Genomic DNA, 72,089 nt, shown 5'->3' on the forward strand with positions numbered 1-72,089 from the left:
GGGAGGTGAAGTGTGTAGCAGAACCAGTGTTTAACAGGACCAGGTTGGTACTGGTGACGACCCTCTCGATCATTTGGCCTCTGCTATCCTGACGCGATGAGCCCCACAGTTCATCATGGGCATTAAAATCACCAACGACAACAAACGGTGTTGGTAGTTGAGAGAGAAGACCTTCGAGATCCGCACGATGGAGTCTTGGAGCGGTGGGTACATATAGGCTGCAGACCGTTATGAAAATGCCAAGGTAGCAGCGAACTGCCACTGCTTGAAGAGGAGTATTGAGGGTAATGGCCTCATGGAAGATAGTGTCCCGGGCAATAATACACACACCACCACATGCGTGGTCCGCATGCACATTGTCAGTGCGATAGAACGTGTACCCTCGATAGATGGGGAATCAGTGGGACGGAAGTGGGTCTCTTGCAAGCAAGTAAGCAAGGGTGTGCGAGACGATAAAAGCAGTTGCAGTTCTGTTAAGTTACAGAAGTACCCCCTGCAATTCCACTGGAGAAGAGACATTGTGTAAAAGTGGGGGGTGGGTGGAAAACTATTTGCCTTTTACTTTTCCCTTATGTCTGTGCAGCACAGGTTTGTAAACACTCGGATCGTTGTCGGTGTCCTCCTGAGTAGTATCAGTCACCATGGATACTTCAAGGTCAGTATCCAAGGTGATGTGTTGGCGGGTTGGCGAGTGTCGAGCTGCCTCCCATTCGCCTGCACTAGTGCGGGGAAGAGTTGAGGAAGGCGAAGTGTGAGCCTTCCCTACAGCTTTTAATACAACTTTGTCAGTAGAAGGCTTAGACAGTTTGGTAGTGGGACCACACTGTGTGCTGACTGTTGCTGTTCTAGCTTTTGGAGGGCACTGAAGGGGGGGTGGAGTTGTAGGCACATCGGTCTGGGTTGCCACGTCAACAGTCTGCGTACATGCATCTTTCGTTGGAGGGCGGGAGGCCACTACCTTGCTGTAAGGCACGGACGGTTGAGGTACACCGTGAAGTGTCTGATACTGTTTCCTAGCTTCGCCAAAAGCGATCTTCTCTTCAACACGTAACTTCTGGATGCCCTGTTCTTCGTGAAAGACAGGGCACTCCTTTGACCATACTAGGTGTCCGTGATGGCAGTTGGCACACCGCAGTGGTTTCGTGCATTGAGGCGAGTCAGGAGGATGCTGAGGATCGGAGTATTTCGGGCATACAGCGGGTTTCTTGCAGTGAGCAGAAGAGTGACCATATTGCTGGCAGTTGTAACAGCAAAGTGGAGACGGAATAAACAGTTTCACCCGGATATTCAAATAGCCAACCATTAAGGATGCAGGGAGATCTCGGATACCAAATGTTAAAATCAGTGTTGCTGTCGGAGTCTGAATGCCATTGACATTCTTATGCACTCTGCACACATGGACAACGCACTGAGATTGCAGTTCCTGAAGAAGCTCACTCTCTGGGACCTCAACCAGGTCGGGACACCAAATGACGCCCTTGCACGTATTCAGGGACATGTGGGGCTTAACCTCAACAGGGAACCGTGTGGTCGCCCCGCAGAACAGTTTCATAGCCATTAGCCCACGTGACTGGGCGGCATTCGATGTCTCCAACAGGAGGTCCTGACGCTCATTGATCTTCTTGCAATCCCTGACAGGACCACCTGCTGCACCGTCAATCACTCTCTGGAGCTCAAACGGAGACACCTTTTGGAAGGTGTGCCCCTCAAGACCTCTGACCACAAGAAAACAAGGCGTGGGTAAGGTGACAGTGGTGGTGGACCTGCCCGTATCGTTATCTGATGAGTCGCTCGAGTCATCTTTCCGCTGTCTTTTGGTTTGGCTGTTTAGGGTGCCACCCTGAGTGCTTTTAGAAGCCATGGTGGGTGTCCCCCCTAATAGGCCTGTCGGCGTCAGCCTGCCGCTCGGGGGGGTGATCACTGGCCCAGTAGCACATTAGCATGTGCACCGGGCCAAACCAGGGACAAGTCGTACATCCGGGGCAAGGCCCGTTTTATTTCCCTACCTGGGAAAACCTCCCAGGCTCCCACTATAGAGGTCACCCTAGGTGCCATTTCAGGGGACTTGTGGTTGATCACACCGGCCTCCCCTGCACAGCGGTAACACGTCGCCCCAGCAGGTATGGCTGTGGGGGCAGGTCGGCCCCACAGACCCCCCCGCCAGGGCGGCACCAGTGGTGCTACGTGGGTGTACATGTGCATGGATACGGGCTCCACACCTAAACTTGCCTGCTGGGACAGTGAGAAGGGTTCACTAAACCGTCACTAGCAAAGGCACCATGTGTGGTCACACAAGTTGGAGGCAGCACTCAATTGCGAGTAGAGGCCCTCATTAGGAAGGAATACATCGCCCTGGCCTGAGACGATGCCGAGGAAAGAAAAGATACGACGGGACCTGGTGAGGTGAAAAGAGAAAGATGACGAGATAGAGAAGAAGAAAAAGAAAACATGAGGTGAAGGTCCGAATACATTGCAGGTCCCGAACGCATCCCGATTAGTCGCCTCGTACGACAAGCACGGGTCGGCTGTGGTGATATTCGAACCCGTACACCACACGGGGTTAGTGAATTGATGTGTTGCACGCTGGTTTAGACATTTGCAAGAAATATATTTAACCTGTAGATGAAGTATTTTTGCCGCAAGAGCTAAGTGTAAAATAGGAAAGTCTCAGATTTGAAAATAGGTTACATACGGCCTTTGAAATGAAAACTAGTTAATTTTATACAGAGTAGTATGAGGTCTTTTTGTCACTCGAAAAGCAGCTGCTCTCGTAAACAGTTACCTAGGATTGACAAGCTGGTTGTATTTCGGGTGTAAAAATTTGCAGTGTAAATAAATTTCACATGTCTGAAATCTGCATTTTTTCAGTAAATGTTCTTAAGTGAATCACACTTTTGACTGTTTTGAATGGTTAATTACGAGTTTTTGGGCTTGCCTGTAAATAAAGTTTTTTCCTTCCGAAATTGGGGTTTTCCGGCTTAAAATTAAATGTACTTTTTCGAAAAAAAATCATGGGATTGTTCACGTGTATTAGTAGTTTTTACGATTTACTCTTCATCTCTTGAAACTTAAACCCGTGACGTGTCCGTATGTATGTTATATATGGCAATGGAAATGATAAATACAGGTTAGGTTAAGTTAGTTTGCGATCTTATATTATCATTAATAAACTTAGGCCATTTCTTAATTACACTTAAAAATAAGACATACGCGGCGCAGAAAACACTGCAACGTAGGTAACAAATATGCCGATATTACATTAGGTCTAACTATATTGCAAATGTAAACGTAAAATTAAGTGGAATGCATTCTAAAAAGCAGTCTTACTAACAGAAAAAATTAACATAACCCAACAGAAAGATTAAAAAGGGTTTTATTAAGATAAAACATATGCTCCAAATTTTAATATCTCGGATGGCAACGTGTTTACATTACCTGGTAATGGCCGCCGCGCGGTGAAGAGTAAATTTGTAAAAATTAACGGAAATATATTATTGAACACATTATTTTCGAAAGATGCATTTAATTTTACGTTGAAATACAGTTAAATTTCCAAATAAAATAAGTTTTTCTGCACGTAAAAACCGCCGGAATGCTTGCTATGTTCCAAGTCATAAAGCCTAAATTGTAAAAAAAGTTATTAAGATACATTAAAGCTCCCATGATTTTCTGAAAGTATGTTCATTTTACATCGGAAAACACCAATTTCGGAAGGAAAAATCTTTATTTACAGGTAAGCCCAAAAACTCATAATTAACAGTTGAAACTATGCCTAACCAAAGTCGTATGAATGAAACAAGTGATAGTGCTCAGTCACATGTAATAATGTAAACTACTTTCAGGTTGCTGTGCATAACATTACCTAAAATAGGTTTAAGACTTAGCTATGTTACCTAAAGTAATCGTACGTGAAGATAGTTAAATAAAAGAGGGGTTTGTTTGCGTCAGTTATATAAAAAGCAATGAAATGGTGTTAAGTTAAACTGGGTTTAATTTTTTTTATTTTTGAATAAGTGAAAATATTAACATTAAGTCTACATCAGTGGTTATTTTCTTTACAGAAATGTCACTTTCGAAATCAAAAAAATGTTTCTTTAATTCTGAATGGATGCTGAATGAAAAATATTCTTCATGGTTGCAACCTATGCCAAAAGATCCATGAAGAGCATTTTGCACAGTGTGCAAAACCAGTTTTGCACTCAGCAATATGGGAAGGCGGGCAGTTACAAGCCACATGGAGGGAAGGAAACATCAGGTTGCCATAAACTCAGTCTTGCAGTCATCCAAGGTACATTTTTTTTTTAAACAAAATTCCGGAGCCACTTCATTAGAACAGCCATCAATGCAAACATCACTACCGTGTTCTTCAGAACAAAATATTTCCAATGACATTTCTAAGGAGGCTACATTATCAACTTTACAAGAATGTAAAACTGTATCAGTGGACTCAGGCAAAGGGTTAGGTTTTATTTTCAAAGAGTGTGTGGTGAAAGCAGAAGTTCTGTGGTGCATGCACAGTGTAATGCAACATTTCTCTTTACGGGAAAGTGAGGAAAGTGTGACATTGTTTCCTCTTTTATTTCCAGACTCCAAAGTTGCTTCCAAGATGCAGTTGCACAAAACAAAAATTGCTTATGTAATTTTGCATGGTATAGCTCCATTTTTCAAAGACAAACTTCTGGATGAGTGCAAGAGATGTACACATTTTTGTGTGGGTTTCGACGAATTGTTGAATAAAGTGTCACAAAAGAATCAGATGGACATTGTAATACGTTTTTGGAACTCAAACACTAACTCAGTGTCGACACGTTACTTTGGGTCAGTGTTTTTGGGTCATTCCACTTCTCTTGACCTACTTAATAATTTCTTACAGGCATTGAAAGGTCTTGTAAAGTTTTAAAATTGTGTCGAAGGGTATTCAGGATAAGCTACTGAAGGCAAAGCTTTGCTTTTTTCAGTTACTTGCAGCAGACTTGGAACCTTTCTTGACAAAATTCCAGTCAGATTCTCCTCTCGCACCACTCTTGTATGAAGCTATATTAGCCACAATGAAATGTGTTTTATCAAGGTTCGTGAAATCAGATGTGATTGAACGTGCCAAAAGCATAGCATCAGTGGAATTCGAGAAAAAAGAAAACTTGTTTTTTGCTAAAAACATTGATCTAGCATGGTTGCTACAGAAATAGAATCTTAGAATTCCCTGACTTTTCCCTGTTTTCCAGAAATTTAAGAGAAAAATTCCCTGACTTTCTTATAAAGTACATACCATAAATATTAACGTGCATATGATTAAATGTAATATAAAAATTTCAACATGAGGTAATATAAAGTTTTTTTATTGTGTTATTTTGACTGCAGAATTGCGAATGTGTTTTTTTCCTTCGACATGGCTGGTGAGAGCTCTTCGGCCCATATTGCTGAGTTGAATACTTTTGAAGCACAAAGTGCAGTACACAGAATTTATGTTTTTAGCAGAGGGTTTGATATGCTGAAACTGACTCCTTGAGCCAATTCTCCTTAAAAGTAGTTTTCTTCGACATCTCTAAGCTAAAAAAAAAGTACATACCTATTAATATTTTCAGGTTAGGTTAAAAAATTATTGTTTATGAATTCTTAAAAAATATTACTACAAAAATACAAAAACTATTACAAATTCACACCTAGCAATATAACGGGCCTACTTAGAAAATTACAATAGCAGCATTACAACATGCAATACTCTTACATTCTTACAATGTTAACTAACGATTCTGGGGAAAAACATGTTCAGTTATGCATATTTTTTAAACACAATGTAAGTGTCACGCAACAGAACTCACGGATTATAACGGTTGAAAAAAAAATTTAAAAAATTGTTAGAAAAAATGCAAAGACATAATCGCACACAAAAGCCACATGTTTTCGTATCAGCTTGGTAGTTTTCAAAATGAGAATTGGTATTGCTTCTATATCAAAATGCACTTTATTTTCTTATGATCGCATCAAAAACTAACTTCACCTGAAACACCGCCTTTAAATTCACGTAATAAGCTTTGTACTCATCTTATTCCACGTGAACATAGCCTTCAAAAGATAAACGACGCCATGCCCGTTTTGTAGTTCACTGCATGGAACGGAACAAAACACAAAGTCTCAAGGACAATTTAAAAAGGATCAAAACACGAACAAATGAAGGCCGGGTTCGCTAGTGAACAAACGAGTGCCTGGATTGGCCAGTAGTTATGGTGGGTGGTTGTAACAGCCTATTGCAACGGACAATCGTAGACCAAGTAAAAAAAAAAGTTGCAGTTGCCGTGTGCCTTAAGCAGCAGCCTTTTAGCGGAGTCGTTCGGTAGCGGTACGAGCGCATCAAAACAAAGCTTTGTTTGAATTATAAGCAACTTTAAAATATCCAGAATTCGTAGAATTTTCCCTGACATTTCCCGGAATTCCCTGACCATTTTAATTTCCCTGACATTTCCCGGTTTTCCCGGTTTTCTAGTCCTGTAGCAACCATGTCTAGGATATTCTACTACTGCAGCACTTCGTAATACACATGGAGTTAACGAAAAAGAGGTGTTCGAATTTCGTTTGGACTGCCGGAACGCCATGGTTGATTTTTGTAAACTTTTAGTAGAATGGTCTCCAATTAAATTCACGCTCACAAAATAAATTTCCTGTTTTGACCCAAGTAGCGAGAATACCAGCCATTAGAGATAAGCATTTGAATCTTGCCTTAAAAACTTTTGTTTCCAATAATTGGATTTCAGGTACTGAAGCTGACAAGGTTCAAAGAGAATTCAGGGAAGTATGTGCAAGCAACACATTTCTAGATGTTGCTAAAACTTTTTCACCTCATAATGAAAGACTAGACAGTTTCTGGTTGTGTAGTCTTGACGTCGTCCGTCCGAAGGCCACCCTAAAGCCCGACCTGTAACCGCCAGTATTCAACCCCGCTAACCAAGGTAGAACCCGCCCCACCAAATAAACAGACCGTCATTACAACCAACCACGTTATAAAAACAAACACAGATTATTAAACAGTATTGCCTATTAATTTAAAGTTGGTTAACGAAAGTGCGACGTAGGAGTGCCCGGGCACTCACGTGTGTAATACGGCGATACGTGTGTGTGTTCCCCTGGGGCCTTCTGCCTGAATTAATCAATTAGACCATGTGACATAATTATGCACCCCTTGTGTTACGTTATTACCCCCACCAGAGCAATCCAGCAAGAGACAAACAGTCGCTGGTGTGACATAAAATTTAAATATAATAATTCTTAAACATAATAACTTCAATTTGTAGAAGGGACGAATGACCTTGGTTCAGCTTTAATAATTAATGTAAGAATTTAACGCCCTTAAATTCTATTATTAACATGTCACATCAGAAACTAAGGTAATGAGGTCAACCTTGGCGCGAGGGTCACCGAGCCTCGGCCGGGCGCCATGACATGACGCCAGTATGGCGCGACTCGTGGACCGGGGCGGACGCACGTCCCACGGAGAGACATCATCCTTTGTCCACACCGAGTTCACTTCTGGTAAATATAGTCACTTCTTAAAACCTCTTTTTTACTAATCTCTCCGTGCGTACCCGGTCCAATTTTTCGGTCCAGGACCTAATCCGGCCGCATAAATCTAAAAAAAAAACCCTGCACCACACTTGGTCCGCAGGGTAGGTTCAGCATCCGGCACGGGCCGTCTCCCGAGGAACAGAACTTTAGTTAAAATCAGTCGCTCCGGCACTGACACCACCCGTAAGGGAACTTTGAACGAATTTAGCTGTGGTCCGCGCTCCACTACCGTGGACGCGAGCACCGCCTCGATACGTAGACTTACGGGATTGGCCGCCTCCAATCACCCCCACCCCTCGTGTGAATAACCAGGCTCAGAAACGCCTAGTGCCACGCTAATAAGTTATAGTTAGTGACTTTGTACGGCACCTTGAAACTGATCGTTTTCGTTTGTAAACTTGTGCCACGCACCTCCACGTAACATTCATAAACTTGTGCAACGCACCCTCGTATAACATTTCTTTTGTAAACTTGTGCCACGTTTTATTTAAGTAACTTTCAGACTTAGTTGTGTGTAATTGTGTAGTTTTTTGTATCTTGTGACGTCACCTGTTGTACGACGTGGCGTGTAACCAACAGCGTTACACCCAGGCCACAGTCGCCTGAATAAATGACGCACGTCATTTATTGCCTCATTTCAGCGTATGATTATTTAACCCTACGATCCCCAACCACCGCCGAGTAGGGAATTCCTTAAACCCACGCAACATCGCCGACGGTCCTAGTGGGCCACGCAGGGCAATCGATCCCACGACTCACCTACCGACTAGCACCAGAGCTAGTCTGGCGCCCATCCGGACACATTATATTCACAGCAGCCACTCCCGCTAGGAACCGCACCGGGACTCGAGCCCGAGACCCCGGACGACGGCAGTCTTCTGCCTACAAGATCAGGCATGTCTGAAGCACTTACATCATTTTTAAAAATGATCATTTTGTTTCACGGAAATGCTGCATTGGAACGGGGTTTTTCGGTAAACAAGGAAATCCTCGTAGAAAATCTTCATGAAGAATCGCTTATAGCACAGAGACTTGTCTACGATGCAGTGTTGGTTCACAAAGGTTTAAAGAATGTTTCAGTCTGCAAACAGTTAATTCAGTATGCAAGAAATGCACATGGGGTATATGTTGAAGCTCTGAAAAAACATCGTAAAAGTCAAGAAGCAGAAGAGGCTACCCAGAGTGAAAAGAAGAAGAGAAAATGGAAGTTAAAGGAACTTTCCGAGAAGAAGAGGAAGTTGTTGGAGAAAGCACAGCAAGCTGTTGCTGCTGTTGAGGAGGAAATGCTGTCTCTTTAAAAAAAATTAAAAAAAGTGAACACGTATGTGATTAGTGTACAGATGTGTTATTTTTTTAAATTTATTGTGCAAAGAAAAATATTTAAATACATTACCTTGCTTTAAACAAGTGAAACAAAAACTGTGTCAAGTATTTTACCTATAATTTTATTACATGCTTGTATAATTTGCCTATTAAAAAATTATCCTTGTGTTCACTCTGGACAGTGTGGAATGACTGTTCCTAAGGGGATACACTGACATTGTTTAATCATGTAATGTAGGCATAATTTTTTTGCTACTGCTGTGTAATGTGTTGTGTGATATTTCACAATAATTATTCACATTACTTTTCTGGATAAATGTTTTTCAGGGGCATAATTTGTTGACACATCTTAAGTACTTACTTTGCCATTAGGATATTGTGGTAAGTTTGGTAAAATTGGTAAGTTTTAAGTTAACTGCTGGGCATTTTAATAATACATAAAAAGAAAGCTGTTCTCCAATCTCATAGTTCTGTGATAATTCCAAGTGATTTTAACTAAGCTGTTTACAGGCAGAGTAATCTAGGTAATTTTGGCATTTCTAAATAGTAAGGGAAAATTTTATGAATGGTCAGGGAAACAGGGAAAAATCAGGGAATTTCAGAATTGGATTTGGGTGGACACCCTGAATTAGTAACAATATGAACGTAAAGTATAAGTGTCAATCCAGGTCTTAAACTATCTTTGTTCCAATTCCGTTCAGTGGTTTAGGCTGGACCAAGGAACAAATATCCAAACTTCTGAATCAAACATGGCGACGACAAACGGTCAAGAGCTTTAATTTTTTGTACTCTCTACTTACAAAACATAATGGTTTCATGGACATAGAGAAATGGCATAGTTTTTATGTCTACCAGACACCTTAACAAATACTTATCAAAATAAAAAAAATAGCCTATAGCACTCAGGGATCATGTAGCTTCCTACTAGTGAAAGAATTGTCATAATCGGATCAGTAGTTTCAGAGATTAGCGCGATTAAAAAACTTTTCAGCTTCATTATATTAGTATAGATGTAATACGTCATTTCTCTATCACTTAAAAAAAATCACAATCATTCGCAACTCACGATAAAATGCATAGCATAGAGTAGTATAAGTTGTTATACAGGTGCCTGGTATTGCACTGGAGATGCATCCTTGCTTCACGGGAGGTGGCACAGTTGCATTGAAACTACAGTGTTACGTACTGTATTCCTAGTGGTGGCTCCAACTATTTGAACTTGTCCATTTCCACGATTAGAAATTTTAGATTTTAAAATAAGGACATGCACAAATTATTTTTTTTGTACTGAAAAGTGGCCTTAGATTGGTTTAGGTTATTTCTGTGGCATAGCTAGCGCACGATTTGCATTTCAAGTACCTATTACAAACCCGGAATCGGCATAGTTGTGATATTTGTGTTTAGATGTTACGAAATGCTCTCTCTTTTTTAATCTACAGACCAACAAACACAGGCATTTGTAGTTTTTCAAAACTGTTTGGCTGAGGTTCGATTCAAACATATGAACACTTTTTTTTTGTTGTAGTGGTATGATATTCCAGTAAATGAATATTTTATATTTTATTATATTAATATAATGTTTAATATTTTAAATTTCACAACTGTTTAAAAAACTAAATCGGTAATATAAGCATACTTAGTGCCAATCGCTTTTCCCGACTTATTTTACTGATTCCATTATAAATTGAACAAAAATAACACATGCTGCAATTACCATTATTCTAACAATTCATTAAATCATACTTAGAATTAGGAGTTTTCTTTAGGGAGCTTACACATCAAAGTGACACGTTGCGCATGACAATTAGTAAGTGAAAGGAGGCACAATAATTTCAGATCAAACAAACAAGACTAATGTGTAGTGTGAGTTGTAGCATGTGTTTTCATGTGTGTATAATATTTGTTGAATGTATTAACGAAAAATGCAAATCGTAGACCGAAATACATTCACGTATTATAAGCCGGCTGCTTAGAGATGAACTGTGGATGTCGCAGCCTTGGAAACAAGTGGTGCCATAGGCCTATAAGTCTGTGTTGGTAATCTGTCCTGAGTCAGGTACCATGCGCTCCGTTCAATTGCATGTTGGTGGGAAATATTGGAATTTGTTGTTTACATTTTTGACGTAAAAATTAAGTACCAAATTCACGAGAGCAGTGATCTTTAGTTTTATATATTTTAATGTTACTTTGAAACAAAGGAAAAAAGATGTCATTTTGAGATAGTAGTGTACGGTATTATTGTTAAGAGAAGACAAACGATCAAATAATCATTTACATATAGATATGAGCCTGAGGAGTCACGTGACCGATAGCCAGTGGGGAAGGATTATTTTAATGTCATCAACAAGGAATATATAAATCAACGGTGTTATGGCTAATTAAGGTTTTTTTTCCCCAATAATCACCAGTTGTATTCTATGGTATCTCAGCAGCACGGGTGCTAGTTGTAAATCTTAATAGTCATTAACTAAGATATTTCAAAATTCCTCCGCTTCATAAGTCAAGGATGGCATCCATTCCAACAACGAAATGGCAAATGAGAAGTTCAAATGTTTATATAATCCAAGCCGAGAGTGAAAGTTGTTCTACAATCGTATTCCATAATGCCTGTAGCCCAACATACTTTTGGACGACTGGCATAGTAACATGCTTGGTTTACAAAGTGTTGGATGATTATGATAACGCTATCCCGTTGCTTGGAGTCGAAATTGATAGAATAAAACGCAAATATTATGAATGATAGAATCACCAAGAAGAGATTATGTAAGAGACCATTGCAGTTGGGTAGTGTCTAACTACCAGGAGATAAATTAAGAAATGTTGCAGCACTTTTATTGTATAAACATTCGTACGATTCAACAACAACCGCCTATTTGATGTCACTGTCAGAAAAAGGGGTAATAAATATCTTATTCTTCTTCGGTGTGACAGTTTACGTTATTTTAGTGACATTAGTTTTCAATTGGTGTGCTACGTTTCACTTTGATGTGTAAGCCCCCTTATATTTATACTCATATTAATAAATAGCCTGTATTATTATTTCAGGACATGTGACAACCCAGAATCCTGTCCTGCAAATGCACCGGCTACACAAGGATGTTTGTCAGAAACGTCTAGTGTAATCAATGTGCCAATCAGTCCTTCGTGCACAGTTAATGAAACTAAGGATGATGCAACTGCATACGTAATCCAACCCATAGATTCAACAAATGTAGAAGAAGACTTTCAAAATTCCGGAAGGTGCATTGTTGACATTTCACATTTAATTACATCTTTACAAGAATTAGATTGTCATGGACCTTTGGGGTGTAAATTCAGTGACATGTACTTAATAGGTGAGGCTAGGCATGGACTGAAGAGCTCATTCTCTTTTAAATGCAAAATGTGTAATGTGAAGATGAAAGTGGATAGTGAATCTTCAGATAAGAAATTTATGGACGTGAACTCTGCTGCAGTTGCTAGTGCCATAGCTTCGGGATCGGGTTATACAAAATTATCTGATAAACTTAGCGCTATTAACGTGCCCAATATGTCGAAAACGACTTTTATAAAATACCAGGATAAAGTGTTGAATGCATTTGAAGAAACATCGCTCGAAACCATTAAAGCAGCCGCCCAAGAAGAAGCAATGATGGCCGTTCAGCGAGTGATGTAGATAGCAACGGAATCCCGATTCTGACTGTTATAGCTGAACGGTAGCTGGCCTAAGCATTCATTTAGAAACAACTACATCTCATTATCCGGTGTGGTAAGCATTTTTTTTTCTATTCCATAAGTAACTAGGTCACTTAAAGTTAGGTTTATGTGAAGCAAAAAGGACATGCATTTGAATGTGTATATTGCTCTCAAGTAGTTTCTAATTCGTTAGTAATGTATTTCTGTAAGATGTTTTGTGTAAGAATGCAGTGATTTGTTTCGATTATTTATTGTGTTAAAACTCATTCCTGTTCCAGTTGCTTTAACTCTACTCTTTCAAAATTATTTTTCTCCTGTTAAATAACGTGCTAAAATGTATTAGCTGAAGTAAACCAAGTAAAAAAATGGGGGGAAAATAGATATAAAATTGGCACAGCTTTGGCAGTTAATAAAAATTCTTGGTAAATCATTGATCTTTTTCCAAGTATTGGTTTTTGTTTCCAAAATGATAGTAATGATATCTGTAAACTTAATTTTGTTGCATAATTTGCAGTGTAAATTTTAACATGCCTGATTTCTTTTCAGGCTGCCATAGTGGGGTTTTATACAGGTAAGGTATTGTTTCTGGGCTGGAGAAACAAATACTGCACTTTGTGCAGTAGAGCAGAAAATTCAGCAATTTCTGTGAAACCACATACCTGCTAAAAAAAAATTACACAGGAAGCTCTACTAGCATGGATGCAGACATTATTGTAAAAGGGTTTTTGTCTAGTGTTGAAATGTATGGTATAAAGTATGGTGATTCAAGTGCGTATTCGAGAATTCTTCAGTCAAGGTCATATGATGACTTAACTGTAGAAAAGGTAGAGTGTACCAATCATATACTGAGAAACTATGCAAATAAATTGCGGGACACTGTTAAAAATGGAAAACTTGGCAACATAGCTTTGCGCCAGAAGATTGCAAGCAATATTTTGCGACTCAGAAACGCTGTAAAGAAAGCTTCTCTTCACAGGTCACAGCAAAAGCATATGAATTTTACAGAAAAAATCAAGGCTCTCAGAACAGATATAATAAATTCTCCATGTCATGTATTTGGTGAACACTACAAGTGTAAGGAGTACTATTGTAATGGTGGAAAATCTGCAGAGAAGAATTTGGTACCAGAACTAAGAAGAGCTGGACTGTTTCAATTGCAGAAATTGGTGGATGACCTTGAGGACCACGCACAAAGTTTATTGAAGCACTTGAACAGTAACCTCGTTGACAAATTTTTTTCAATTGTTTCAAAATTTATTGGTAGCAAAAGAATAAATTTTACACAGAGACGTACCTATCAAGGTAGGTGCGCAGCTGCAGCACTGTCACATAACACTCGCACACCCATCTACAAATTGCACAAGAAATTATACAAGGAAAATAGTCCTGGAAAATTTACAAAATCACACGAAACACGAAGACTCAGGAGGGTTGAGAATCAAAAATTTTGGAAAATATATATATATATATAAACCACCCAGCACAACCAATGAAAATTCAAGACATTCCTGCTCTTATTGGACAGTCATTTCATAAAGCATTTAATCCTGATAACATTATTAAAGGCTTTTTAAGTACTGGAATTTATCCATATAATGCCGACATATTCAAAGATTCAGACTTCCTAGGTGCCAATGTGACTGATAGGCCTCACCCTCACTTATCTGATGATGGAAATTCTGGTGCTCACACTACAGATGTGTCATGCCAGATTTCTTCCCCACAAGGCTCTCACACTGAAGTTATTAGTCCACAAGATTTACGTCCATTTCCAAAGGCTGGTCCAAGAAACACTGCAAGAGGTGGACGAAGGCCTGGTTGCTTGAAAATTTTAACTTTACCCCGGTGAAAAGACAAATTGAAAAGACATTTGCAATGCAGAAAGAAAAAAAGAAGAATACTGAACATGCTCGAGAGAAGAAATTGCAAGAAAAAATTATAAGGCTGGTACCAAATTCATTATTGACTGACAGTGAAGAAGAGGCATTTACATCTGATAATAGTGATGATGAGCAACAATGTCATGGATTTAAATGTGGTGATTTTGTGTTGGTTAGATTTAGTTCAGAAAGTATGATAACATTGATAACTCATTATGTTGGCAGAGTAGTTTCAGAAGTGGGTAGCTCAATTAATGAGTTTGATATAAACTTTTTGCTGCATAAGGAGTCAAGTCATTCTTTTGTATATCCACAATTAGAGGACAGATGTGTAGTACAAGAAGAAGACATTGTGGCAAAATTACCATTACCTATTTCAAGTGGTGGTACAAAACATGTAGCATTAAATATCAATTTTGATTTTGATTTTTCATCCATTGTTAATTTAAGGTAGACCTTTTTATGTGTGGATATTTAAAATATATTTAATGCTATAAATAGTAAATTACCTACTTATGTTTGGTTTAATGTCTATTTTTCTTATACAGTGTTCTACCTTGTATGTATATAATGTAAACTTAAATGCCTTGGAGATTTGTTGGATGAGAAATATTTTGTGTATAGTATTTTAGATATAATGTAATTATTAATACCAACTTGATATAAATATACACAAGCATTTACCATAAACATACACTGCAGTCATTATTTCTGACATTAATCATAATTTTTTTCCCACCTGAGCAAGGCCTCCCTTACAGTGGGTCAACTTATGGTGGGTCAAACCTCCCACACATAGGGAGGCTTGACCCATGATGTACTAAGTAAAACAATATTAAAAATAAATAGTTTTTAAATTGTTTATGGAAATGAGAAGATATTATTTTGGTTTCATGTGAACTAAGTTACAGAACTGTTGTATTTAAAATCTATAGTAAACACTGAAAAAAATATTAAATTTTTTTTTTCTAAAAAGGCTCCCCAGGTTCCCCTACAATTAAGAGAATTGCAGCCAAGGCCAGTCTTCAAAATCCAACAGACAACCACATATTGACACCATTTCAACTTTTTCAGTGGGGAATAAGAAACATACCCTCAGTGACTTTTTTCTATGTGGCAAATGAAGAGTATGTTGAAGAAGAAAAATTGCTGAAGATTATATTTGAAGAATCAACAGCTGTAGTAGGAACAACTCAAAAACTCCATGCATATATTCCTCTTGCAACAGATACACTTAAGGCAAAAATCTATTCATATTCTGACAAATCTGAAGTGCACAAAGTTCAAATTAGTCCTGTTGTTGAAGATGTACCATTTGAAGAGATAGTAGGTTTTGTTGCATGCACCTATGATAAACAATGGTGTATGGCGTGTGTTCTTTCAAAAAATGAAGTTGAAGAAGAAATTACTGTTTCTTTTCTTCATCCAAGTGAACCTTCGTTTTCTTTTATGTACCCAAGGAGAGCAGACATTTTGACGGTACCTACCGCAAAACTATATTCTTTGTAAAATTAATCCAATAACAGCCACATGTAGAACTACAGTGTACCTCAACAGGAGATGACTACAGCTTCACAAATTCTGTCCAAAACGATAAATCTCTTATACTAATAATTCAAGAACAATAACTAAAGTATTGTCTAAGTGATGATGACTGTAACTGACCGAAGGCCATCGGTCAGGAACTCCAACCACTGAGCCAAGCAGTATGACTTTGTGTAAGTGACAGAAGACAAATTTTGTGAGATGTAAACATATAACATTTTTTTCTGTTATCTATATTGAGGGAAGTGTTATAAGTTTAGGCATACAACTGGTCTACTAACATAAAAATGTTTTACAACATTTAGGTACCGGTACATAAAGGGTAGAGTTCTCACAGGCTGGTACTTCCCAATAGAAACACAAACAGGGAGACAAAAACACATTTTCAGTTTGACTGGCTTAGCACAGCTTCATTGAGCTGCAAGTTTAGGCCTTAAGTATGCCTGCATATTCTAGTATACCTAAATGAAGCTGGTGTAAGCCAGAAAACGTCGCAAATATGCTTTCGCACAAAAAATGTGTTGTCCTGTTTTGTTCCTGTTTGGAAGTGTGAATACATACTCCTGCCCTTTATGTACTTTAATATTGGTAGCCTAGCAGCCTGATCTTTTATCATAATGTATTGATAATTAATTTTGAAGACAGCAGTAGATGTATAATTTAACATAATGGTATCTCAACTGTTTTCAAACTATGCCAGTAATTTAAGTAATTTTCTTTGTTACAAAAGTTTACCTACATTGACACAGACAAAATAATTTTAATAAGATACCATTGGAATACCATATTGAAATTTGGTATATAGGTAGTCAATAAAAGTATGAAAATAATAATTTTTTTTTTTCAAAAAAATTGAAATTTCCGTTTTTGAGTATTATAAAAAAAATTTTTTTGAAACTTTTGAAGTCAAAAAAAAAGGTTTAATGTAACCATGTTGTGTTATATATTTTAGGAAATGCCATACAAAACTAAACAAAATGCCACAAACTTCAGTACTCTAAGTTTAACGGTGCTCTAACTAGAACAGTTTAAAGATTTCCTAGTGCTGCTGAATTTACAAGTTTTTTGGAATTTCATAAATTTAAAACTCAAAAACCAACATTACTCAAAAATTACAATTTCGAAATTTTCATCAACTTAGCTAATACTAACACTGTGCCAAAAATAAAGGAAATGCTAAGACGTCAAGTTTTTTCCATTGGTTGATTTGACATGGATTGTCCCTCATGCTTTACATTTAAAGGTATTCATGTTAATGCTAGAAGTATTAAACATAAGATGCAAGGCCTGGAAATTATGGTACGTAAGCTTCAACCCATTGATTTATTGTAGTATCAGAAACTTGGATCAACAATAGCATGGCCAAGTTTTATAATATGGTAGAATATTCCTTTCAGCATTCAGAAAAAGCTATTGGTAGAGGGGGTGGAGTAGGTATTTATGTGCATGAATCTTGGTCATGTAATGTACTCCATAAATGTGAGAAATTCCATAGTATAATGTTGGTTAATATTAAAAAGGGTAAAAATTAATTTAATGTAGTAATAGGTTACAACCCTGAACTTAAAAATGCAAAAGTGTTTATGGATGACTTTGAAGAAATAATGGTAGATTCTTTAAGGAAACCAACATTTTAATATTAACACTTTAGAGAATACCAAAATTGCAAAAGCCTACAATCTCCTCATTCACAGCCTAGGCTTACAATGTAATAAAGAGCTACCAACAAGAATAACAGACACCTCTGCTACACTAATTGATCATATAATAACTAATAACAATTCACATAATATACAAGTATTTAACTTTCCAGTAGATTTTAGGGATCATAATGCCCTCCTGTTTTGTGTAAGTGAGCAAACGAAATGTGTAACAAATAGACAACCTGGTTCTGTCACTCTTTCCAGGCCTATTAACTTCAGGGGAGCTATAAAATTCTTTAATGAAAACCAATATTCAGTTATAGGAAATAACATCAATTATATTTATGATAAATTTATCGAACACTACAATAATGGAATCAGTGAATCCACTAGAATAACTAAAATGTCTGGAAAATAAATAATTACAGCACCTTGGATAAGTTAAGGGTTCCTTGAATTAACTAAAAGGAAAAATATTTTATGGGCAAAATTAAAGCAGAATCCCCAAAACCTACTTTTGAAAGGTGACTATAACAGATGCTGTGTTAGTGTCAATAACTTAAAACGCACACTAAAAATAGATTACTATACCAATAAATTCAAAGTTAATGCTAAAAACCCCAAGGAAACATGAAAAATTCTAAATTAAATTATTCATAACAAACCAATCGAGAACCACCAAGAGGCAGTTAACCTAATCAGTAATGGTAAGAACGTCCCAGCAAAGACAGTACCTACCTGATGAATTTAATGTGTTCTTAGCTAATGTAGGCAAAAACCTAGCAGATAAGCTACCATAACCAGTTCCAACAAATTACAGTACCCCTGTTAAAAATAATGTGAACTCTATTCTTTTAAATCCAGTAACAGTGAGGTTAATGGACACACAAAAAATTTGAAAAACAAAAATAACAAGACTAAAGATGGAATCACCAACATAATACTCAAAAAGCTACAAGGAACACTTAACTCAGCTATAGTCAACCTAATCAACCAGTCCTTCTCTCTTGGTGAATTTCCAGACCAATTTAAATTGCTAGAATAATACCAATCTATAAGCAAGGAATTAAAACAGATCCTGTAAACTATAGACAAATATCCATCCTTCCAACATTATCAAAGATAATGGAAAAATGTGTTAAATCTAGACTGCAGGGGCCTGTTTCATAAAACTACAAGTCTACACATTACAAGTTACAAGCTACAAGTACTGTTTCTAGTCAGGATCATGAGCGTTTCTGAAAGAAAAACTTGCGACCAGTAAAATCGAATCTCTTGCAGTCAGAGTTTACAAGTCGTTTGGTCGTATCACAGGACCTCATTTGTTTTTATTTGTTTCATGTTTCCATTCTTTCGCAGATTTGTTGTTGCATTTGTTTGCTTGGTTTGCAGGTTAGTGTTTTGAAACATATTTAAATGAGAATATGAGTAGCAAAAGGCAAACAGCTAACAAAATCATACTACTAAACAAAACTAAAGACTCCAGAGATGTCTTATTTGGCGCCTTTTCGGATAAATTAACTAAACAGAATAAGATGTCAGCATGGATGGAAATGCATGATTTTGCTGCTTCTCTAGGAGTGATTTCTGAGAACAAAGATTGGACCTATGTTCGTGATGTGGTGTGGCAGAATCTGAAGAAGTCTACAATGGTAAGAATGTTAAATCTTTTTAACTTTGCTATTTTTAACAAGTTGTGGTTTTTCGTAATAAGTGTTTATTATATTGTTTAGTATGTACATGTTTCGCCGTTGTTTGTAATTGTGTGGAGCTTGTTACATAGCAATCCATGAGGTCGTAACTACCGTAAGCTTGAGGGAAAGAAGCTGACAAACTTGTATCACAATGTTGATGTGTAGCAGATATGGATAGAATTGAAATGTGTGCAATATTAACTGATCTGATCATTTCCTTACAAGGCTACTTAAATTAAGTAAGGCCATATTTTGATAGCATTCTTTACAACTTTATTATTAGCGAAGAAATTATAATTTAAGGAAAATGCTACGAACCTCATTTTGTGGTTATTTACTAACATTTCAGGATTTAGGCCTATCATTTTGGAATTTGTATAGAAATATTTGGCTAAACATAATATAACTTAATTGTATATAGCATAATTATAATTATAAGACTTAAACATCTACGTAATTTTGTGCCTCAATTAACTTAGTTAAAGGAACAACAGAACAAAAAAGGGATAACTTATTGGTTATTTTTTATTTTGTTGTTGCAGGCCAAAGTGGATAATTCAAAAAAAAACTTTATGTCAAGCTGACGGACGTCAACAACATCATGCTCGACATTGTAGGAAGAGATTCCCCAGTTGTGTGCAGTCTTGACGTACCAGAAACATGGGCCAGTGAACAAGAATCTAGCGAAGTTCCTGTAAATTCAAGTTTTCATGCGAGTAGGATGATGGTTGAAGAAGTTCCTTTGCTGACTCCGGCAGGTCTCAATGTGGATGGAAGAACTCCAACAAGTAAAGGTATGTCAGAATTGATACTTGATATTCTTTCATTAGTGGTTACCAATAATAAAGACACTGAGTCAAAATCGAAAACAGTTCTTTGTCTTTAGTGGCATTGAAATATCATTATTTTTGTTCCAGCTATGAAGAGGAAACATACCAACAAAATTCCAGAAGAGGAAGCATTTATACAAGAAAAGAGAAAACTTGGAACTAGAATTTTTGGAAGTGCAGATATATAAAACTAAGTTAGATATAATGTACCGTGAACGACAGTTGAACTTGCAGTGTTCTGAATTTACAAACAACATTGAAAGTGTTGGTGAAATTGAGGAAAATAATTCTTTGTAATGAATGACCTAGGCCAGGGGTCGGCAACCTGCGGCTCGCGAGCCACATGCGGCTCTTTGGATGTGAAGCTGCGGCTATTTAGTTCCGTTCCAGAAATACTGCATCACCAGGTCATTTATACAGAAAATACTTTTTTATTACAAACTAGTAGTAAGCCTGGTTGTTTTTCCAGGCTTGTTACATTTTACTAAACAATATGTCATCAAGCAGTTAAATTATCAATTTGTCATCCGCCCGAGGTTTTCGTTTTGCTAGTACTTACGGGCTGTGCTGTTAGTAAGTGTTTAATTGTTTTAATTTTTTACTAATATAATAAGTAATTATCTAATAAGACCATATATATTATCTAATTTGTTGTGAAAAAACACTACTTATATATGAATAAATTTTTCTTATAAATAAATAGATTAGTTTTTTTATCAAACAACTTTATTATGCAAGTACTATTTATTGTTGGCAAGAAAATTTTTGTGGCTCTTTAAAAACTTTTAAATTTTGTAAATTGTAATTTTTGGCTCTTCCGACTCAAAAGGTTGCCGACCCCTGACCTAGGCTATGTATATGTTAATATGTAAATTTTTCAAATTTGAAAAAGGGACAATATTTTACATTGTCAAATAATATGTTTACATTTTATTATAAAAAGGAACATTCTTTAAAGGTAAAGTTGCCCATAAATAGTTACTGTCAAGATTACTACTACTCAAAAATAATTGCTTGCTTGAAAATATTGTGTTTAAGAATAAAGTTGAATGAGTAGCCTTATTTTATTAATAATTATTAGTAAGCAAGTATAACAGAACATGTAGACTTCTAAGTTATCTGTAGATGATTCGAACACCTACCGAACAAATTTCTTTCATTTTGATCAATGAAGACAAAACACAAAAAATGGGCTTATTATAATGATTTTCATTAAAAGTTAGGTTTTATTGAAAGAGGGAAGTATGTGTTACCCAGACAAATTTAAAAAGTACTAATTCAAGAGACAGAATTATAAAAATTGTAAATACTGGCAAAATAAAGATAGAAAAGAAAATCACATAGTGGATATATTAGTTAAATGTGAAAAATTATATCTGGACTAATCTAAAACAATTTTTTGTCAAAATTGTATTCTTTCCACAAATAAATTAAATAAAATTGTATCCTATCAGTAAACTGGGTTATGCATATTCTCTAGCTGTCAGCCCATGATTAACAAACAGTATTTAGCATTATAAATACTTCATAAGGTGTACAAATTGTACAATTTTATACTTGTGTAAATTTAAAACAAAAAGTAGTGATTTCGTCGATTTAGTATTAAATTATTTTTCAACAAAGGTCTTGAGCATTAAGAACAATCATGCAATTTATGATGTAGTAAACTAAAATGAAGCAAAACTATTTTCTGTGATGCCAATACACTGACAAGAATTTTAATAAATTAGACAAACTTGGAAGAAACAATTACACAAATGATTGCTCATTTGTAGAGACCTGCAAAATTCGCGGATTCATTTCGTGATATGCTACAATTCAAATAATTATACTTTAGCGCTGCTTCTACCACTGGTTCAATGTTAATCTGGATTCATTGAACCCGCGAATTTTGCAGGTCTCTACTCATTTTTTTTATTATTCTTTTAAAATAAAAATTTTAAACATCCTTACTGGGAGTTTCTTCAATGGCTTTCAAAAAAATCACATTAAGTACACTTAATTATCAGATGCCTAAATGAAATGATTTATGAGCTGCTGCTGTCGCCTCTGTGCTGCTGCCACTGGAATTTCTGCTTCCAAGTCTGGTACTGCTTCATCTAAGTCATCTCCTACAGGAACAGGATGAAGTTCTTCGTGACTCCGCGATATGTTGCAGTGTGTTACACAACATTTAAAAATGTTGGCTGCATACTGAGGATTTATCCTCAAGTAATTCAGGCATGGGAATTTTTCCTTCAGAATACCTATGAAGTTCTCAACCACTCTCCTAATGCTTTTGTGAGCCCTGTTGAATCGGACAACTGCAGGATTATCCACGTTGTTTACTACAGGAGGCATTAACCATTCTTTCAATGGATAACCACTATCTCCAAGCAATACAGCCTCAGGGAACGGCCTATTGTCGAAACGTTCGCATAGTATACTGTTGCATAACACTCTAGCATCACGGTCACTACCAGGCCAATTTGCACTTGCATAAAAAACTGGTACTCTGGCCCACAAACAACCATACAATTTATTGAATGGTTGCTATGCCGATCAACAAAATGTGGCTCATGTACTTGTGGAGCATCAATTTTGATGAGCGTTCCATCAATGCAGCCACAAACTTGAGGCATTCCTGCAAAAGCGTGAAAACTATGAACAGAAGCAATATCATTTGGCCAATTTACAACTTGTGGAAACTTAATTCTGTTTATAACAGACACTACAATTTTGGACAAAGTGACACACAGATGCTTTCAATACACCATGCATATCAGCAATTGCATGATACTGTCCCCCGTTCCCCAACCAATGTAATGCAATACACAGTTGCTGTTGTGGCGAGAGTGCTTGATTCCTGTTAGTTGGTCTTTTTAAGAGATGTCCTATTTCCAGTAATAATTCTTCAAGTTTCACGGAACTCATTTGGACGTTCATTATACTCATAATAAGATCTGAACACAACATTTATCCTCTCTCTGAACACTCTTCGTCTTCTCATAACCTGACAATTCAAATCATCCTCATCTTCCGAATCAGTAAATGCAATATTCCTTTTGATTGAAAGAAATTGCACTAACAAAAATATTATGTGATACTGATGATACATACAAATCAAAACAATGTCCAATCACTCGGACATTCTAACTTGTAAATATTTTTACCTACACCACAAGGCTTGTTAAAAATATTGCATTATTTACAAGGGTTTAATCATACAAGTATTTTTGAGAAACATAAACTCATTTCAAGTTGTGAAAATATCTTGTAACTTGTAGAAATCTACTTGTAGAAAACCATCTCAACTTGTAGCTTTATAACAGGAACCAACATTAATTTACAAGTTACAAATGAATTCACCAGTAACTTGTAGACTTGTAGTTTTATGAAACAGGCCCCTGTTCTTTTACAAAAAATATAAATTCCTCTATCCTTACCAATATGGCTTCACTGAAAAATCCTCTACAACAAATGCAATTACAGATATAGTAATAAAGCTGGAGGGAGCATTAGATGAAGGCAAGGTTGCAGGTGCAATATTTATAGATCTTAAGAAAGCATTTGATACTGTACACCACAACCTCTTATTATATAAACTAGAAGCATCTGGAGTAAGAGGAATTGCCAAACAATGGTTTGCGAGTTACCTAAATAAAATAAAGCAATATGTCTCAGTTAACGGAAGGGATAGTGAAGAGCTGGAAATGTCCTATGGAGTACCACAGGGCTCAGTCTTGGGAGCCTTATTATTTTTGGTGTATATTAATGACCTTGGGTCTCCCCCTTCATCATCTACTGTCCCTGTTTGCTGACGACGCAGGCCTATTCTACACAGCAATGTTAAATGTATGATAAATATTTTAAGCGTTAAATGTACAGCTGTAATGCTATTTTGGGGGAAAAGTTAAATCTGAACAGTCTCTGTTATCGTTGTGCGCATGGTCTGCCTTCCCCTTTACCACCCCTTAGCGCAACGACAGTGTCTGGAGGGGAAGGCGACCCCTCCAAATCAAGGCGATGGGAGTGTCAGCCCGTCTTACACGAACGCAACACAAAGGTTATAATGCATTAACTGAATGATGTAACAAAAATGCTGCATGTGTTAAAATTACTCTTTCTTTGAAGGCTTGGTTATCAAATTATCATTTGGTTAAGGGTTCTGTAAAAATAGCATTTTCTTAAAAGTAAAATAGAGAACATTTGCGTTTCGTCACTACTTTTTCCATCACTAATGTTCCACGCAAAAACGTGTGTTGATTATAGATACATAATTTGAAGATGCCAACATAATATTTTAATAGTTAGATAATTATGTTATTTACCTAATCTGAGTCTGATATGAAGCTGGCATTTTTAGTTTCACTAGAGGAATCTTCGTCTCTAGATTCTTCAAGATTAACAATAATCTTATATATTTCAGTATCTAATAACCTATCATTGTTCCAGTATTCATTCTCAATTTTTTCCACATGCCGGCAGCATTCTTCAGCATTCTTTCCATTGCTCTTTAGAGTAGCTACTAAACAGCTGTTCACATAATGTCTTCTTGTCTTCGAGTGAGGATGATAATTCTTCGCACACTTGTCCTTTAATATATCCCCACACTAACTCAATCGGATTGAGGTCAGGATGATAGGGTGGAAGCCTGATTACTTCGTGGGAGTTCATTTTTATGATTTCGTCAATTTTTAAAGTTTTGGAAGTGGGCACTAGTTTCGCAAGTAATAGTAGGTTGGCTTTTGTTAGGTCAGAGGAGAAAGCTACTTTGTTTATTTATAGCCACTCTTGAATCACTTGTTTGTGTTAGCGGAAGTCGGCTTTTTATTTGAGTGTACATTGTGATAACTTACATTGTCGAGAACAATGACGAAGTTTTCAGGCAAATTTGGAAGCAGTTTAAGTGTAACCCATTTCGAAAAGTTTTCGAAATTCATGTCATTATGATAATCTCCCGTTGTTTGTTTTGACAGTCCAAAACACCATCATCTCTCAAAGCCGTCTTTAATTTATTTAAAGTTTGTACAGTTTTCCTGACAGTGTAAAATTCATTAACTTTTCTCCTCACAGCACTACATGTAAAATCGTCGACTTGTAACCTTTTTTCCGTTCTTTTTTTGTCCAGTAGGTGTTGAAAAGTTCCGACCAATTTTACTTTTTACTTTCCCCTCAGCCAAAATCATTTTTACCGTTGATTCGGACACACCCGTTGCAGCACTTGTCGCTTCAGTAACATTGTATTTTAAACCGTATAGCAACTTCTTTTCTTTCAGATGCGTCGCAACGTTGTATACAATTTCACGCGCCTGTCCTCGCTAGGGTCGCCCTGGAATAAGGTTCGACTTAATTCCCGAGGTTGATGGGATAGGCTCGCTTGTTGTACCGTGTAACCAAGGTCCCGGCATGACGCGCTGATGCAATCTTCACGCAGCCGAGTGAAGTGCGTAACTGATCCCCTCCACTTACCCTGGCGGCTATCACGTGACGGAAGTGTGCGTCACGCCACGAATTGGGGTCTGCGCAAGTTCACAAGTATCTTGCCGTACTATACATGTGAAACTCATTATATCTGTATGCATTGTGTTCTGAAAAATGATGTGTCATATTATGCCAAGGTGACGTGTATAGTTCCAAAACAAAACTATGCTCTCCTAAACATTGTAAAAAAAAAATAATAAAATTCTTGCTGTAAAAAAATGTGCAACTATCTTCACTGGACATTTCATAGGAGAAAATATTGTCGCTTAGCGAACAATACCGCCTGACATTTTTAACGAAAATAACATTTTGGTTTTAACTTTTAAAGCATTCTAGCAGACGGTTTGCGTACTCCGATACATGTTAATGGCTAAACTCAGAGTTAAATGCACCATCACCCAAAATCAAATCCGCCTAAATGCATAGAAGCAAAATGACAAAAATAAAACCGCCTATCTGAAGTGTCATGCTGAGGTGATAGGAGTGTAGGTGGTTCGTGTCCACGCTTAATTAACAACTTACTTTATGAGTTTTTAAGTAAGACTTATTGAAGTTGTTCTTTTATATATATCTTAAATGATGAAGCAAAATAAACTTTAATGGTTTATAACGTTTTGTGATTTTTTGAAGGTAATATAAGGATAATTCGTTGAGTTAGGTAGATAGGTGATATTGTTTGCATTGATTTGTAGTAGTTCCGCGATTCTTTATACAAGTTCTCTATATAGGCGGTAATAGAATTTATTCTGCATGGAAAATAACTGTACTCAGGGGATAATTATATTGTTTTTTTATTGGCTAGAATTCATATTAGTTTAAAAACAATACTTTTCAAGACCATTATTATATTTAATCAAATACACCAATCCCTCGCATAGCACGTATTCACTTAATGCGAATTCAGTTAGCACGATGTAAATTTTACTGCCCTAGTCTCGAATAGCACGTCTGTAAATTTCAGTTAGCACGAAATCGCCACAGGCTAAAAAAAATCTCGGAAACGACGCGACGTCAGGTATGGAATTCGAGGGGGGAAGAGTGGTTTGGAATGCGAGGGGAAAGAGATGCGCACGCAGATAAACAAACACCGGGCCGTACTGTTGATGCCCGGCCGCAGACCAGGCCGTACCGTTGATGCCCGGCTGCAGACCAGGCCGTACCGTACAGAAACCAAAGCAGATGAAATTGGACACGTTTTTTTAAAAAAAGCAAGATGATAGTGTTAATTTCACCCCAGAAAATATTTAACTAACTTTTATGTTTTGTATATGTACATATTGTACATACAGTAAACTCCCGGTATATCGCGCCCAAATTTGATCGCAGAATCGGGTATATCGCGGGTCAAACCATGTCCCCCAGTCAGAAATGAATAATAATAATGGAATAAATGGTTGACAGCCGATTAGGATAATTTTGCGTTGTAACTAACAAACTAAGCATCGGGCAGAAAAAAGCCTAGGCGTAGAAAATGTCCGCAGTAAAATTCTAAACAAGATATCTCCGTACATTATTCCTCTATCTTGTAGGGTTTTCAAATTATGGTCCAATCCAGCCCAGTGATATTTTCTGAAACACTAGTTCTTAACGTCGCTTTATCTCACAAATGAAGCATCGGACAGGGGACCTGATAAAGCCCACCATCCAGCGACATTATCCAGCATGACTCGGCTGGGGATTGATGTTGGATAGGCTTGGTTGTCGGCAAGCGCTGGATAGGGAGAGGCGAGCCGAGAATATGGAGAGAGGTAGAGATTAGAGCGGGCAGAAACACGGCGAGGGGGAGTGGGGGAGGGAATGTGTTCACGCAGCACACAGGCAGAGCATGAGTCACTTGCCTGAGCAGCGTTCCTGCGTACAAGGCAAAATCAGGTAGTCCGGTGTTTAAAATTCCACTCCAGAATCTTAATTGGTACTTTACTGGACATCTGTATATAAATGTTTTGTTACAACTTAAACCTACAGACGTAATATTATTGGGTAATTCATTGTATTATACAAGTTCATCTTTTTACTTTGGTATAATGTTTTAACATTAAATAGTAAAGTAAATCGGCTAGCGTATTTTTAATCTTTGCCCAGGAATTCCCAGTGGTCCAATATTTACGTGAACCATACTGTACCACTTTTGCCGTGAGGTAGTAAACAAGTCCCGGAAATGTTTATGTGTAGCGGTCTCCCGACCTTTAAACAGAGGCTGGGGAATATAACACTTGCCGATCCGAGCCACACACACTCAGCAACTCGACACAGCGTTTGGTGAAATAAGTAAAGACAAAGTTTAACACGGTTTTTAATACGGCGTCACTGATTGCGCTAAAATTAAATTGGCGCAATTTTTGTTTCCCACATGTGACCATTTATAATTTACTGTAAGCATGTTTAACCACTTGACACGATAGACGATTCTTTATTTTTTATTGTACGAATGCTAGAATCGTTTTTTTCCTGTATCTGCGGCCTGCTTCTACAAAAGACAAGCTATCTGTAAGTAAATCTAGAATTTTTATTTTGTCAATCAAACTCGGTACTTTGCGATTCATATTCGGTTTGAAGTATCACTACGGCCTTTCTTTTTAGAAGACTTTGACCACAGAATCGTGTGTAACCGCACACACTGCACTTACTTTGTTACGGACACTGACGAAGCAGATACTGTGGCTAACACCACGAGACTGGCAGCAGCAGCTTGTGTGCCGCACATGTGTATGGCGGCGTGTGGCGCGCTCGTAGGCCGTGCGACAAACTGTGCGCGGCACGCGGAAAAATAAAAACAATTCAACATTTAATATTTATCTTTAAAATTTATTATTTTTATTTTTTCACCCGTGTTTAGTGGAAACTGCGGATGCAAAGTCCGCACAAAGGCGGGCCGTCTATACTGTGCGTGCTTGCCGACCTATTAGAACACAGGCGGTGTTTTATGCCTTTTGACCTTGGTCACATCGAAACATCGCGGTTATGCAACAACGCGGGTAAAAGTTATGTCCCCCGACAACCGCGTTAAATAGGGAGTGTACCCGTATTTTAATGTTATGTTTGTGCTCTAGGGAAAATCTAAATCTGTTTATCTGTTAACTGATTTGTTTACATAGCCGCTTTTATAAGAGGTGTGCATAACAAATTAAATGTTTACATATGGCTGTGTGTTTTAAAGTTATATAAAACCGGTTCTTAATTTCATAAAAGTGTTTTAATTTTGTTAAGTTTTAAACGTAATAACAAAGGATCCAGCTGCTTGCAACAGCAGGCAGACAGACGCGCGCGCGTGTTGAAGGTCACGCCTGGGCGGGCAAGCCAACCTGCTGACTGACGGTAAATATGTTACCACTTATCTCCCGTTACACTGTGCCATGTTTTCTTTATCTAACGTATTCTGTGGTAGGCTTAAAAAGATAAATGATATGACATATGCATTTTCAAGTATTATTCTACGCATTTATATTATGTAAAGATTACTTCCCTACACATCTTGGAACACATTAAATAATTTAGCCTTATATTTATGGGGACTAATACTTCAGAATACGTGATTTCGATTAACACGAACATTTTTAGGAACGAATTAGTCGTGCTAAGTGAGGGATTGGTGTACATGTAAGAATAAATAGCAACACAGACGAAAATAACTTAAAATGGCTGTATTTTCAAACTAGTTAATTATCTTGTTTAAGGAATCGACGACGATTATGTCTGGAGCGCAGTGGGAAAGAAAGCAAGAATTAAACCTAGTCTATCCATAAAGGAATCCGCAAGGTACTCCTACAGCATGTAAAAATAATTTATATTTTACGATAATAATACTTTTAACACATGTTAAAATGTGTGGTTTTTTTCCAGGCAATGAAGACAAAGGAGCCAATATATCAACCATGGATAGTTCAGATGTAAGTGGAATTGAATCGCACATGGATCTTGAAATTCCAATAGTTATTGAAATACCAACTTTTCAACAGGTCAATACTTCATTTGCCCAAAGCCTCCATGAATCTGTAAATGCTTACCAAAAGACTTACAGTCTCATTCATCTTGAACATAATTATTTTGCAAATGAATCAAGTGCATGTGATTTACACAACAATAAACTTGTAAATACTTATCAAATTACTGATGATATAACTCCAGTTGAAAATAGCAATTTTAGAGTAGATTCAGCTGAGACAAGTGACTTCGGCCTCAAAGACCAATCATCCGATCATTCCAACTCACAGCTGATGTAGATACATCAGACATATGCCTCAAAGAAGCTGTAAACATTCATAAAAAACTTGACTTTTCGACTCTAGTAGAAGATAAACATTTCTCATATGATCCAGATGACCCCGATTATTTTCCTTTTTAAGATGAAATAAACGATGCTTATGAAAGCGGAAAGGATGAGTCAATGAATGAAAATGCAGATAGCAATGAAACGAAACAAACCCAAGGAATAAACTCGACTGAAGTAAATGATATGACACCAGATACGAGTTACAATCGTGAGGTAAATATCTTCAGTGGCAATGCACACAAAAACAAGAAAGGAAGAAGAATAATAAACATAACTGGAAAAAAATTGTCAATAAAGAAAATAGAATGAAAGGACAGAGCTATGTTGGATACAGAATTGCAGAAAACAAGAAAGTCGTTCATGACAAAATAAAGGATGAAAGAAAAATGGGGAGTAAGTGTGATTCAAAGTTTTGTGAGAAGTCTAAATTGAGGGCCTGTAATGAAGTAACAAATGAGCAAAGGAAACAACTACAGTAAGTCCTCGGTTTACGTAGGGGTTACGTTCCTGAAAACCGCGACGTAAATAGAAACGACGCAAAATGAGCCATGTTTCATGCCACCGGCCGGCCACGGCCCAAGGTCGGCCGGAAGTGCTGGCATACAGACGTGACAACTGGCAATTTTATCAGCAAATTACAACCGACAGCGTGGGAAACAAGTCCAACTAGTACTTCTCAGCTTTATAGAATGGTTATTTAACCAGCTGCTTTATTACCTTTATTGATTGAAATATAAAAACAGATATATAGTACATACTGTACGTAAGAGCAGGAAGCGTCCCTCATGATGTATGATAAGATAAGGCGGTGAACGTGTAGCTTACGCTACATAGCATAAATTAACTACCGAAGGAAACAAAGAATTATAAACAAATTATATACGGTGTTTTGGTTAAAATAAAGATTTACGGTCATTGTAAACGACGTTATTGTGAATCAGCGACAACTTAAATTGAAACATGAGTACTCAAACATTAGCGACGTAAATCGGTACGACGTAAATAGAGGACTTGCTGTATTTGATCATTTCTGGAAATCAATGAATTGGGACCAAAGGAAAATTTATATAGGAAATATGGTTCAAAAAGTGTATGTTAAGAGAAAGACAGTAGTTGGTACAGGGTCTAGGCGGGGTGAAATATTGCAGTATTTTATCACAGTTAACAACAAAAAGGTTCAGGTGTGTGAGAAATTGTTTCTTTCCACATTCGGAATTAAAAAATTGACTGTTAGATACTGGTTGACAATTTAAAATGATGGAATGGTTCCTGCTTCAGTTGTAACCCGTCCTCAAGAAAACAAAAGAAAAAAAAAGATGAGTATGAATTTTTAAAGAAGGGCAGTTCCATGAAAAGGTCAACCATGGTAGCAAATATTAAAATTAACATAACCTAGAAATGTTTTATATCATTGGAAAGCTAACATATTTCTCTACCAGAAACTAGGCCTTAGATTAGTCTTTAACTTTGTGATGTAATTAATAATGATGAACAAACCTAATAAAAATTATTCTCTTAGTAGTTTCAATTGTACGCAAATTGCTTTCTTGGCTGATCTTGATGACATACTAATACTATATTAGATTGGTTTCTAAGCCATTCAATTTGTGTGGCCTAATGCTACACGTAGAAACTATAATTAAGAAGACTAAATCATATAACTGTTCTATAAACCTCCCTCAAAGCAGGTGTTTTTTTAGTTTTACGTCCGACACCAAAATGTGTATTCAGTTTTATACAGCCCACAAGGCTAGTGATATAATTCTAACAACCCACATACAAAGTAGGTTTGTACTGATCTTTACTTTCTATACATAACAAAAGATTGCTATGAATTAACTTTTTATATAACTGGGGGGGTCGGACGTAAAAATAATTTTACGTCCGACACTTTACGTCCGACACCAAATTTAATAATATTTACATTTAATACCAAATTATATTTTCAGTGATTTTATGAAGTAATTAACCGCCTATATTGTAAATATCTTTATTTATATTTGTAGAACATAATTTTTGTTTTGTAAGTTGTCACACCTGCACTTGTGCATTTTGGTTATTCACATGTCACCCATGCTGGCCTTCACAGTCCTTTCTATTGTTGAAACTGCAGTATTTTTGTAGTGAAATACATTCTTCAACAGATAAAGAAAGCTACACCAACAGCAGTGTAAGTAATTTATGTTCATTATTGTAGGCAGTTATTTGTTTACTATGATGTATACTGTAAACACATCTGTTTACAATACTCCCATATTATATAGACAGAGTAACTCCTAACCTAAAAATTAATGTTTATAATACTTTCATGGGAAAAGTTAATAAGCCAAAGTTTAATGGAACTTATTTGAGGAATAAATGTTATGTCTGAAATTAACAGTTACAGTCTTTTTGCTTCCTAAGGGCCTACGCCCTTTTATAATATATCTGAAGCACTCTCTTCATTACTTATCTTTCTATAGTTTATTTAATTTTTCTTTTCTTTTTAGGTCATGGCAAAGATCAGCAACAAAGAAAAGATGGCACGTCGCAGAGCAAGAATTAAGGGTGGTGATCCAGTAAAAAGAGCAGAATTATTAGAGAAAGATCGATTAAGGAAAGCTAAATATAGAAAACAACAGAAGGAAAGTATGTCTGAGCCAGAACTGAAGAAGTTACGTGCAAAGGAAAGTGAAAGAGTGAAATGTTGGTATCATAACAAAAAAGGTGAGCCAGCAACAATTGAAAAAAACAGTGACATACCTTTGTGTTCAACTCCATTTAAAACAAAACAGTCTTTAGGAAAGGCTATGAAAAAAATTCAGCGTAATTTGCCACAGTCTCCACGAAAAAGGCAACATCATGTGCAATGTCTAGCTAACCAATGTGGCTTTAAAGTAACTCCTCCAATAGGAAGAACCAGACAAAATGAAGTTTCAGAAAAGTTAAGAAAATGGGTTCATATATTTTATCAGAATGATGATGTCAGTTGGCAAGCACCAGGAAAGAAAGACAGAGTAATATACAAAGATGTAGACAAGGATGGAAATAAAGTGAAACGTGAAGTCCAGGCTCGTTATCTCTTGGTGTCACTAGGTGAGGCGTATAAGGTATTTGTAGAGAAACACCCACAGGTTACAATTTGTCGAGCAAAATTTTGTGCACTTCGTCCTAAACACTGTAAACTTTTTTCTCAAATTCCACATTTTGTGTGTGTATGTTCCTATCATGAGAATGTCAGATTGTTGCTACTGGCACTGAAAGACTTTACAGACTTGCCAACAGATTTTGATTCCTTCATTACTACTCTAGTGTGTGATGCTTCATCCAAAGATTGTATGACCAACCGTTGTGAATCTTGTACTAACAGTATAAGTCAACATACACCTAAAGATGAAGATCTGAGAAAGCCACTTAAATATTCTCAGTGGCAAAACAATGATGGACATTCAGAGAAGATGGAGATACTGAGTAGTGTGCAAGAAACATTTGAAGATTTGAAAAGCAAGTTGAAAGACTTTTTAGTTCATACCTATATCAAACGCATTCAAGCAAAGACATTTGAAACCATTAAATCAAATGTTAATGGCAGTGAAATTGTGATTTAAGTTGATTTTGCAGAAAATGCATCTCTGGTGAACCAAAATGAAATACAATCAGCTCACTGGAGCCATGGACAATCAACTTTATTTACAATTTATGCATGGATTAATAAAAACCTAACTGAAGGGTGTGTAATAGTATCTGATGATCTTGAACACACCAAATTACAAGTTTTTTGTTACATTAATCATATTCTTACGTATTTGAAAACTTCCTACCCAGATATTAGTACAGTAAATATATTCTCAGATGGTGCTTCGTCACAGTTCAAAAATCGTTTTATTTTTTCAGTACTTGCCAAACTGGAAGAAATTCACACCATAAAACTTAAATGGCATTTCTTTGCGACTTCGCATGGAAAAGGTGTTGTTGACGGTATTGGGGGAACCATTAAAAGAAGTGTCTGGAACCATGTCAAGGCAAGTAGAAGCATTGTAAACACACCAGAAAAGTTTGCAAGAATTGCAGCAGAGCGAAATCCCAACATCACTGTGTGTTACATCACAGCAGAAGAGAACAGAAGCAAGAACAACACAGTAGCTGAGATATGGGCCAAAGCATTGCCAGTTGCAAACACACACAGTGTTCACTGCGTTACTCCTGTTGGAAACAAGTACATTTTAGTTGGTGGTACCAGTGACAGTAATGAAGTATTTAGGAAAGTGAAAATAAGCAGAGATGAGGGCAGTAACAGTGAAGGAGACATCATGAGTAATAGCACTAAATGTAACCACGTGAATCTAGACGACTGGGTTATAGTTAAGTATGATGGCAAACTGTTTCCAGGGCTGGTGAAAAAATTAAGGCCAGATTATGTTGATGTATCTGTTATGCATCTCTCAGACACTGGTAGTTACTACAAGTGGCCTTCACAAGAAGACTGCATTTCATATTTATTTAGTGATGTGGTAAAAAAAATTGATGCCCCTATTGTGACTGGGAGTAGAGGCCAGTTTCAGTTCACTAGCAAAATATGTGAAAATTAAGATTCAACCAATTTCAATTCATGTTCATTTCGTGATTGCCAACATTTCCTGCTCCTAGTTTGTTATCCATATAGAGTAGGCCTAATGTTAGCATTTTTGTTAGTGGTAATACAGTGAAAGAAATGTATCTCAAGGAAAGTGAGAATAAGAAGAGAGAAAGACTGTGACAGTGACACTTAAGAAGAAACATCAGTTATAGTGATAAATGTAACCACCGAAGCCATATACTGGATAATAAGTTAAGTTCCTTTAGTATTTTTAGTTAAGCTTTGTGAACCAAGTATTTTTTTGTCATACATTTTACGTCCGACCCCATCATTTTACGTCAAAACACCAAAGTTTAAAAATGTATACATTTATGATAACTAAACAGTATGATTCATCTAATATATGCACATTCTTTGTTATTATTCAGGCAAGCTGAAAAAAATTATAACATAATTTAATAATTTCATTTTTCACAGACATTAGTTACTTTAGCCCCTGATGTGCCAAATGTTTTGTTTTCTGTTTTACGTCCGACACCAAAAATAAAAAACAAATTGTTGCCTTGCATGTTAGCAAATTCGAACCATTCCATGTCAGGATGTACCCTATAATCTCTCTTTTTTTACTCAAGCATTAATATTAATGATACATGGAAAAGAATAGTAATACGAAGAAGATTACTCAACAAATTTGTTTCCAAATTTTACGTCCGACACTGTGGAACTGCCCAGAAATATCTAACTGATTTACCCAAGTTACCCTCGCATTATTGCAGGAATCCTAGCACACAATTGTATTTGGAACCCATAGTACGAACAATGACTCAGCTGCATGAATTATGCTCTGCAGCATGTCTTCAAGCTGGTGAAGAACCCCTAAGCAGACGTTCTTTCGACAAGGTGTTTGAAGAAATTAACCTATCTTTATTTACATCAAAAAAGGATAAGTGTGATGTATGCACAGCTTATGAATATAACAATGGAAGTGTTACAGAAGAGGAATACCTAGAGAACAGAAGGTTAAAAGAATTGGCAAGGAAGGAGAAAGAAGCTGATAAAAAGAAAGCTACTGAAGGTGATTGTCATGTCTTTACTCAAGATGTCCAGGATGTCAAACTGGCGCCACGTGTCAGTGCCAGTGCCATGTACTATAAGACAAAATTGAATGTACATAATTTTACAATGTACAACATTGGAAATCATGATGCTGTATGTTATTGGTTTGACGAAACGGCATCAAGTCTAGATGCCTCATCTTTTGCTTCTTGTATTATCGACAATTTGAAGGCAGTATTGCAAGATAACTCCAAGCCTATTATTCTGTGGTCAGATGGAGCAGGCTATCAAAATAGAAACAGCATTCTCTCAAACGCACTGCTTCATTTCGCAAAAGAGAAAGACATCACAATTGAATAAATATATCTTACCAAAGGGCATACTCAAATGGGAGTGTGACAGTGTTCACAGCTCCATAGAAACCAAACTCAAACACAAAGACATTTTCCTGCCAAGCTAGTACAGTTCAATAACAACAGAAGCAAGAAGAAAACCATTTCCATACAGAGGTAAATTTTTAACATATGAGTTCTTCAAAGACTTTAGTGGTAAAGAGACCATGGTTTATAGCTCAATACGACCTGGCACAGTCCAGTTTGACCCTAAAGTTAATTAGGTCAAATCACTATGTTACAATCCAAATGGAATGATTGATTACAAACTCGATTTCGAAACAGACTACCAAACACTACCTAGATGCCCCAATAAGGTCAAGTTTATTCCAACCACTGATTTCCCACAGCTCTACTGCAGCACTAACAAAATAAAACACATGAAATGGATGCACCTTCAAGAGCTGAAAAGCGTGATTCCTGCGGACTGCCACCCTTTTTGACAGCCTGCCATATACATCAAACAAATTGACACCTAAGAAAAATGGTGAGAAAAAGAAGCTTTAAAATACCAATTCGGAAAAAGGAAGGGAAAAAATCAGAAGACATCATTCACAATAATAATGAAAAGAAAGAGATTTTAAAAAATCTGATACTGTAATAACAGCAACAACAAAAATTAAATGTGTGTACAAAAGTCAGACGAATGAAATAATATAAGGATGACTCTTCCAGTGTGTTAAAAATACAAAATAAAACAATTATTTTCATGAAATGTTATTAAGTGTTCAAATAGGATGTCATGTTAAACATAGAGATTGCTGAAGGGCTGTCAAAACAAATTTGAAATATTTTTTACCTTGTAATGCCTATTAAACATTTAACTGTTTAAAGGCAACTAAATACAATACTGATTAATTAAATACATAGGTACCTATTGTATAGTTATATGTTTGAAGAATTAATTCATGTATTTAAATTTAAGCTTGCAAAGAAACTAAAATCACCTAACTGCAATAATTTAAAGACTTATACCGCCTATCTGTAGTTCGTTAAGAACCAACTCCGCCTACCTGCTATTCGATCAAAACCAATATCGCCTAACTAGCTTATTAAATTTATCAAATTGGTTGACTTTTATTCGCGATTGAAAAAGTATTCAAAACGTTGGTTAAAAAATATAAATAGTACTACATTTAATAAAAATTACATGGTACTTGAAAATAAACATTTTTTGTCTCTCCTGTAAAGTTACTGGAATGTTAGTTAGGCGGTATTGTTAGCTAAGCGACGATATCCTCATTCCTCGCATTTCTATGATTCAAACAGATATTCCCTTTCAATTTAAGAGATTGCCATTCCCAATTTGATTGGCATTTGCAATCACCATTTACAAAGTTCAGAGCCAATCACCAGAAAAGATCTTCACAAGAACTGCTTCTCACACCGACAATCATACGTTGCATGTTCTAGTCAGCAAACCAGACAATCTATATATCTGCACAATGGAACAACAAGAAATATTGTACACCCACAAGCATTGCTAAATTAAAACATATTAGAAATGGGTACTATCTCCTTTCTTTTTCAATTTAACCAGACTGAGCCACAACTGCACGTGGCCTGGTACAGCTAGTATGAACAAAATAATATAAATTGACAAAACAAAGGTTCTGCATATTGTACATGTTTGTTGGTGAAAGGTTAAAAACACATATACCTCGTTTAGGGTAAAATTTCAATCCAGATTGAACCTAGAGTGGAGTGAGGAACCTAGATTGAAATTTTACTTAAAACACTTTGTTGTGGACTGAAGGTGGAGTGAAGTGAGATAATCCACTCCACTTGTTGAGGTGGACTGGAATGAAGAATCCGGATTGAGATTTTACTTTAAACACGGACTGGAGTGAAAATAAAACACGCACGAGCAAGCCGCTGCCATATTCCATTGTTTGTTATTGGTCTCGTTGCATTTCAGGCATAATTTGTGAAAATGGCAACAAAAAAAAGCAGAGGAATGTGTGGACAGAGATGGAAGTAGAGTTATTGTTAGACGTAATGATTGAAAAACATATTTTAAGATTACTGGACGGAAAAAAGTATAGGAAAGATGAGATATTTGAGTTGGTGAAGGCAGAAATGGACAGTGCAGGGTTCAAAAGAACAACAGAACAGATAATTAAATCGAGAGGATTAAAGGCAAGTTTTTTTCAGTCCATGTTGACTCCAACTTCGATCTTGTTTACATTTCAATCTGGATTGTGATATTTACCATAAACGCATTTCGTCAGTCTATGTTCGTTACACATTCACTCCGAGTTCACTCCACACAGGTTCAATCCGGATTGAAATTTTACCCTAAACGAGGTAATAAAATGTAATTCTATAATTCTGCTATGTGTTTCCAGATGAAACTAGGTTTCGAAACTACATTAGCGTCAGTAGAACAAGCACATGCAAAGATCAACATACTACAATAACGAAGTGAAAAGTAAATATAACATTTCCTAACGGTAAGTCCCTCAAAGGCAAGACGTCGACGCACGGGGTAAAACACTAAAAAAAAATAAATGCCCCTACCTAGGCAAACGAGCTAACGAAATATAAACAATTTTATTAGAACGTATATTCTTCAAATAGACAGATCACAGCACAAAATTTTAAAAGAAACCAGATCCACCATTTACAACACGGATCACGGACCATTTCAGACATTGATGAAGGTTGGAGAATGTTGATATAGATCAGTATTTAATAAAAGAACAAAATACACACACGGAACCAAACACTACAATAATGCAGAGAAAAGGAAATAAAACGTAAATGGCGAACGTCAACAGAACCAACTAACAGGGAAAAGGTAACCAAATAAAGGCAAGGTATCGACGGAAACAGCAAAACACTATAAATACATAACAAAATAATTGCCCCTATCTAATCAAACGAAATCTAAGAAGTAACAAAACAAAAAGAATTTCAATAGCACTAATATTCTTCCAATTAATCGGATAATAGCCCTAAATTTCCATAATCCCACGCAACCATTTGCAACAAAGAACAATTGCTGCCAACTCGAAAAAGTACTTTATGCCAAAGCAGCTTTTTAAAATTACCAAATATAAAAGCTGAAAAATACCGATAATGTTTAAAAAAAAAAAATAGCTAACGGTATTTTCTTAATAACTGAAAAAACATCTACACATAAAATTATATTATTATTTAAATTTTTTACACAATATTTTATTTTGTAATTGCTTTATGCAGATGCATAAAACACAAGTAAAATTTATTTTAAAAAATGATATTTATTAGAAATAACTATAATTATTTATAACAATTCTTCGAGATAGATAATTCTAATAAAAGTACAAATAAACAAAACTATAATTTTTTACTCCAAAGAAATAAAATTTATATGTTAAAGTAAAAAATATATATTTATTTAAAAATTATGTGTGTGTGTGTATATATATTAATTGATTTACTTATTTATTGATTAATTATTTATTTATTTATTAATATCCTTACTAATAATATAAACGCGAATGTAAGTTTGTTTATTTGTTTGTTAGAGTTTCATGTGACAAATACTCAACCGATCATCATGAAATTTTGTACGCATATTTTCAAGGGTACCTATAGTAAAGGACATAGGACACTTTTTATAAAAAAAAATTTCGAAGGGCAAAAAAATTGATATTGGTATGTATGATCATCCGACTGAGAGTGAGTAATTTGAATGTGAAATTTAATGCAATTCGGCATTTCAATAAGTAAATTAAATAATTCGCCAATCTACTACTTTAATATCAGCAGTCGATTCACTATTCAATTTACTATAGCATCTGCTTCCATTTATTTTTATTTTTCTGTCACCACCAAGCAATACTTAAACTTTTTTTTTTAATTTTTGAGGTTAGGTGTCTGTTTATTTTCTTCTCACTCTATTTGCAGTTTTTACTCTATTTTCTTTTTCGAAATGCCTCGCAAACATAAATCCAGCCTGCCTAAGATTTCATATCAGGCCCAGCCTCTAAAAGTCTATATTTATGTGATACAGATGAGTCGAAGCGATTTGTAAGCAAAATAAGAAAGTATAACTCTTAGTTCCAAATGACCTCCTTTCGAGTAGGAAAGTGACCTTAATGCCTGGATTTTCGTCATTTTTTACCGTACAAGGCCAGATATACCATCAAATTGGTTCTGTGTTTCCAGCTGATAGTGAAAAGCATAAATTTTTACATGTGTATTTTATGGGTGATGTAGAAAACGAAGTAAACCATCGTTGTCAGTATATTAAAGAAGTCGAAAGAGATACAGTATTTAAAATTCAAAGAATGTTAAATAACCATAATGTGTTGATAAATACATTCAAAAGTGCAGTAGAAAACTGGTTTCCAGACAATTATAAAGTGGTTATCGATGCTGATCGGACTACATGTAGCGAAAATGAGAGGTGTTATAATGTGCCGATGATTAATTAAATCGCTGTTTTGGTTACTGGCGACCCATGCTCTCCATGAGACATAGTGTTAGGAGCACATGATGACATGCGTAGCTGATTTTCATAAATTTTATGATGGTTTCCAGTACCATTAATTTTTAATAAAGGTGAGCCGGGTTACCATTTCCATATTCCTCTCATTAATCTAACAACAAGACATCCAGTTCTCAATTTCAAAAAGTTTCCTGTATGAATTATTACGCCTATCACATGATGCATCGAAAGCACAACTTTAACCTCCTTCTGCGGTCAAGGCAACTCAATTCTTAGTAGATATGTACAGTAAAGTAGAGGGCGAACGTCTTCATTACATTTCTACAAACCAGACAAATTTACGAGATGACAATTACATTCACATACAAGGTGCGATTAGGACAGATGGTAATACAACATAGGCAAGATAGTTATTCTTCCCTCTACTTTTGTGAACAGTCCCAGTTATCTGCATAAATATACTCAAGATGCTTTCGCTTATGTACGAACTTACGGCAGGCCTGACTTCATTGTATCTTTTACCTGTAATCCTTCATGGCAGGATGTAACTAAAGAGCTAATGTTCGGGCAAAAAGATACTGATCGACATGACATAGTTGCCCGCGTATTTCGTTTAAAGGTTCAATAGCTTGACGCCACTCTCGCTGCCTGTCTAAGTTTTTTAATTGATTATTAATGTTGAAAGTGATCTCAGGGATTTTAATGGGGGTTCGGTCTCATGGCTGCAGGCAGGAGCGCGTCGCGGTTCGAAACCTACCCGGGCTGTTCAGGCCACCCAGGACGCCTTATAAATAACTGGTAAACGAATTGACATGACACTGCACTTTATTCAGAACCGATACACTTATTGGTCCAGGTACTGGCCGCGTCTGTTGTCTGACCGCTGCGACACACGTATCTCTAAGCATGAATGGTGCGCGCGACCAAGATAGGTTGCAAAGTGGTGTACACGGACTTATACAGTGGCCGATTATAAATGTGAAAGGTGCGGCGGATAGCCACAGATCTCCTGTGCTGCAAGAGCTTCTACAGGCCGTTGCGTTAACCGGGAAAACAGCACATACAAACGGGTGTTCCAAAGTTATTTGCAATCTAACCTGTGGCGAAATATTGAGGTCCCGAAAAGTACGTAACCCGGTACGCTGGAATCATACACGTTACAGTCACTTTCTAATTGGAAATTACTCGGTTAGATTGCACATTACAAGTTACACAATTACAGACGATGAAAGTTAGAAGGCGAAAGTTAGCGAGTAAGAACTCGACACACGTTGCTAAGAGTCTTCGATGATAACAATTAAGTGACTGTGAAGCCGAAACTGCATAACTCAATTACGCTGTCCTTAATCTCTGGACACGAAATTGTGTAGAAAATGTAAAGTTCCCTGCTGGGATAAAATTAATTAGTTACGAGTCTCACGAAATATCGTGTGATTGGGTGGGGTCGGTGCAGAGCTGGTAAAAGGATTTTAAAACTTACACTATTGCTGATATGTGGATGTAGTGCGAAAGTTAATGGCTCTGTTTTCGTGGAGCGTCCGACCCCTGCGAGCTCCCGACGGTAACTGAACACGAGACCGCCCTGCGGCCTTGCGCCTAAACGCGTGGAGCGCGGGAAAACAGATCCGGCCAGTTTTGGGCTTAAAAGGCATGTTATACTATATATGATTATAAAACAATTAGACATGATTTCCCTTTAATTAATTATCTTTTAAATTGTTATTAAATTTGACGCCAACCGCCGGTGCTCCCTCTGGTCCGCAAAGGTCGTTATGCCACAACAACACTGGCTCCGAAGTGCGACGAACACACCCGAGCGTGATCTTCACAAAGTGTAAGAAAGTGCACCGCAACGAACGCCGCGACGACGACAGCGCCCAGCCGGGTGTGGCAATGCGCCTAACTAAACACTTGATTATTTTGTTAATTAAAACAACCCAAATTAATAACAATTTAAAAGAAGGGTTCATGTAAGGGGAATTATGTCTAATTGTCTTATAAGCATATGTTGTATAATTTGTTTCTAAGTCCAAAACTGGTCGGGTCGGTTTTCCCGCGTTCCACGCGTTTAGGCGCGAGGCCGCCGGGCGGTCTCGAGTTCAGTCTGGATCAGGGGCTCACAGGGGTCGGACGCTCCGTGCACGTCGGGCCAGCACTTCTAGTTTTTCTTCAACATTTCAGCAATAGTGTAAGTTTCTACAAACCTTTCAATCAGCTCGGCGCCGACCCCACTTCAGTCGCACGATACTTCGTGCGACTCTTAGCTTAATAATTTATTCCCTACAGGGATCTTTAACTTAATACGTAAGGCCATGTCCAGTTTAAGGACAGCGTAATATTACTTTCGTATTGTAACTTTCTTCGTGTTTTAGTGTAATTGGTTACGTGTGTTTTAAGTGACTATCTTGCCACGCATTGAGACTTTACGCGTACGTCGCTCACTGACATGACAGCATAACTTTTCGAGACTTTAGTTCTGTCGCAGGCTAGACTGCAAACAGCCCTAATCACAGGGTTTCCGCTATTCGTTTACTTTTCTGCATAATTTGTTGCAATCATAGTTCCGTGCCTGAATACTGAATCTTACTCAGGGACACGTAGCCACCGATTCAACCCGTTGATTTCACTTTGCAATCTACCCTGGTCGCGCGTATTGTTCGCCCGCGTATATACGTGTGTCACAGCGGTTCGACAACGGACGCGGCCAGTAACAGGACCAATCAGTGTATCAACGTTGAATAAAGTGCAGTGTTTTTGTAATATGTTTATTAATCATTTACAAGGCGTCCTGGGTGGCCTAAACAGCCCAGGTAATTTCTGAACGTAATTTTCAAACTCCGAGACGCACTCCTGTCTGCAGCCACGAGGCCGAACCCCCGTTAAAAACCCTGAGATCTTTTCAAACATTCATATTTAATTATAAAACATAAACAGGCAGTGGGGATAGCGTCAAATTGTTTTTTTTTTTTTTATTTGAACAGAATAATTACATATTTAATTAGGCGCATTGGCACACCCGGCCGGGCGCTGTCGTCGCTTTAGTGTTCGTCGCGGCGCACTTTTACACACTCGGCGGACATCACGCTCGGGCGTGTTCGATGCAGTTAAGAGGTGTTGTTATGACATAATGGCCTGTGCGAACCAGAGGGAGCACCGGCGGTCGGCGTCAAGCTAATGAATGTTGTAACAAAAGTAAACGTATTTGGAGACGTCCAGTGCCATATGTACTCCATTAAAAGCGAGGTCTAGAACGTGTGCACATTATTATTTGGTTAAAAGAAAAGATATGACCCAACCAAATAGACGACATAATAAGCACGGATACAGAACTAGATAAGAATCTGTACTATACTGTTATTAAAAACATGGTTCATTGTCCTTTTGAAGCTTGCAATCCATCATCACCTTGCATAAATATGGCAAATGTACGAAAATGTATCCCTGGGAGCTCATAAAGGAAAAAGTGCAAAATGATAATGGTTATCCTATATACAGACGAAGAGCATCTGTGCCGTTTATCATAATATTTGGGCAAAAATTTTGAATTTTAAATTTAATTTTTAAAAAAGGAAACCAAATAATAAATTTGATTTTTAATTTTCATTTAATTTTGTTTCCATTACTCTACACTCCGACGTAATCTTGTGCAACCCAGTGCACCTGCGCTTGTTCGCAGGCTTTAATTAAATACTGTTTGCTGACGATTTGTGATCGCAACATCTCAACCGCGGTTTGAATTACGTTTTCCCCCTGTAACAGTATGACTTCGTGCTAGCGAACGCTACCCCAAGCCCGCTGCTAGCAACCTTCATTTCTCGGAGACAAGCATAGGTAAGGCTTTTGCCAGCACGTCCAGGACCATGTCACAGCCCTCGGCGATGCCTCGGGACGATCCACACGACGCCTTTCTCAGGCGACTTAGCAAGTTTAGACCCCCCTCCCCTCATCACCCACCTGGAGCTTCATGAGAACTTCAACTCGGAGCATCGACCCCCAGAGAACCCTGGCGGGGACATTGGCTCTTCAAGGACATTCGCCCTTGTCAAAAAGAGCCCTCAGCGAAGTCTAGCGGCGGGAAAAATCCCTAACCTCGCTCTGTCCGCCGGTGGCGAGTGCCCTCCATGCACTCTAGCAGATGTTTCTGTGACCCTCCAGGCAGGTTCTCATTTTGGCCACCAGAGCACACTACTCATCCCTCCAATAAGAGACAGCTTGTCACAATCGACTTTGGCAGCAGTCGCGCTGCGATTGCGACCTTAGTCCACCTGCGACTCGGGTGAGAGCGCTGCGAGCATTTTGCTGTCTGCTTCGCCCCTTCGGGCATCTTCGGATACCTTTGGGCCATCACCACCCCCCTTTCTTTGGATGGGCGCTGTAACTTTCTTTAATTAGGTGCCACGACGCCATTTTTGAACATTCGGCGGTCAGCAACTGGTCAGTAAGGACCATGCATCGCGATTCACGAGAGTCAATCTCAGTCGTACTTCAAAGAATCGACACTACGTCATGTAGTCGCAAACGGCAAGGCATAGATGCCTTATTTTTCTAATTGGTATTTTTGGCTGCCCGTATTAGTTTTTTTGACGTGACGTCTAATAAATCGATGAACGCTGGCTGCACGCACGAAAAAGTGTCCCACTACGGATGTCCCACTATGGATGTGTCCTATTTGCTCATTGTATACATGCGTGGCATCTCTCTTCATGCTCATTGTAGGGCCTACACATGCTTGGCACCTCTCTTCCACTCGATTGGAACGACCATCGATATGACATTAAATCATATTTTCGTCGTTTGAATTATTAATATTATGTAATTTAACGATTGTCCACCGATTTTCAGCACAATCGGTACAGTTATTTAAAAGTAATGTTGAATATTCAAATACGTTTTGACTTTTGAACCAACAATGGTGTTTTATATTTACACATAATAATGCAAATTACAACCGGGATCTTTTGCACAATGTTTTAAAAAATATTGTAACACATTACAAATAAGTTTGGTGTATTTGGGATGCGTATTTGTTATAAAATCGAGTTATGAAAACGAAATAATATTATTCCCCTACCGTGAACAAAATTTTTATAAATGTATATATAACATCAGAAACTGTTATTATTGAATTTGGCCTAGTGGTGTCGGCCTCCGTAGCGCAGTCGACGGCACACCGGGCTACGGTGCGGGGGCTCCGGGTTCGAATCCCGGGTAAGACATGGCTGTAAATTGTGTTGTCTTAATAAAACCCTTCAACCAACACTACCATTCCACAATGACTCGGGGTGACTTAACACTACAACATTAAGGGGGGAAATTGTTGCACACTGGTGACTGTCCCAACTTGCCAGTGTGCCATCAATCTTTAAAAAAAAAAAAAAAGTGGCTGAGCGATCAGCGGCGCTCTCTTCTAATTGTATGATTGTCGGTTCGAATCCCAGCAGGTGCGAAGTTTCTTTTTGTACTTGTAAAAATAAATACGATGCACGTAACATTTCAAAAGTAATAAATATATTTGAATAATGAATGCAAATAAAAATAAATTTATTAATTAAATTGTACATTTCATTTCACTCCTTTGTATCCATACAAAATAGTGATAATTCAATAAAAATGATCAAATTTTATTCATAGAAGTATGCAGAGGTAGATTTTATCATACAAAAGATAGAAAAATTAAAAAAAAAAATCTTCCTCAAAGAATATAATATTTTTAATGCCTAAATGGTTTGGTTTCAAAAACCTATTACGGCTCAGTCTCAGGCCGAATATGATATTTCCATTTCTTCTGGATCAATCATTTCATCAATGTTTTGTTATGACGTTGTCACGTTAAACTATCATCCGTAAACCGACTTTACAGACAACCAATTTTTTTTATCTAAATTATTTCTTTCCTCGTCATGGCTTCCGCGAATTTCCATGCCGGGAGTAAAATACTCGACTCCTGGAGCCAGCTAACGTGACTTCTCCCCGCTGTTTGGGTAAGTGATCATCATATCTCTCCCCCCCCCCCCCTCATGACATATATGCCTTTCCCTGGGCGTAGTTTTGCCCAGCCTTAGTCGCCTGTTAACCAGTCTAAACAATTTGGGACTTTGGTTGAAGGCGGGGTCCAAGAATTAAGTAGAAGAATTAAAATGGAATTTACTGCCAAACTAGCAGTCCGTGATTGGGCTCATGCAGTCAGAAGTTTTCTCCCCACTCCGGTCGACATCCTGTTTCTACATAAAACGTTTTCTTCAGGACTTTAATCTACAAATCCTCCGGCGCCAGGACCACCAGTTTTCAGGACATAAAATTTGAGCTAAAGTAATTTAAAAAGCCAACTAAAAACAAAATGTAATTGTCTTGTCTTCGAGACTACGAGCTCATTTAAACCAGGGTCAGGTTTAAGATAGATGGTTGTTTTACTTTTAGATGTATTTTGTTTATAATTAATATATTTTAATACATGTATACTTAAAGATAAATGAAAAGAAAAAGCTAAGTTAATTATTTTAGCAAAAGGGCAGTTATATAAATCAAACCAGCAGTCTTGTTATTTCATTAGCTGTATCCGAATAGTGGCCTAATGGATGCCTTAGCTAAGGGATCCATAGATAGTGCATCGTAATGGACGTGGCCATCTTTGAGTTGTATCCGAATTCTCACAAGGGATGTCGATGCATCCTCTCATGCGTCCACTAATTCGAGATTTTTAGCGATGCGACTCTCGCATCCACTGATATGTCCATACATCCCTTAGCTTTGTTATTGTGAACATCGCGTTTAAAATGCGAACGTGTCATACGAGATAATTAATCAAAATGGATTTTGAACTAGAAGATAAATACGTGAAATGTAAATATGGCCCACCACCCTCTGTGGCTCAGACCACTTCGGTGCCAACCCGGCGCAGACCTTCAGGTCAGCAGCCGACAGGTGGTAGCACCGTAAATATTCCAGCTGACCCCAGTCCAGCGAGACAGGGGGTCAGGACATCTGGTGTGTGCGCCGCACGAGAAACTGCACCTAGCACTGCCTGGCTTTCTCTGTCTGCTCTGCCACAGGAGCGAGGTTACGCCCCTGCACTAATTTGGCAGAAGAGTGCACAGCTTGGTCTTGATGTCTTGGTTTCTGCATTCGGTAGTGTTCGCATGTGGGTGGTAGGTGGGCATAGTGTGGTGATACACCCCCCACCACTCACAGCCTGGGATCCAATGTGGTCCTGTGAACTGCACCCCACTGTCCCTCAACAGCACTCCTGAATACCCATATCATGGGAAGACCTTGTGCTCTATCAGCGCAAACAACATGCCGGCCTTCATGCTTGCCACCGCGAATGCCTTCGCCAAGTGGGTAAAGACATCCGTGAAAATGACGATGTACGCAGGTATGGGCCCATAATTTCCATGGTGAGGGTATGGAAGAGTATGTTTCGCCATCATGGCAAATACTGTTTTTCCCCATCTGTGCAGCGCGAATTATGCTGCTGGCAACATTGACACGCCCTGACAACACCGAATGATGTCTGTGGCCATGCCTGGCCAATGGAAAGTCCGCTTCACTTCCCACAGTGTTTGCTCAGCACCAGGGTGTCTGGCCAAAGGAAAGTCAGCTTTACCACCCACAGTGTTTGCTCAGCACTAGGGTGATTGGCCAGTGCATGGTCTTGGACGGTATGGAATATGGTGGGCCTCACCACTGGGGTCACGTACACCTATTATTTACTGTTTCGGTGAGGGCCCTTAGTCTAAAGTACCCTTTCAGGACTATGGAGATTTGGGACCACCTGTGTCCCACAGTCGTCCAGGCCGGGTCCTGTATCCGGGTCGCGGTGCAGAAAGAAAAGGCCCACTCTATTAGCATGCTCTCCTCCTCCTTATTGAGCCAAGATTCGGGTCCCATTTTTCTTCCTACAGGTGTCTTTCCTTTTACTTCATCGGAAAAGTGTGTTCCTTGGAACACCATGTCTTATCGAGGCCTGTAAGATGGGCATCCCATCCTTCATAGCCTACAAAGCCTCTTCCATCTGGTAGTGCTCATATTTTAATATGCCTCCTCCTAGCATGCCACTGCAACACTGATATTTGTGTTTTTATACAGATTTAATCAGTCTAATACATAATACTATACTTACTTCAATCATATTAAAAAATTTTAATTTTTTTTCGAAATGAAATAATCCAAACAATGCTGAACCAAAATTACATAATATAACATGGATGAGGCAAAATCGATTCACGAGATTAAGTTTTCATTAGTTCATACTTCGGTAAATTATTAATATTTAACAATTATACATGTTTAATCTAATGTTCTGACGCCGCCGTCGGTGCTCCCTCTGAGAGCACAGGCCGTTATGTGTCCTCAAAACCTGAATTAGGACATGTGTAACGAACATGCCCACAAGTGCCAGGTAGAGTAGGTTAGGGCAGTGCACCGAACGGCGTGACACTAGTCACGGCCGGCTATGTTGTGCGAGCGCCCGGTCGGGTGTGGCAATGCGCAATCTAATCATAGTGCACATGCAATTACCCTTAATAGGATTAACTAAAACTTTTATGTATTTAATATTCATGAATAATTATTATTACATGTTAATTGATATGCTTTTGTGTCACAAAACTGGCAGTCACCATCTTCCCGTGCTCCGCAACTTTCCACGGGAATTCGAGCCCTCCCTGGCCGGGTTGCCATGGAGAGTCGTCAGTCGCCATCTAGCACTCACCAGGGCCGGCAGCTCCGCGCACGTGGAGACTTCAACCTTCGCGCCAAAATCAGCATGTAGCTTCCATAGGTAAATTCTTGTAATCCGTTTTCATCCGCTCCACGGCCGGCCCTAAATCGACTGTACAATGTGTCGTGCGGTTTTTTATTAAGTGTGTTTGACTCAACCATGAGTCGTTTAGCGTATTACGTAATTTATATCATTGTGGCCAGCACGCCGATGTGCCCGCGCTTCACGCCATAATATCTCCGTGAGGAAAATTGAACTTTGCCCACGCGGGGCGGTGTTGTGCCAAACGCGAACAATGACTTACTAACGATTCAGTTCCTGGGACATGCCGCAGTCGCGAGTGAGTTTCCGTGCCCTGGTACCGTCGCGTCCGCGCCCAGCATTACATGGCTCAACGCCACCACGAGGATGGACCCTCGGTAACTATATTAATATAATCTGAGTAGTGTTCCTGTATCAGATTCTTCCGACCTACGGGACAATTCCAGGTCAGACTTTTTCTCCGGTAGTGATGTTAGTATTAGTTTTCAGTCCTCAGCCAGTGGTTCAACTAAGTCATTCATTCATTAATTAATTGGAGTGTTCCTTTGTTTCACCGTCCCGAGTATCATTAGCCGCAACCTCCAGACACGCCACGCGCCTTCATCGCCTCTACTACTGCTCTCAGGGTAGCCTGCAACCCTCGGTGGGGTATTTCTAGGGAATTCCGCAAACCGTGAATCAATACCGCCATTCGAGGGCTGTGTGTATAGAGATGAGAAGGAAGACAATGATACGGCCAGTTACGTGACGGTGTTCTGTATCAGATGACATAATGTACCATGTGACGTGTTAATAAATCAAGTTCTATTTACGTGTTATTTTAATCGTACCACATCCTGGGTGGCCTAAACAGCTCGGGGAGTCCTTGTCGACGCGTCCCTGCCTGCCTGCAGCCACGAGTCAAAATCCTAGTTTTCATAATTTAAATTCATTAATTTCAAAGCAGGCAGCGGGGACAGCGTCAGTTCGAGCATTCGTCATAGGTAACGACTACTGGTCCAGATACCTGGTTGGAAGTTTTACAAACATAGTTAAAACAACATAATGTCATATTAATTTTAGCGATTGCCGATTTTTGACGTGACAACGTCTAATAAATCGATGAACGCCGGCTGCACACACGAAAAAGTGTCCCGTAACGCACATTGTTCCACTACGATGTGTCCTATTATGCTCATTGCATGCTTGGAACAACCATCGATTTGACTTTTCAATCATAGTTTCGTCGTTTGAATTATTAATATTATGTAATTTAACGATCGTCCACCGATTTTCAGCACAATCGGTACGGTTATTTAAAAGTAATGTTGAATATTCAAATAGGTACATTTTTAACGAACAATGGTGTTTTACAGTTACACATAATAATTCAAATTACACCCGGGATTTTTTCACAATGTTTAAAAATTTTTTGTAACACATTATAAATAAGTTTGGTGTATTTGGGAAGCGTATTTGTTATAAAATCGTGTTATAAAAACGAAATAATAATATTCCCCTACGATGCTATAATCTACAGTGACGAACGCGAACCGAATGAATCGCGATATTTATCCACAATCACGGGAACCAGGCACTCCTTAATACATATTTCCCTTTGTTTATCGCGAGGGGCGTTATTATTAATAAATTCTAAATACAATTTTGTGGCCGGGGCCACAATTGCATATCATTTTGAGCACTGGAAGACATAAAAACGTAAAATATTCTCGACGAATTTTAATCTCTACCCCAGTGCACCATGAGCGTCTGGGTTGTAGATTAAAACCGAAATTCTTTTTTAAACTTACTAATACTTATTTTATTAAATTCTACGTTTAATATCACGACGAACAAACTTTGTCGTTAAATGTGTAATTGCGAAAAAGCGTTAAACATTCTCGGCGATCTTGAAGTTAAATAGCAAACATGTATAAAAGTTATAGTTAAAATAATCTCTTCGTTAAAGTAATATACATATGTTTTATTAATGAGTGCAAATAAAAGTAAATTTGTCGTACGCTGGTCGACTAGTCCCTGAAATGTTTCTATTTTGCCGGCTACTCAGGGTTCGGTAGAGGGGGGTTCGGACCGCGTGGCCCAGGGACTTAGTCTCCAGAATTGTAATGAGAACAACTCGAATAAAGTTTCCTGGTCCTTTATAGTCAAGAAGATGAACACTTACATGGGGCTGCCGCGTTTCCGCCTGTGACTGTTTCTATATGGGGCGAAGCCTGGTTCCGCGCACTTATATGGTACATAAAATACGGGATGTCCAGCCCGTAACGAGTATTACCCACACTGCAAAGAATTGAATTCGCTATGACTCGCGTGCAATAAGATGGCTGTCTGACTGTACACCACAATGACCGGGAAGAAACGTAAAAGCACGGTACATACGATGGCGAATGTCCAGTTTGCAAAATAAACTGCGACTCGCAAAAATTAAGAGAACACACGTGAGAAAAATGACAAGATGAGAGAACGCGACTTAATGACAAAGTAACAAACGCGACTGCAAAGCTGAAATCACTTCTGCACGGCAAAGTCTAGAGCTATGCAAATACCGCGCCCGTTCAATCTCACCGTCCTGGAGCGACGTCACAAACACGTCCATTGCCTCACGTGCCAGGTCCACGACTGACTCCCACTCCCCTGTCGCGCCCGAGCGCCCGCGTCTCTCCCCTCTCCGCGAGCCCGCGGAACACGCTGATTGGTCACAGGCGGAAGCCACGGTCTTGGCGCCCGGTGAACAAATAAAACTAACACAAATACATAACCCTTCAATACAAAATTATTTATAATAAAATGTAAACAAAATATATACAAAAAACGTAAAACCAAAAATTTATTTACAATAAAATATGTCAAATCCTGTACAGAAACAAAACGACGCACATCACATACACTTGCGTCGCACTAAACACGCAAGTAATGGCGCTGGCGAGGCATAACGGCCTGAAGGAGCCGGGGAGACACTTGGGGTCGACGTCAAATTTATCAATTAAATTGTAGATTTCATTTCACTCTTTCTTTGTATCCATACAAAATAGTGATAATTCAATTTTATTAATAAAAGTAATTTGTAAGTACTTTTTAAAATTGACGCTGACCGCCGGTGCTCCCTCTGGTTCGCACAAGCCGTTATGTCACAACAACACTTACTCTTAAGTGCTTCGAACACGCCCGAGCGTGATGTCCGCCGAGTGTGTAAAAGAGCGCCGCGACGAACACCAAAGCGACGACAGCGCCCGGCCGGGTGTGGCAATGCGCTAAATTAAATCATTAATTATTCTTTCAAATCAAAACAACCAATTTAATAACAATATAAAGAATAATTAATTCAAGGAAATTATGTACAATTGTCCAAAAACCATATATTGTGAAATATGTCTATAAAGTCCAAAACTGGTCGGAGCTGTTTTTCCGCGCTTTACGTGACTTGGCGCGTAGGCGCGCGGCGCCTCCGCGCTGAGTTACCGTCGGGAGCTCGCAGGGGTCGGTCGCTCCGCGAACGCAGAGCCTTCAACTTTCACGCTACATCCAAGTCTCAGCAATAGTGTAAGTTTTTCAAATCCTTTTTACCAGCTCTGCGCGCACCCCACTCAGTCGCACGATATTTCGTGCGACTCGTTAACTAATTATTTTATCCCAACAGGCAGCTTTGCATTTTTTTACGTAATTTCATGTCCAGAGTTTAAGGACAGCGTAATTGAGTTACGCAGTTTGTCGTAAGCTGGTCGACTAGTCCCTGAAAATGCTGCTATCCTGCCGGCTACTCAGGGTTCGGTAGAGGGGGGTTCGGGCCGCGTGGCCGAGGGACTTAGTCTCCAGAGATGAAATGAGAACAACTCGAATAAAGTTTGATGGTCCTTTATACTCAAGCCGCTGAACACTTTACATGGGGCTGCCGCGTTTCTGCCTGTGACTATTTCTATGTGGGTTAAAACCCGGTTCCGCGCACTAATCTGGTTAAGAAAATTACGGGGCGTCCCGCCCGTGACGACTATTACTCCCACAGTAAGGAATAGAAATCTTATGACCCGCACGCGATAGGATGTCTGTCTGAATGTACACCACACAGGCACAGAACCTATGACGGCGAATGACCAGTTTGCAAAAATGAACCGCGACTCACCAGAATTGAGAGCAGAACACACGTGCGTGAAAATAAATAAGATGAGAGCTCGCGACTAAATAGAAAATTAACAAGCTCGACTGCAAAGTTGAAAAAACGTCTCCGCACGGCAAAGTCTAGAACCACTGTTAATACCGCGCCCATTTTTCTCACCGTCCCGGAGCGGCGTCACCAACATGTCCGTCGCCTCTCATGCCGGGTCCACGACTGCCCTCCCACTCCCCTGCCGCGCCTGAGCGCCCGCGTCTCCCCCCTTCTCAGCGAGCGCGCGGAACACGTTTATTGGTCACAGGCGGAAGCCACGGCCTTGGCGCCCGGTGAACAATTAAAACTTATACAAATACACAACCCTTCCATACAAAATTAATTATAATAAAAATATAAGCAAAATATATACAAAAAACGTAAAACAAAATATATTTACAATAAAATAATATGTCAAATACTGTAAAGAAAGAAAACGTCGCACGTCACCATCACTTGCGTCGCACAACACACGCAAGAGATGGCGCTGGCGAGGCATAACGGCCTGAAGGAGCCGAGGAGACACTTGGGTCGACGTCAGTTTTCGGCTCAAAGCCAAGTAATCGTTATCGTCGAAGACTGTTAGCAACGTGTGTCGAGTTCTTACTCGTTAATTTACGTCACTTAACTTTCATCGTATGTAAATGTGTAACTTGTAACGTGCAATCTAACCAAGTAATAACTGATTAATAAGTGACTGTAACGTGTATGTTTCTATCTTACCGGGTCTACGTACTTTTCGGGACTTTAATATTTTGCCACAGGTTAGATTGCAAATAACTTTAGAACATTCGTTTGTATGTGCCGTTTCCCATTTTAACGTAATTGCCTGCATAAGCTGTTGCAGCACAATAGCTCCACTACTATCCGCCGCATCTTTCACGTTGATAATCGGCCACTGTATAAGTCCGTACATACCACTTTGCAACCTATCCTGGTCGCGCGCACCGTTTAAGCATAGAGACTCGCATGCCGCAGCGGTCAGACAACAGCCGCGGCCAGTACTGGGACCAGCGAGTGTAACGGTTCTGAATAAAGTGCAGTGTCGTGTCAATCAGTTTACCATTTATTTATAAGGCGTCCTGGGTGGCCTGAACAGCCCGGGTAGGTTTCGAACCGCGACGCGCTCCTGCCTGCAGCCACGAGGCCGAACTCCCGTTAAAAACCCTGAGATCACTTTCCAAATTAATAATTACTTAAAAAACTTAGACAGGCAGCGGGAGTGGCATCAAAATATAACTGACATGTACCAGAATTCTTCAGGCATGACGAAAAAATGTAATATATGGTATTATGTGATCCAGTGCTTGTCACCCCGCTTAGTTTCTATCTTTGATTATTATCTTTATACTTAATGTACTACCTATATATCATGCTTAACATCTCTGAAAAGCATACAAACACAAACATTGCCCTGAAAGAAACATAAAAACAATTCATTTAAAAAAGGAATTACTTGTTGTAGCCACGGATATCATCCCCCGTGATTTAGCTTGTTATGTCCTACTCTCGGGTCGGGGTTCAGGCCTTGTGTCAGGGGAAAATTATCACTACCCGTGCTAAAATGAAAAATTGTCAATTTGTGACATAATGTTGAAGTTGTCCGACCGAAGGCCACTCTAAAGCCCGACCTGCTACCGACAGTATCCAACCCCGCTAACGGAACGCGCCCCTAGCCATGGCCCACCCGAGTCAGGCGAGCGCTGCGGAACTTAGGTATTTCAACGCCCTTCATTAATTGGCAAGACAAACCAAGCCATGTATACAGTAAATTCACCAGACTTTACTGAACCCGCCACATTAAATTAATAACACCATGCAACACAAGTGCGACGTAGGAGTGGCCGGGTTACTCAAGTGTAGCTTTCTACTAAAACAGCTGTGAGTGCAACCCTTGCGGCCTTCAGCCTAAATTCAATAGTGAAATATGTGACGTAACTCAAACCGCCCCAAATAAGCATTATCATTCGACACTGGATTAGTTATCAAGAAACAGACAGTCTCCAGTATGACTCTAATATTCAAACTTATTTTATACAAATTCATTAAATGTCATTTGACGTCGTCCGACCGAAGGCCACCCTAAAGCCCGACCTGCAACCGCCAGTATTCACCCCCGCTAACGGAACGCGCCCCTAGCCATGGCCCACCCGAGTCAGGCGAGCCACCAACAACTAAGGTAGAACCCGGCCTCCCCCAAATAAACAGACCGTCACTTCAATCAACCACGTTATAAAAACAAACACTAATTATTAAACTATATTACGTAGTAATTTAAAGTCGGTTGACGGAAGTGCGACGTAGGAGTGCCCGGGCACTCACGTGTGTAACTACAGCAATACGCGTGTGAGTGTTCCCCTGGCGGCCTTCTGCCTGAATCAATCAATCAGACCTTATGACATAATTATTCAAACCTTGTGTTGCGTCATTAACCCCACCAGAGCAATCTGACAAGAGAAGAACAGTCGCTGGTGTGACGTAAAACATTCAAACATAATAATTCTTAAATATAATAACTTTCAATTCATAGAAGGGACAAATGACCTTAATTCAGCCTTTATAATTAATATAAGAATTTAACATCATTAAATTCTCTTATTAACTTATCAGATCAGAAATTAACGTAATGAGGTCAACCCTGGCGCGAGGGCCACCGAGCCTCGGCCGGACGCCATGATATGACGCCAGTTCAACGCGACTCGTGGACCGGGGCGGATGCACGTCCCACGGAGAGACATCATCCTTTGTCCACACCGAGTTCACTTCTGGTAAATATAGTCATTCTTCAAACCCTTTTAATAATCTCTCCGTGTGTACCCGGGCCAGATTTTCGGTCCAAGACCTAATCCGGCCGCATAAATATCACACCCCCCCCCCCCCCCGCACCACACTTGGTCCGCGGGGTAGGTGCATTATCCGGTACGGGCCGACTCCCATGGACAGAACTTTTGTTAATCTCAGTCGCTCCGGCGCTGACACTCCCCGTAAGGGTACTTTTGAGCGAATTTAGCTGCGGTCCGCGCTCCACTGCCGTGGACGCGAGCACCGCCTCAATACGCAGATTTACGGGATTGGCCGCCTCCAATCACCCTCATCCCTCGTTGAGCAGCCAGGCTCAGAAACGCCTAGGGACACGATAATACGGAATAATTAGTGACTTTGTAACATTTCTTTGTAACCTTGTGCGACGCACCCTCGTGTAACAATTTCTTTTGTAAACTTGTGCAACGCAACCTTGTGTAACATTTCTTTTGTAAACTTGTGCGACGCATCTCTCCACGTAACATTCGTAAACTTGTATAACGCAACCTCTTGTAACATTCCTTTTGTAAACTTGTGCTACGGTAATTCAGTAACTCTCAGACTCAGTTGCGTGTAATTGTGTAATTTGTATCTTGTAACGTCACCTATTGTACGACGTGGCGTGTAACCAACAAAGTTACACCAGAGCCACTGTCGACTGAATAAATGACGCACGTCATTTATTACCTCACTTCAGCGTACGCTTCTTTAAACCTGCTATTCCCAACCACCGCCGAGTAGGGAATTCCTCAAACCCACGCAACACCGCCGACGGTCCTAGTGGGCCACGCAAGGCAACCGACCCCACGACCCAACTACCGACTACCACCAGAGCTAGTCTGGCGCCCACCCGGACTCATTACATTTGCAACAGCCACTCCCGCTAGGAACCGCACTGGGACTCGAGCCCGAGACCCCGGACGACGGCATTTGGCGCCCGCTGCGTGGGGCAAAGATAGAAAAATCAAGATTTTCCCCACACAAAATTACAAGAACTTTCACGAAAAAACGGAAAAATTGAGCCATTATTAAATCATAATTTTTTTTTCTCCGGCCACGCCAAGCCACAGCACGGACACGGGACGGCCATTTTGCACAGGCAAAAGTAATTAGGGTCAAGACAGGCCGGCGCGACGAAGCAAGCGGACAAAGGGGCTTCAACCACCCCCCACCCCACTCGGCATTCCAGCGCCAGTCGCGACGCGGAAGCCTTTGTCACAGCCCGACCCCCCTCTCCGCTGCGGCCATCATCGACCTCCGCTTTGTGCGAGTGTCCGGGCGCCCTCGCCCGTTGCCCCGCACGCTCATCCGTACCCCCTCCCCAACGCGGACAGTTTTCGACCTCCGCTTTGTGCGGCTGTCCGGGCTTTCTCGGCCGCCGCTGCGCAGAACGGTCTGCGCACCACCTCCGCCGCGGCCATTCTCGGCCTCCGTTTTGTGCGGCTGTCCGGGCACCTGCCCAGCCGGCGAGCGCGACCCCGCGCGCAACCTTGCACCGCGCACACAGAGCCGCGAGCGAGAAGCACAGACCAACACCGCTAAACACGCACCGTAACTAGAGCAACATGCAAACCCGGAACTCCGACGTTGTATGCGCCCAGTGCTTACTGCCCAGGGGAACAGATCTACTGACGGGGTCGAGACCATGGTACATGACCTGCCGATGCACCCCCCACAGTCAGGACCCACACGACCACTCATGGGTACAACCGTGGGACGGACAGTTCCCGGGGAAGAACCAAGCACCAACCGTAAAGACGGAAACAGTAACTAACACCACCGTGGTGAGCACTCGCCCGACCACCTGCATGACATGCACACACGCCGCGAAAGAGGAACACCATACGCAACAGCCAACGCCACTCGCCAACCCAAACCTCGTTACGTACAACCGCCCCCAAGGTTATCAGGGCAAGTTCACACTACCTGAATTCGGTGGCCTCACACATGAGGACCCACGAAGTTTCGTAGAAAACTGTGAAATGCGATTGACCCGGGCAGGTATACCCGTAGACGAGTGGTCGGGACAGGCCAGCGGACAACTGCGAGGCACAGCCCACGAATGGTGGGACATATGGGGACGGTTCGGCATGCTGTGGACGGAATTAGCCGGCGCGCTAACCCGCCGATTCGACACTGAACAGGCATTAGTCGACTGCACCTCACAGTTCTATGGCGAGCGACAGAAGGACGGCGAGACGGCCGAACAATTCGTAGCACGGAAACTACGTCTCTTCGCGCGCGTCAACCCGCACGCTCGACCCACGACAGCGCTACCCACTGTCACAGCGTTACTCCACACCGGCCTCCAGCCTTTCATGCATTGTTGTCGCCCAGAGTCGGTAGAGAAATACGTGCAACAAGCAGCGGCCATCGAACAGAACCTGCGCGACCTCTGGCAACGGAGCACACCGGGCACGAGTCGGGGACGCCTCAGCCAGGCATCACAACAGGGGGGAGTTGACACCCAGCCACCGACCCGGCGACGAGCCATCGAAAACACGCCCCAAACCAATGCCACACCCACCAGGTCGGCAACACAGGACGTCCCAGGACTACCACTGTGCCAGCGAGGTTGCCCAGACGGTACACGCCACTGGCACAAGGATTGCCCATTACCACCTCCTCGCGCGAACAAACCGCCGGGAAACGCCAACCCGGGGGCGGAGCATTAGGAACACCGCTCCCGGTTGTCACGGGAAGGGAAAGACCCCCCCAACTGTACCAGCTGACCCACCCGCGGGACAGCCTCCTGCGCATCCCCGTAGAGGTTGATGGGCGAGCCGCGGCTGCTCTAGTCGACACAGGGGCGAGTCACGTATTCGTAGCCCCCCACCTGGTACCGCCCGGGAAACTCCAACCTCAACAGATGGAATTGCAATTAGCCACGAACACCCGACCAGGCCTGACCGTAGGGCGAGCGACACTCCAGGTTAGGATAAGGGGCTATACCACCACTGTGACCGCCCTCGTCGTCGAGGACCTCCGCGAGGAGATAGTCCTGGGGCAGCCCTGGCTAGCAGAGCAGGACGCCGTAATCGAGACCAAGGCCACTCGGGTACACATCGGCACGCAAGAGCGGCTGGTAGTCTATGCCGTCGGGTCCCTACCCGCACGGGCTCATGAAACCGTCACACTTCACCAGGTACGTCACGACGTCCCACCCGAGTACCGCGCCGCCGTAGACCGGGTACTAGCAGAGCGACAGGAAATATTCACGGTGTCCGACCCCCTCAGACGAACTACAGTCACCGAGCACCACATCCCGACCACCCACAACAACCCAGTGTACGAGCCCCCCAGAGGATACGGTTTCCGGGAGCAACGTGCCATACGGGAACAGGTCGCGGAGATGCTCCAGGATGGTGTTATTGAACCGTCGAATAGTCGCTACAACGCCTGCATAGTACTCGCGCCGAAGAAGGACGGGTCACTGCGGTTCTGCGTGGACTTCCGGCCACTGAACACTATCACAGTTAGCGCCCCGCCACCCCAGATCAGCGTGGAGAATGCGGTAGAAGGACTAGGACGAGCAACGGTGTTCAGTACCCTCGACCTTAAATCAGGGTACGGACCGAGGACCGCGAGAAGACCGCGTTCACCATCCCCGACGGCCGCAAATTTCGAGCGATGCCATTCGGACTGAAATGCGCCCCTGCGACGTTCCAGGGGATGATGACGCGCGTACTTGAGGGCTACTTCGATCGCTTCGCACTAGCGTACCTCGACGACGTAATCGTATTCTCAGAGACCTGGGAGGAACACATCCGACACCTTATACTAGTCCTAGAATGCCTCGCTACCCACCACTTGACCGTCGCGCACCACAAGTGCCACATCGGGACGCAGGAGGTCGATTTTCTGGGGCATGTCGTGAGCGCCGCGGGTAACCGGCTGCAAGCGAGCCACCTCACGAAGATCGCTGAAGCCGAGGTACCGCGAACGCGGAAACAGTTACAGCGCTTCATCGGCCTGATCAACTGGCTCCGGTGCTACGTCCCTAACTTCTCGAGGACAATAGCCCCCCTGACGGGCCTCCTGTCACCCCAGTCACGTTACCGGTGGAACGACCACGCCCAGCGCGCATTCGAAGAGGTTTAACTCGCCTTCACACAGTGTCACACGCTCACGCGGGTAAACCCAGAACGTCGTTTCTACCTACAGACGGACGCGATTAACTTTGGGGTGGGCGCGGTACTATACCACGTAGGCCCGGACGGCGAGCATGAGGTCACAGACTACGATAGCGCAAAGCTCGGCTCGGCAGAGCGCCGATATCACAGCAATGAGCAGGAGTGCCTAGCCGTAGTCTGGGCCATGAAAAAGTACCGGCCACAACTCGAGGGAAAGACCTTTACTCTTCGGACAGATAACCAATGCCTGACGTGGCTGCACACAATGCAGGGCAGGAAGGGCAAACTGATTCGGTGGGCTATGTTTCTCCAATCGTTTGATTTTGAGGTAGAGCTTGTCCCCGGCACCGAAAATCAGCTGCCCGACCTGTTATCACGAGAACCCGACCAGAACACCGAACTGCCGGACGACGACGACTGGGACGCCATGTTACCCCCAGCAACGCCAAACCCACCCGAACACGGCGACACTACATGTAGCCGCCTCACGGGCGAAGCCCAGGACGAGGAAGGACCGCCCAACACCGCCGCCGACCTGTATCGGCGCGTATGCCAGGCCCAGGAGACGTCAGCCGACGCCGACCGCCGACGTCGACAGATCCCAGCGGCCGAACACGGTACCTGGTGCGTGCAGGACGGAGTAGTCATGACGCGGACCCCAGGCAACCACGGCGACTGGCGAACCTACGTCCCCACAGAGGCGCGAGAGGCCACATTGCGGTTCCACCACGACCACGACCTCGCGGGGCACCCCAGGACGGACCAGACCCGCTGCGAAGTGGGCCGACACTACCACTGGCCAGCTAACCCACGACGTCCGTGAGTACGTACGCGAGTGCGAGGTCTGCCAGAGACGAAAGGCACGCCGACGGTACGGGGAGGAGCAACAACGGCCTAGGGAGCCCACCACCACCTTCCAGACCATTGCACTGGACGTGATGGGCCCCTACCCCCGCACGCCCCGCGGGAAATGCTTCCTGCTTGTCGTGACGGACTTGTTCACGCGGTGGACCGAAGCGTACCCGTGCAGCAACATCAGGACCACCACTCTACTTCACATCCTGACCAACGAGTTTCTGTCACGTTGGGGCTACCCCCAGTCCATTTTAACAGACGACGCCAGCCAGTTCCTGGGCCGTCAGTGGAAGGCCTGGTGCACCGACCACGAGGTCGAACACCACACGACGCCAGCCTACCACTCGAGGGCAAACCCCACCGAACGACGGAACCAGGAGCTGAAGGCGCAACTGCGCATACGACTGGGGGCGGACCACACACAGTGGGATACCCACGTGCCAGACGCACTGTTCTGCGTCCGGAGACGCACCAACGCCGCCACCGGCCGCACACCGGCAGAGATGGTACAGGGACACAACCTGCCACTGCCAGGGGAATGGACCACACACGGACCACCCCACCCGGCGGAAGACACAGCCGACCGCGATCGGCGGCGCACCGCCGAACACGACGAGGCTCGACAACGTCAGAGGCGATACGCCCAAGAAATAACACCCACGACCGAACACCCCCCGCCTGCGGTGCGGGTAGGCGACCAGGTGTTTGTCCGCGTGCACCCCCTCTCCAACGCGCCCCGCAACTATTGCGCTGGACTTGCCCCAAGGTGGAGCGGCCCCCACCCCGTACGCCGACGGCTCGGGAGGACCACTTTCCTAGTACGCACCGGCGGGAGACGGGACAGGAAAGTACACCGCGACGATCTGCGGCTGGCCCACCTACCCGGGGAGAACCCCCCCGACGAGGAGGTAGCACCCACACCGGACACCGATGGAGCGCCTGAACGGGACACGCCCGCCGAGACCACCCCGGCACGAAGACCAACTGGTCAGAGCCGACCACGGACGCTTGTGTACGAGGACACGACGGCCACACCGGCACCAGAGGTAGCCGACGAGCCCAGCGGGACACCCACCCTCGAAGACGAGCCCCAAGGACCCCTCATCGAGTGGCCTCCGGACACTGACGATCCCACGACTACATTGAGACCGCCAGAGGACGGCGTCGAGACACTCTCGATCACCGAGCTCCCGGACCCCCTCAGCACCCCGACAGAGGACGGCGAGGCTGAGACCATCCCCGTGGTGACGGAACCAGACGACGAGACCACTGACCTGGGGCCGCCTGGCATCCCAGAGCGGGAGAGACGTCCGTACCACACTACGCCGCGTTCAGCCCCGGACGACCTACGGCCAGACGCAGCCACATCGCCCCAAGAGCCCCCGGGCCCAGGAGACGCCCCAGGGAACCTCCCCCCGAGGAACCGCCGGCCACCCAGGTACCTGGACGACTACGTACGGGGGAAGGCGCCACGGGCCTCCACCAACGTCCCACCACCCGGACTCCCGACGCGGGACCACCCAGGTCCAGAGCGCGGGCCCTACCAGCTGCCGGACCACCTCGGGCACTCGACGCGGGACGCACCAGGTCCAGAGCGCTGGCCCTACCAGCTGCCGGACCACCTCGGGCACACGACGCGGGACGCACCAGGTCCAGAGCGCTGGCCCTACCAGCTGCCGGACCACCTCGGGCACTCGACACGGGACGCACCAGGTCCAGAGCGCGGGCCCTACCAGCTGCCGGACCACCTCGGACACTCGACGCGGGACGCACCAGGTCCAGAGCGCGGGCCCTACCAGCTGCCGGACCACCTCGGACACTCGACGCGGGACGCACCAGGTCCAGAGCGCGGGCCCTATCAGCTGCCGGACCACGCCGACGAGCCAACACCCGGCTGTTCGACGTGGGACGACCTGGACCCAGTACGCAGGCCCTACCAGCTGCGGCCGCCGCGAGCACCACCTGGCTGGAGCTGCTGCCGAAGCTAGGGGCGCCCCCACGTAGCGGGGTCACTAGCAGCGCAAGGTCGGGCTTCTCGAGGGGGGGGGGGGGGTTTGACGTCGTCCGACCGAAGGCCACCCTAAAGCCCGACCTGCAACCGCCAGTATTCACCCCCGCTAACGGAACGCGCCCCTAGCCATGGCCCACCCGAGTCAGGCGAGCCACCAACAACTAAGGTAGAACCCGGCCTCCCCCAAATAAACAGACCGTCACTTCAATCAACCACGTTATAAAAACAAACACTAATTATTAAACTATATTACGTAGTAATTTAAAGTCGGTTGACGGAAGTGCGACGTAGGAGTGCCCGGGCACTCACGTGTGTAACTACAGCAATACGCGTGTGAGTGTTCCCCTGGCGGCCTTCTGCCTGAATCAATCAATCAGACCTTATGACATAATTATTCAAACCTTGTGTTGCATCATTAACCCCACCAGAGCAATCTGACAAGAGAAGAACAGTCGCTGGTGTGACGTAAAACATTCAAACATAATAATTCTTAAATATAATAACTTTCAATTCATAGAAGGGACAAATGACCTTAATTCAGCCTTTATAATTAATATAAGAATTTAACATCATTAAATTCTCTTATTAACTTATCAGATCAGAAATTAACGTAATGAGGTCAACCCTGGCGCGAGGGCCACCGAGCCTCGGCCGGACGCCATGATATGACGCCAGTTCAACGCGACTCGTGGACCGGGGCGGATGCACGTCCCACGGAGAGACATCATCCTTTGTCCACACCGAGTTCACTTCTGGTAAATATATTCATTCTTCAAACCCTTTTAATAATCTCTCCGTGTGTACCCGGGCCAGCTTTTCGGTCCAAGACCTAATCCGGCCGCATAAATATCACACCCCCCCCCCCCCCTGCACCACACTTGGTCCGCGGGGTAGGTGCATTATCCGGTACGGGCCGACTCCCATGGACAGAACTTTTGTTAATCTCAGTCGCTCCGGTGCTGACACTCCCCGTAAGGGTACTTTTGAGCGAATTTAGCTGCGGTCCGCGCTCCACTGCCGTGGACGCGAGCACCGCCTCAATACGCAGATTTACGGGATTGGCCGCCTCCAATCACCCTCATCCCTCGTTGAGCAGCCAGGCTCAGAAACGCCTAGGGACACGATAATACGGAATAATTAGTGACTTTGTAACATTTCTTTGTAACCTTGTGCGACGCACCCTCGTGTAACAATTTCTTTTGTAAACTTGTGCAACGCAACCTTGTGTAACATTTCTTTTGTAAACTTGTGCGACGCATCTCTCCACGTAACATTCGTAAACTTGTATAACGCAACCTCTTGTAACATTCCTTTTGTAAACTTGTGCTACGGTAATTCAGTAACTCTCAGACTCAGTTGCGTGTAATTGTGTAATTTGTATCTTGTAACGTCACCTATTGTACGACGTGGCGTGTAACCAACAAAGTTACACCAGAGCCACTGTCGACTGAATAAATGACGCACGTCATTTATTACCTCACTTCAGCGTACGCTTCTTTAAACCTGCTATTCCCAACCACCGCCGAGTAGGGAATTCCTCAAACCCACGCAACACCGCCGACGGTCCTAGTGGGCCACGCAAGGCAACCGACCCCACGACCCAACTACCGACTAGCACCAGAGCTAGTCTGGCGCCCACCCGGACTCATTACATTTGCAACAGCCACTCCCGCTAGGAACAGCACCGGGACTCGAGCCCGAGACCCCGGACGACTGCACATTTCTAAAACATATACAGATATTAAGTTAATCATTAAGTTTTATTGTATGAATTTAGAGCCACTTGCTTTTTATTATTAACGTGTTTTTTACGAATAACGGAACTTTAGAAACTCTGGCACGACAGGGAGCTCACCCCTCCCCTCGCGCCAGGGCCAGATGCCAGTACAGCGCGACTCGCGGACCGGGACGGACGCACGGCCCACGGGGAGCCACCATCTTTTGTATTCATCGAACTTCAATCTGGTAATTATAGTCACAACCGAAACCTTTTTTAAATACTCCCCGTGTGCGCCCGGTTCTTTTCCGGTGTAGGGCCTGACCCAGCCGCGTCACTTTAACACGCCCCACACAACGCATTACGTGGGGCCGTGCAATATACGGCACGGGCCGACTCCCGCCACCACAGAACTTTACTTAATTGCCTAGTGCACAGGCACTAGCTATATCCAATCGTAGACGTGTTCTTAATTTAACAGCGAGCCGCGGTCCACACAGGTGGGCCCGCGCGTCGCATCTTACCAATTACGGGATTAGCCGACTCTAATCGAACACTCTCCCTCAGCTGCAACTGGCGTGAGGGCATAACGTTAGTGACGGCGCGTCAGAGCGCCTCGTGTGTAATGGACAATGTACTTTTTGTTAGGGAATTCGTGTGATTGTAAGTGCCGTGTAATTTGCCAATGTAATTAAAATCCACTCCGCACACTCTGTGCGTGACGTGCGAACGACAGTGCAAACGTGTATATTATTTCTAAACCTCACCAATCCAGTTAGGGATCAGCGTCCTATGCTGTGTAGGGCCAGTGGGACAACAGGCATTAGGGATCCCTAGCATCATCACCACCACCGCCGTTCCTAGTGGGCCACGCAGGGGCTTCCGAACCTCACGACCCACCTCGTGGCTAACCACCGCGTTAGCCTAGCACCCTCCTGGACACGTTTCCCTGCAACAGAGCAGCCTTCCCGCTAGGAACACCGCCGAGTCTCGAACACGAGAACCCGGGCGACGGCAACGTTTTACTTAGTCTTTCACACGGTCCCTTTACATGGGCTGTGCGCGGCTCAACACCCGTTTTCTCCGCGGAGTGAAGCTCAGCTACACGTGTTCCGGTGGGCAGGCGCCGAGTGTGGCCTGCTCCCGTGGTCTCGCGATACGTGTGTTTGAAGAACTTATTATGCCCCGCCTGAATGATAGCGAAAAACAAAGTCAGTCTGATTGCCAGCGCCGGAGACATGAAGCCCGTCTCGTTGCGGTACGCCCGTGTCCGCCGATACGCGCAATGTCTGATTTCGCGGAAATAAGAAAAGCACTTATATACAATTTAACTATTTACAATAATGATAAACCGCGTAACCCGCGTGGTCGTGTAGTCTCGATTCCCCTTGACACGATCTCACCCATTGGTGCTCTTGGCTCTGTGTCTCACCGTGCGACCACCTCGTCCTGCCGCCAGATGCCAACTGCCCCCTCCTGCCGTGTCTCTGCCTCCCCGCCCGTCGTCCCCCCCACTCCGCGACACGTGCAGCGCTCGGAGAGATTCCGGGTGTTGGCCTCAGCTTCGACGCCCGGTGACAGTTAACGTAAAATATTTACATAATATTTTAGAAACACGTATAACAATAATTACAAAAGTTTACAGAAAAAATAATACATAAAAATAATATACATGACACGTTATTAAATATAAAAGTATGTTCCTTGTAACACACAACACTGCACGGGGCAGGGTAGGATCAGGGGTTGGCGCAGTATAACGGACTCTATGAGCAGGGGAGACACTTGGGTCGACCTCATACTTAACTTCTTAACAAAAAACAGCAGCAGTACATTTCACATCTTAAAGTAGGTATGGTACATGAATTTTTAAACGCGGGAAACCTCTTTATGTAATCGGGTGCATTCCGAAAATCTTTATGTTGACAAACCCAAACAATTCTTGCCATGAATTTTATTAAGTTTGGCTCATGAGAATTTTCATTCTTGCACTTAATATGATATTTTTTTTTTCATAAGTGACGACAACTTTTGCGATAACGACTCCCGGTACACTTACTTACCAAAGGTAGAATCATGAAGTAAATTGACCTATACCTATTTGTGTTGTTCCTGAGGCTCTAAAACCATATGTTCTACAGCTGCTTCATGAAGGCCACTGTAGAGAATCGAAGACCAAGTCCAAGGGCCGTCAGTTGTTTTACTGGCCATCTATGTCAGATGATATTGTGCAGTTCATTCAAAAATGCCCTGTGTGTGAGAAGTTTCGCCCAGCCAACTACAGACAGCCCCTCTGCCCACATCCCATTCCAAAGCTGCCATATGACACAGTCGGTGCAGACATTTTTGACTTCTCTGGGAAAGATTATTTGGTTCTTGTGGACAGATATTCCAAATGGATAGATGTGTGTGAACTTTCCAAAAAGACTTCCTCTGCTGTCATCAGTGCCATGCAACAAGTTTTCAGCACTCATGGTCTCCCACGAGTGCTGATGGCTGATAACATGCCATTCAATTCTCATGAATGCCCTGAGTGAAATTGAGCTACGAACTAGTAGTCATTATCCACGCAGTAATGGGTTGGCAGAAATGGCAGTAAAAATTAGCAAAATGCTGCTATGCAAAAGTCAGGACACTGATTTCAGAAACTTACTTCGTGAATATAGAAACACCTCTCTTCCTGACTTAGACTAGTTTCCCTCTCAGTCAGTGGCATAGCCAAGATTTGTCTATGGGGGGTGTGAAGAAGCACGGCCCCCCCTGTATTAAAGCAGGGTGCGGGGGTCCTCCCCTGGGAAAATTTGGATTTTAAGGTGTAAAATAGTGCTATTTTAGCAGTTTCCGGTACTTCAATTTAAATATTGTAATGGTAAAAATTTTATTAATTTTAATATGAAATTTATTTGAGTGATGAATAAGAAATTAATCAAAGATTTTATACTAGGGGGGGGGGGTTAACCCCTAAAACCCCTCCAGGCTACGCTCCTGCTCTCAGTTACTATTAAATAGGAGACTTCGGAGTAAACTGCCTGTCTCATATAACACCCTCAGACCTAGGGTCATCTCCCCAGAACATGTGGTTAGAGCATTAATGTCAAAGGAGAAGCAGATGAAAGACGTGGGAGCCGGGAGTCATTGTGGGCAAACACTCATCACCTCGCTCCTATTGGGTGCGAGGATCAGGTGATAGGTTAGTGCGTCGCAATGTGATCCATCTGAAAAAAACCACAACCTCGCAGAAGCCCCACCAGTCAGCTCCACACCTGCTCGAGGTTCCCAACACCAAGACTGATGGCGAGGAGGGTAACCGCCTGAAGCAGACCCCACGCACCTCATCATTGGAGCCTGACTTCCGGGGGTTTGAGCCTCAAACTTCGACGAATGCAGTGACTAATGTGTCTACTGTGCAGGGTGATGAATCTCAGGAAGCAACAGACAGCAGTGGCTATACCTTGGCTACCAAAAGTGGAAGGGAGGTGAAGCCTGTGAAGCGCTTAAATTTGTAATGTTGTCTGCTTGTCAATTAGTGTGTTGTGAGTGAGTTGTGAATTGCACATGTGTAGTTTTAGAACCCTAGCAAGTGGTCACATGTCTCGCAGTATAAAGGGGATGGTGTTGTACATCTGCCTTGCTGGTGATGGTTGGCATCACTGATAACAGGTGAATGTGAGTTCCGGTTATTGCGCCTGTAGTATATGTAACATGGTGAACGGACAATAAAGAAAATTAAGTGCTAACTACATGTACTTGCTTATCTACAACTTTATACCTATGAACATAAGTAAAACAGTAAGTATGAATTTTGTGACAGTAGTGAATTTACAGAAATTTGAAAACTATTAATTTCTGTACATGTTTAAGTGATAATTTTTTTATTACATCTTTGGTTTATGTATATAAATATTTAATAATTTCAACACAAACCACTTTGGATATAGCACTAGTACTGTTACTTTAAGCAAATATTTAATTTTGTTGTTTAGGTCCATTGATTTAAATTCATATCAATTCTGGCATTGAAATTAGGTTACATCACTGGTCTGATGTGCTGAAAATTAAACTGATTACTGTTATGTGTTATTTTTAGGTACAAAAAATGGTAGAGAAATTCTTCCGGCATCCGCTAAAGAGACAGCCAAATCCTTTCATTCATGAACCAACTGTTTGATAGCGTCAACAGCAGTACAGTTAAGGGGGCAAACTTTTACGCTCAGCCTTGACCAAAGATTCAGTAAATTTGAAATTTTGGGACGAAGCACTTCCAGTTTTTGTCAGTGAAATTCATTGATAAGAAAGGTAATAAGACAGTACCAATGTGTGTCAAAAATTGGATTTTTACAATCACAAACATCACGTACTCGTGTTTCAAGCTGTAAAAACAGGATTTCAGGTTCTTGTGTTTAAGATCCTTGAACCAAGATCCCATTCAGGGGCGCAACAACAGGGGGAGGCAAGGGTATTTTGTTAGGAGATTACACTTTTATTAATACATCTGATCCAATGAAACTAATGGCACAGTACCTATAAGTTAAAAAAAAATTGAGGGGAAAAAAAGTAGTTTTCTTTCAGTACTATATATAAGTCCTTAAGATTCATATTATTTAATTGTAATGATGAAAATATGAACACAAAGAGATAATTTTGACCTGATTGCTGTGTTCCACGTGACAAGATGTACTTTCACCAGTTCAAGGGAAACATGCAAGATAAAGCCAACCAATATATTAAATCATACATATTGGAAATATTTTTTCTATAGTATTAAGGATGGCTTAAATTTTCTAGTTAGAAAAACCCTAAAATCTTGGCAGCCTATTGTTTTACGAGTAGGTACCTACATTGCTTTACATTGTATGATAAACTTTAAAGAATTTTTTAATTTCAAAATCCTATATTGTGTAAAATTATTGTAATTGATAATGTTGCTTTGTATGAGTATGGACAGTGTTTATTGGTTTCAATAGTTTCATGTAGTTAGATAATATTATACCTGAATCAGTTTCCTATTTAGGTTGAAATATTTGGTATGCACACTAATTAACAGCATTTTATTTTGAAACCATTTTTTTTTTTTTTTTCAACAGTTGTGTTAGCAGTTTTGCTATCACTAGAGCCCATGAAAAATGGTAAATAAAACTGCCTGATTTCGGTAAGTAAACTTAAGGATTTCGATGCAATAAAGAAGTATTTCAGTGGTATATTTCGGTAAAAAAAAAAAAATTATTATTTTTTTGTTGTTAAATGAGTGCATTTGTTCTACTAATTATTTAATTTCATGATACACACACACGATACTTGATACAGCAATCACTAGATTCCTGTGTAAGCCTTGCAGAAATGGAAATGCTATCTAGTAGATTATATAGCTACACATTACTTTTAAACAAACTGGAGAATTAAATAAGATATTTTCATGTAAGCCTTGTTTTTATGGTTTCACTATACATACTTGCCCATATTACTTAATGTAAATTAATTTTAAAAATTTATCAAAGGGAATACATTTTGTCAAGTTTTTTTTTTTTTTTTTTTTTTTTTTTAAAAAGTTAATCAAGCATTTGTAATAGGTGGGGGCCTATTAGGGATTGAAGGAAGACCAGAGCCTGGCTAGGACTGCGGATTACGTGATTGGAGCAGTTGGGTAATCAAGGTTAAAGGTTTCAGGTACACAGACATTTTATTCAAATTCAATATTAATTCAAAATAAATATTACGTTAACATTTCTGACAAAACGAGTTAGTTTACAATTATAATTTGCATGGGTAAGCCGGCTACACAGAGAACGGTCCAATCAACGATCGTCAAAAAGGGACATAATTTCCTTTTCTGAAGTTATATTACAAGAAAAGTTACATTTACAAAACTACTGCAAAGTGCAGGTACACGAAAGAAAGAAGTTACATTATTTTTTAAAAAGCAGTACCAAACAAATACGTGCGACGACGTCTCAGGGGGAGACAGGTAGAAACAGAAAAACGGAAGCGAAGGTTAAGTTAAATTTACATTTAAAGCAGAAATCCAAACAATTTTTGATGGTGGCGGCCGAAAAGGAATTTAGACAGAACAAATTTAAACAATACTGATTCTACATTAGGGTGAGGGCCACCGCCTCACTGACGACTCGATTCAACTTACATTTCTCCCCTGAGGTCGCACACGCACGAAGACTAAGTCGAAGCTCTCGGACTACATGCTAGTGAAATTAACAACTGGTCAGCTACTGCTGACAACCAAGCCTCACAAAGGCTACCAGTAGAAGAAGGCCCTCAACATGTCTGCAGCAGATTTTATAAACTCGCGCCGCAGCGCGCGCATGCGCATATTGAAAGGGTGGGGGAAACGAGTACAAATTGAACAAACACTAGGAGGGGGAGAAAAGGAGGGAGAAGGATGAGGGGAGCGAAGTGCCGGAGGCCCGCGAAGACGCGCGCATTTCAAATCGCTACATATTTAGACTGTCTCAAACTTAAATTTTACATCACAAAAAGTATCTAGAATTTTACAGTCTGTGTTCATGTATTTAAACATTTTGAGTATTAAATAGGCCTATGCTATGTTCCTGCACAAAACTTTATTAGTCCAGTCAAATTAGGTGTAAAGGTGGACATTTAAAAGAACTAACCAGGACCACTGGGAAAATGTCGTGGACACCTTCCTTTGCGTCCATACAAAAATCCCAAAAAATCTTTTTGCAGGTTTTCCGACATTTTGAAAAATACTGTCGCAATTTTGAATTTTCACATATATTTACTAAAAAAAATTGTAGCATCTAAACGGTTTCACTTTTCGGGATTTTTTTTTCCTACATACTTCCTATAAATTTATCTTTCCATAAATGTTACTATACACATAATTTCTTTACTTGATGTTTGCATTTCGTTGTTTAAAGTATTGCCGTTAATCGTAGTTTTTACTTTAAGCTGAAAAACTTAATAATTTACACCAAAACGGTAGATCGCATTCAAAAACGTTTCAAACAAAAGTTGTAGAGCATAAAAAAACCTATCGAAAACAATTTTAACATATAACATACGCAAATAATTAGCCTTGTAGAAAGTGTTTCTCTGCGCGGTGGCGTTAGCTTACAAGGGAAGTAAATACACAACATATTGCAGCAGAATTTTTATCCTAAATTTGAAACATTAAAGCGTTTTTCTTTATAAAATGTTATCGTAATCCCCATCAAATATTATTATGAAACTTGTTTGTGGCACTCTGCATGTAATTTTTTAACCCGAACTTTTTGTTTTGTCTTATACCTGGATAAAAAAATTATTCTCAAATATTTTTTTGTTTGAATCTATAAAATGTTTTTTATAATATATGTTTATTTTAAAATCTCTTCTG

At 41.1% G+C, this 72,089-nt stretch overlaps 1 protein-coding gene across 1 annotated transcript; it reads left to right on the top strand.

Annotated features, from left to right (window-relative positions):
• The first annotated feature begins 31,747 nt into the window (after nucleotides 1–31,747).
• Nucleotides 31,748–33,467, top strand: LOC134531349 (uncharacterized). Its single transcript, XM_063367048.1, has 2 exons — nucleotides 31,748–32,050; nucleotides 32,370–33,467. Exon 2 carries the CDS (start codon nucleotides 32,373–32,375, stop codon nucleotides 33,465–33,467), a length of 1,095 nt encoding a protein of 364 aa, XP_063223118.1. The 5' UTR covers nucleotides 31,748–32,050; nucleotides 32,370–32,372.
• Nucleotides 33,468–72,089: the final 38,622 nt, after the last annotated feature.

The sequence above is a fragment of the Bacillus rossius genome, chromosome 3 (assembly GCF_032445375.1).
Source record: "Bacillus rossius redtenbacheri isolate Brsri chromosome 3, Brsri_v3, whole genome shotgun sequence".
NCBI classification, from domain to species: domain Eukaryota; kingdom Metazoa; phylum Arthropoda; class Insecta; order Phasmatodea; family Bacillidae; genus Bacillus; species Bacillus rossius.

Coding starts and splice junctions, on each gene's coding strand:
- LOC134531349 (XM_063367048.1), top strand. CDS start 32,373: ATGGCAAAGATCAGCAACAAAGAAAAGATGGCACGTCGCAGAGCAAGA.